We start from the raw sequence: 72,089 nt of genomic DNA, 5'->3' as shown, positions 1-72,089 counted from the left end.
AGCTGCTGATAATCTGCGCGGGGAAATCTTTGTCTACTGCTGCTCCGGAAATCCTCCGGCTATAATCCCCACAAAAACACTTAGTCAGAGTCTCATATCTATTCTTAGGGTAAAATGACCATTTTACCCCTGACCAAGTCCAAGACAAAGTCAAAGTCAACTTCCAGTTGACCCGACTCGCCGAGTTGGGCCGCCAACTCGTCGAGTCCCTATCCTTTCATCTGTCCTTCTTCACGCCTCTACTCGTCGAGTTTGGCAACGACTCGACGAGTTCTCCTTCTACAACAACCCCGTATGAACCTTCATCCGACTCGCCGAGTTGTATGAACAACTCGTCGAGTTCATCTCCTTCCTATAAACAAGTCCTGTCCTCGACTCGCCGAGTTGTATGAACAACTCGTCGAGTTCATCCTCAAGAGTTTGGAGATTGCCTTGGACTCGCCGAGTCTGTTCATGTACTCGTCGAGTCCTATGAACTCCAGGACTATGGCTTATCCCAATACGTTGGGTCACTCCTCCGGACCCTCTAAAACCTTTCCAGCACTCCACTGGGTCTCCTTGACCCATAACAGAAAAGGGGAGTCTAACCTCGGACTCGCCGAGTCCCAAGAACGACTCGCCGAGTCGATACAGTCCAAGTCTTATTTCTTCGATTTCTGATGTACAACTCTTGTCCAAATGATAGATCTAGGTCCCTAAACTCGATCTAGCACGTAAAGTCACGAACTTTACGTGCAGGCATGGGACTTTGAGCCTAAAAGGCTCTAAAAGAGACTCTTGGGTTGCATGGGGGCTTCCATGGGTGCAAAAGCAGCCCTTATCTGCCTTGTAACTCCTTCATGGACCTAGATCTGAAGCCTCAACCCCCAACCATGCTTGCAATCATGGTTGGTTACCAAAAATGGCTTTAAAAGCCCTAAATCTCCCCAAAGAGGGATCTAACAAATGAACAAGCAAGGTATCGACTTTATACCTTCTGGGAACTGCAAATGATGCACAAACTGGAACTCCCTTGGTCTTCTCTTGATTCCTCCAAGATTTTCCTTCTTCTTTGAGTTCAAAATCACCAAAAAGCACCACAAATGCCTTAGCTCGTTATACAAACGGTTAGGGTTTGCTATGGGGGTTTTCTGGAAGCAATAGGGACGAAGGGTGGCTGAATGAGATGTTTAAATAGGGTGCAAACCCTTATATTAGGGTTTTGTCCAGTCAGAGTCTACTCGTCCAGTCTAGAAGCCGACTCGACGAGTCTGTCATTTAAATCCCAGATCAAATCCGTTTCTACTCGACGAGTTGGTCCTTCAACTCGCCGAGTCCCAGGCCAAAAATGCAAAATACTTAAATAAAATACATACCAGGAACCAGGTGCTACATGATGATTTTCAAAATTGATTTCGAAAAGGCATACGATTCCTAAAGTTGGAAGTCTTTGGATCATGTTTTAGAGTGTTTTGATTTTGGAGATACTTGGAGAAGTTGGATCCGTGCATGTTTATCATCAACCAGAGCCTCGGTTTTAGTAAATGGAAATCCTACTCCTGAATTCTCCTTACATAGGGGTCTTTGACAAGGTGATCCATTATCGCCATTTTTGTTTATTCTTGCTATGGAGGTTTACACTTAATGATACAACAAGCGGTGGAATCTAATTGTATTCGGGGTGTTACGGTGGGATACCAACAATTACGCCTTTCTCACTTTCTATATGCAGATGACGTGATTTTTGTTTCGGAATGGTTGGATCCTGAAATTGGAAATATATCACAACTGTTGCAAGTTTTCTTTGAAGCTTCAGGCTTGAAGATTAACATGCAAAAATCAACGTTATTTGGAGCTGGAGTAGATTGGGATAGAACAGGTGGCAGCCTCATATGGATGTAAGGCGGACCAATTACCATTTAATTATCTTGGACTTCCGGTGGGGGTAAATATGAACAGAAAGGCTAGTTGGGATGTGGTGACAACCAGAAAATTCCATCTAACGGGGGGATGATGTGACAACCAGAAATTTTTTTGATTTATAAGCTCAGTCAGTCAAGTCAACTGAGTGTCAGACTCATTGGTATTGAGTTCTAGCCTAGTTAAAGGTCATTCTAAGGAGTTTTGAGCCTAGTACACTTAAGAAATGAGTGTTAGAATGTACCTGCTAGAGACACTGTTCAACAAATCAAGCCTTAACCTCTTCATTTAGAGTTCACGGCCACAACACTTGAGTTTACGACCGTAAACTCAAGGTGGGCCGTAAACTCCCCCTTAAAGACTCATTTCCTTCACTTTTCATTCATTATCTCATTTCCACCTCAAGAAACTTGATTTCTCTCTCAAGTATCATCCCGATTTTCATCCTAGATCATCGAAAGTTGTAAGTATTCTTCCTTGATTTGTTGATACATCTCCTAATCTAGTATCATCTAATGATTCCATCCATGAAATCATTCCATTTGCTAGATCTTCAAGTTTCACCAAGAACACCAAGAACACACACTAGTGTTCTTGGACCTTAATCACCATTTCAAGCCTCCATATCGTAAGTACTCTTTCCCTACACTTAATATCTAGTTAGGACTCATGCTTAGAGTCTTGAAAACATCAAAAACACAAGAAAAAAAGGAGTTTACGGCCAAGCCATCTCCCATGGCCGTAAACCCCTTTAAGGGTGCCATTTTGGCCATTAACCCTCCTAGATGCAAAGCTTGTGACCTATAACCCTTCCTTGATGGAAATAGGACCTTAAACTACTCTCAAATGCATAATGACCATGAGTTTACGGCTGTAAACTCCTTTGGGCCGTAAACTCATCAAAAGCCTCCATTGAGTTGGTCTTTCTCACCCTTGTGGTCCCTTAAATTTCCCTAGCCTTCAAACAAACACTTATGCATGTTTGACCATGAGTTTACGGCCGTAAACTCCCTTTGGCCGTAAACCCATGGTAGTAAACTCATGATATTTCCATTCCACTCTCCTTTGATGAATCACATGTGATTCCAACACTTGGTCAAAGTGTTTCCTAGTCCCGGAAGGTGTTTCCTAGTCCCGGAAGGTGTTTCCTTTCATATAGTTGCTTATAAACACTATATTCATGCCAATATATGTCATTTAGGACTTATTGTGTCTCGGGACTTCATTCGTGGAACTCCTCATCCTTACACGCGTATTCGTTGAATCACCCACATCAGGTGAGTTCATACCCCGTAATGAATCTTTTAAACTGTTTTAAATGCTTTTAAGGGGGGGGGGGGGGAATACAAGTTGAACACAATGATAATTGTGTAATTGTTTGTTATAAACATCTTTCAAAGGGTTGCTTATGTCTTTTATAAGTGATCAAACGTTTCAAAAACTCTTTTAAAGTTATGTTACTTCATAGTTTAGCAAAACTCCATTTTTAAAGTACAAGCATAATGTCACACCCCGCTAAAGCGGAAACACGAGGCGTGGCAGTATAAAGGGTTTCATAGCAAAAGCTAAAAGACAACACCAACCATAGTATTAAAAATCATTACAAATTTACGATGGGTTTGAACAACTTTTAAAAGAAATTACAATGTAAATTGAAATACAACACATGCGAATGCTCCTAAAAGTGAAGTGTCCCTAAGTGCCACTTACTCGATGATTCCTGAAAAAGCATGTAAAACGAGCGTCAACTATAAAAATAGTTGGTGAGTACTCACAAGTTTAACAAAATAATATTGGTTCATGAATTGAAATCAAAGTTTTGATAAAAGTTTCCAATAATAAAAATATATTGTTAAAAGGAGTAAATAAGTTTGTAAAAACAAATTTCTTTGTCATCATGAGAGATAAAGTATGTTGCCCGAATAAGATGCAACATTCATATTCTCATGGAAGATAAAGTTCGTTACTCAAACGAGTAAACAAGTTTCATTGCTAAAATGAGCAATCAATTTTGTTGCTACAAGGAGCAAACAATTTCATTGCTGAAACATGTATATAAGTTTTCAGTAATAAAAGTTCGTTGTTGTAATGAGAAACAAAGTTCATTGCTATAATTAATAACAAGTTTATTGCTATAACGAGAAACGAGCTTGTATGTGTATGAGCAAACAATGAGTCTCAACCAAACCTACGACTGAAGCCCTATCAAGATCTATGCTTATCGTTCCATAGATGAATATGGTATCATGCACTCCAGCAATAGGGCGAGTGAGGAGTTGTCAATTCCTAATAGCGCTATCCATAATGACCATTGGCTCAAAGAGTTAATGGTTAGAGATAAGGGAAGGGCCTTAGTACGATAAGTTCTCATGTTCCGTGTTGCATAGACATACATAGAGAGACATAGCAATAAAATAGCAATCATGTTTGATACAAATCAATTTAAATACAACATTCAAATAATAGTTTTTCGGGACATGCTTTTCCACCCCAAAACATAAAAACTGAAAATAGGGGAGTACGTGAATACTCACAATACATTTAGATGATGCAAATGGTGCCTTGAACTACGTTCCACGTGTACCACTACCGATTCCTACAATAATGGTATTCGCTAGTGAGTCTCTAATCGAAATCTAACACTAGTATACTTACTACTACAATAGAATTATGCCAATAATGTGTCAAACTTTAATATTGATAAGTTACAAACATTTTTCTGTGGAAATTAAGTTTCAAAGAATCAATTGTTATATAACAATTTTAAGTGGAAAATTTCCATTATTGAAATGTTAATATTTAACATTTTAGAGGTGTTCCAATGATTAAATATTCAAAACTAAATCAATTTAGTTCTAAAAGTTCCCAAACTTTGCATTTCAGTTTTAATTAAAGTCAAAGACCTCAAGATAAATTTTTCTTGAATTTTTGATTTGTCTAACTATTTTTCACCATTTTAGTTTCTTGAATAACCATAAAATCACGAAAAATACTAAACAATTCATAAAAATTACCAAACTTCAGATTTTGGTTCTAAATATGTTAAAAGACTTCTAGATAAATTTTCATGGATTATGGATATGCATAACCATTTTTCATATATTTAATTCTCTAAATATATAAAAATTCATGAAAAATAGAAATCGGTTAAGAAAATGCCCCAAACTTTTTATAGTAATGTCATTACACGTACTTAACCTGGGAAAATATAAAAATTGTTTTCCAGACAATTTAACCCGATTTTATGATTTTTGAGCATTTATTCTAATAAAAATTGAAATAAATAGAAAATAGTTTCCAAAATTGTCCAAAATTTTTGTAACTCTGTTATTAGTCATTATTAAGCTAGGAAAAATATAAAAATGAATTTCTAAACTGTTTATCCCAATTTTATGATTTTTGTGTATGTATTCTAATAAAAATTGGGTTTAAGTGTATTTAATCTTGGGAAAATAGAAGAAAAATAGTATACAGAAGAGAAAAATCATCAAAATTTTTATGTAGCATCCTAATGTACTAAAAGGTGTTCTGGTAAATTTTCATAATGTTTGGATGAGTAAAACTATTTTTCCTGTTTTTAGTCCATTATAAATACAAAAATCGGAGAAAAATAGGAATACACTATGAAAAATTCTGAAAATATTTTTCTAAGTGTTCCACAGAGAGTATAAGCTGGGAAAATTATTAGATATCATTTTTATATTCCCTAATGTGGTTTTATGATTTATTAGAGCTAAACAAAAAGAAAATTCAAAACCATATTAAACAGTAACAAAAATGGATGAAACTTAATGGGAGATGTTTATTAACTTAAAGGATCATCCAAGAATGTTTCCATAATTTATTTACTAGCTTAAGTATTTTATATGATTTAACACTTTATTTTCTTATTATTTTCATATAAAAATAAAGAAAATATATATTGAGCTGAAAATTTCCAGAATGCATCTTCATACAATTTGATAACAATGACAATTTGTGTTCTTATTTTTGATGTTGAACATCATGCCTAAAGGCTCAATAAATTATAGAGAAAACTTGGTTCTTGTGATTTATGTAAAGATTAGTGATGTTACTTTGACAATTTTTGCAACATGTTACAAAGACTTTTGAATCAAGATCTTTTTGTACCTATTAATACATGATATTAAGAGTTCAAAATAATTTTTGAATGATTTTTAGTGATGAATAAGTCCTTTGAACATGCAACACAAAACAAATGTTCATAAGGAAAGTGCTGTTTGAGCAACAGTTTTGTAAAAATTGGTAAAAATCAAAATTTTGGTATTTTTCAGTGAGGTCAGATGGGTTTGAAAGTTAACTCAAAATATTATATTTCAGAAAAAGAATCACGAATTTTGGCTAAGAAATGAGTGAGATATGACAGTTTAAAGTCAGGTAAAGAAATCTGGCAGATTGCATGCATGATGATTGGTTAGAAAAGTGGGTTTTCATCATTTCCTTGAGTAAATCTTTTCAAGTATTTAAAATATATCATGATAAACTCATATTTTAGTCATGTTTCCAGAGATCAAAAGATTAAAACTTATCAAAATGTATACATGCATCTATGAACAAAATTTTGTTTCTCAAAAACTCTTAACTTGAGTTTGATGTTTTAATCCTTAAAATCGATTTTTGCACTAAGATCATGAACATGCAACCTTGTTTATCATACATGCATGGTGTTAAAACACATCCATCATGTTTTAAAAGCCATTTTAACAAAAAGAAAACAAGTTTGAAGAAGATGAAGAAGGAGAAAGTGTAAGAAAAGAGCAAAACTTGAAGGAAAAGTGAAGTACAAATCGATTTTACCTTCAAGAATACCACAAGATGATGAAGATTTCGAGTTTGAGGAGTGTTCTTGGGTTTGTTTTCTGGAAAATTTCTTGGTTCTTAGAGGGAGTAAGAGAGAATGGAGTGATGTTTGGAGAGAAAAAGTAGAGAGAAGGTAGAGAGAGTTTTCTAGAGAGAGAAAGAAGAGAGATGTGTGTGTGTTGGAGAATGAGAGTGTGAGAGAGATATGGGGAGAGAGGGATCCGATTTTAGGGGAGGAGAGGCTCTCTCTCTCTTGTTTCTTTTATAAAAATTCAAATCTTTTATAAAAATATCCAACTTTTTATAAAATGTGCACCTTAACCTAGTTTTTATGCATAAAACTCTTGATTTTTGACTTATAAATCAAGGGTAAATGTTAATAACTAAATCTTTATTTTTCATTGAATCGTATTTCATAATAATTATTATGATAAGATAATATTATAAGGTTCATAATTGTTTTTATAGGATTTTTAAGGTTAAAGTTTATAAATATGAGTTTTTAGGGCTTTTAGGGCTTTGGAGTTTAATAAACTTTGAATATCAAAATAAATAGAATATTTGAGACTTTAAATTATCTTATGGTATTATAACTCTTTTATAGTTATAAATAATGTTTGTAATTTATTTTTATCGGTTTATTGGCATTCTATGTAGTGATTCCGAGATTCAAGCGAAATTGAGGAATCGAGTATACTAGTCCTAGTCTTCAACTTTGACTTAAGTTCCTACGAGACTCGGACCTAATTTATACCACTAGGTCAAGTGCATGATGTGTGTATATGATTCATAAAAAGGTGTTCGATTCAAAGAGCGACCCGAATATGGATAGTCACTACAGTTAAGTAGTTGTAGAATTCACATATCAATGTGAAATCTAAGTACACCATCCATTGTTTCTATCTGTTTCCAAGTTTCTACTAGGTTATAACTTAGCTTCTAATTACTAAGTCTAATATGTGTTGTGCCTATATGTGCAACTAATTCTAGTCAAATCTAGAACCGACTCGAATTTTGACCGTTGTCACACATAACTTAGTAGATAAATGAGTCTTTTCAACAACAGTTCAAGTAAAACATTAGTAAACTATAATGGGTATAGTTTAGAGATTCAGTTCATACTAGATACAATACACGATAACAGAACGAACATACTATATGAGAAACAAAACAAACATATTAAGTTGCTATAGCATGGAACTACTACAGGATCTAATTATACCAATGAATCACTAACTCATTGTTCTAAACAAAAGGTGATAGTTATATTGGGTATACATGATCATATAACTTTAATGTGAATTACACGGCTTGCAATTGATTGCAGAGGTCGCATTTGGTTCCCTTAATCTCCAGACAAGGAGAGCGTATAGTAGGGGTACTAGCCTTCACATTATGACCAGTATAAAACAAACATGTTTTAAGGTCATCAGTACATCCGTATGTCATTTTAAACGACAACTGTGTACTTATATTTCTCATTACTTTCATAAAGTGACAGTACCACTTGAAAGTCAAATGCAAACTATTTTCGAGTTAAGATAGTTATAAACTAGGGAAAACTTACATTTTACAAACGACATCAGAACAGTCGAGTCTAGTACATTCAGTAGAAAGGGACCATAATGCTAACCTTATGATTCCTTAATGTATACATCAAAGGATATATATATAACAATAGGATCCGACAGATAATAGGATGTGTACTCTCCGCTTCATTTCCTGTTCCTTGTTTGGTTGTGGGCTTGGAACGGATTCACCCAATCTATTATCTATTCGATTTTAGATATATATATATATATATATATATATATATATATATATATATATATATATATGTTCAGTATACATTAAGTCATCATAAGGGTACCAGGTATGGGTCAAGTCATAGGACACAAAGTCAATGCACAGTTTTCTAGTACAAAACATACTTTCCAAATCAGAACTTTTGGTATACAAAACTAGAAACTTCCCAGTAAAGGGTTTAATCCATTTTATTAAACCAGTATAGACTTAAAGGACCTTAGGTGATTGACTATATAATACCTTAGTTTATACCTCATGGTTATATATCATTAATACCCAACAGGTAGTTGGATGTGTGCTTTCCGCCTTACTTCCTATTCCATGTTTGGTTGTGGGCTTAGGGCAGATTCACACAATTAACTATCTATTTGATATTAGATCATATATAGCCAGTATAAACTAAGTGATTATAGAAGTAATCACTGTGGTCACCATTCTATTATAAGAAATAAGGGTTTTCTTAAAGAATCTTTTCATTAAATATAAAGGAACTAATACAATTAACTCCATGAGTAACAAGTGAATACGCCAGGGTTATATACAACAATGACCTAACAAACAATGGGATGTGTGCTATCCGCGTTACTTCCTGTTCCTTGTTTGGTTATGGGCTTAGGGCAGATGCGCACAGTCGATTGTTTGTTTACTCTGAGTTTTATATAACTTGTATCCATTTAGTACTCATAGAAAGGATTCTAGAATCATTTTTACGTATCTTTCATCAAAGTAGGAAATATAGGATTTTCTAGAGGAACAGGCGAACTTTTCTAAACAGAACTTATAACTTACTACATTTCAACTACATTTTACAACAACTTTCTACAACTTACTTACATCACTAAAATCTTATGAACTCACTAGCTTAATTACTGATTAACTCTTTCAAATAACTTGTATTCTCAGGAGACTAGTAGACAGGTACTCACGCTGGGAATTTAGAAGATGGAGCATAATAGCTCCAAGTCTTGTTTTGTTATTTGCTTATGTATTCTATGTTTTGTGAACACACACATTGTAAACACTTTCTTTCTAATGAAATGGTTGTTCATTACTTTGCTTACTATAATACATATCTTGTGATACTAAACATGACGTCCTCCACCCCCGAACGTTTCCGCCGTTCCGGTTTTGGGGTGTGACAGAATTCACCTAACACAACACTTGAATAAAAACAATGTAATTCATAATAAAATTCATAAACCAACTTGTAATCATAAAACTAATAAAATCTAATGATCAATCAATCATGGAACGATGAAACCTTGGAGAAGAAGTAACAAAATTTGGAGTTTGATGAAGATCCACCGGTTGAACGACTTCAATTGTTGAATGATGATAAACTTTGTGATTTGTAGCCTCGGATTTGGAAATTGATGATCAGAAACGCGTTTGGAGAAGGTCTGAATGTGTTTGGAACCCTCCAAAACTGTGTAAAACCGCAGGGGAGAAGTCCCATTTCGATTAGGGTTAAATCTCCTATAAATAGGTGCTGAAAAACTGATTTTCGGAGCTGTTTTCCGCGTCGGCGTCCTAGTAGGCGTCCTAGACGTAAGTTAGGACGTCTAGGCGTCCTTCAGGACGTTTTACATGCCTTCTGTCGTCCTTGATTTGCACTTGAAAATGGCCTAAAACGGGTAGGCGTCCTAGATGGCGTTTTAGACGCGTTCTAGGACGTCTTTCATCTTTGTTGCCCCTTTTTGGTGATGAAAACGGTAGAATCAGTAAAAACGCAAAACATGAAAGTTGTAGGAAATTTTGTCTAGTTTCCAGAACTTCTTCATTCATGTCAATTGAGATCTTCAGATATGATCAAAACATTGAAGAGTGGTCAAATTTCTCAGCACCATTTTTCTTCATTCTTTTAGCAATTCATCTCCCATACTTGTTAGCTTCCTTTTGCTCATTTTTTTTGCGCGTTCCACCCACTTTAGCACTAAGTAGTGTCCTGCACATAATGTTCAACATTTCATCAAAGTAGTGCCATTCTTGGACAATTATGCATCAATTCAACATATTTAGTACAATTTATTGTGCTATATATATAGACCGATCAAACCTCCCCAACTTTATTCCAAACTCGTCCCGAGATTGGCCTGAAATAATCAGTGTAGTCTTACTCTCTTATTCTAAGAAAAACTCAATGGAATCACGAATTTCGTACATTTTATGACAATATTTTTGATAGCACAATATATTGATTTTGGGGTTTATTAGTTGTTTATCCAGACTTTTAAACTCAAAAGACATGTTATGCTTATTTTACTTTGTTGTTTGAAACCCTCCACTTTTTGATCCCTTTCCAATAATCAACCTCATGAGTAATCAGTTGAACTCATTGCCAAAGTCCCGTTTTCAAGGTTCACTAACATAGTTAGCGTAGTCGGTAACACTTAATGGACCAACCCATACACTCCCGCTATCGAGGGGTCACATATTGTTTCACACAATGTCTTCAACTTGAACTTTTCTTCATATTTATCTTGATTGTGCATTCTCCAAGTTCTTTGATGGCTTCATCGGATTTGATCGTATTTGTATTTGACTTGAGCTTGAATATATATACTTGGAAGTTCTTTAATGTCTTTTGATGCTTTTTGGTTGTGTGAAAACAATAATAGTCCCCTCCCAACCCCAAAGGCGCAAGAGTAAGTAAGACCAAGTACTCAGAGCGTGATGACACATATTGTTCGGTTGGGTCCTCAATTGAAAGATCGTAGGCTCGAGCCAAAAACCTTCATTTTTCAAACACTTGGGTATTTCACATAACAATTTTTTAAATAAATATAAATATTCCCAAACCGGTTGAGCAACCCACAAAATCAATATTTAATATATATTATGACTCGATATACGAAACTCCTATCATTTTCCATCTTGATGAGTTACATTTAATATATTGAGAAGCTATTAATTCATCACAGATTTCACGATGACCAACTCGGGAAAATAAGATAATAAAAAAATTAAGATAACATTCATTTATCCCAAAATGATTACCTAATAAAAATCATCAAAACTAATAAAAATAATACAAATGAGGAGGACGACACACCTGATGGTACCGGTGGTAGAGGAGGTTTTGATTCTTGAAAAGCTTCACTAACTTGAGGCATTTTCATAATGTTTTGTTATGCCCGAATGAAAACCGAAAAACTATGATTTTTTTTTTAAATTTGTCACTTTTTCTTCAATCTTCAGTTTTCTTATTGTGTACACCCCCTCCCCAACTTTGAGTCTTGCATCATCCTCGATGCATTAAAAGACAAATTCCTAAAATAATAACAAAAAAACTACAAGCACGCAAATCAAATCAAATAAAAATAAATCACACTAACTAGCCCTCAATTTCGTCGGGGTCCATGATTGCACTTGGCACGTGCAACAAGCCTTTTAAACCCCTAGGTTACCCCTAGTGGACGAGTAAGGTCTCGTGAGGGTTTGTAGTGAACACACCCACAAAGTTCCAAAATTGCTAAGTTTAACGTCATTAGCAGGACAGGTTACCTTGACTGATGTCTATGGAGGATCATATGTTAGTTGACTTCCTTGAAAGCGAACCATAAGGTCACTCACCTTACTTTGGGGAATCATATCATGTGGAATGCATCCTTTGACCTTGTATAAATAAACCATTTTTCCTTTAATCTTTCCACGACGACACTTAAACCTTGATTTGAACAACCAAGCATAATTTTTTTAATGGACTTCTTGACTTGATGTTTGGTACCATGAAACACCTTCATCTTTGATTTATGGGTAAGCGTAACATCATGTTTCTTGGTCCATAATTTCTTCTTCACTTGTTGAAACTCGACCCCATCCAATTCTATTAACCTGTGACAAGGAAAAAGTTTCTCCAAATCGTGGTTGGTGTCAGAGAGCATATTTGCGGTATGCTCGTAGACATAATCATTGATAGTATTGATTACAAGCAGGTCGCCACTGATTGGAGGATCAGTAGTAGGTCCAAATAATAGGAATCTCAGTTTATGGCTTACAAAGGTCACATTTATCGCACCTTCCTGGCAACTAATATGAGCATATATAGTTTTCAAAAAAGGAAGATCAATGATTATACTTGGTTGTTTGTATTTGGCCAATATTTTAGAATCCATCAGAAGAAGTTGTGGGTCGGTTTTTTTAAAATTTGTTGGGTAGGGGGTGGTATTAGCCTCCACAAACCCCTCCCCAACTTTGGACGCTTCTAACTCATGAAACTCTTCATTAGACTTTTCTAATTCAATTACAGCTTTTTTAATTTCAGAAATACTCTCAGTCTCCTGATCATTTAAAGATACATAATCCTCCACCACAACCTCTAGTTCGGGTGGTGTAAGTTTATGCACTTTGTTATCAAATAATTTATCACTACATGGAAAAGCTACCTCATTCACCAGCGTAGTGTCTGAAAGATTGTCTGAAGGTTGTTGATTTAGTTGCTCATCTATATGTTCTAATTGTTTTTCAATAACTAAAATTAACTTGGAGTTGTCTTCCTCTTTGTTGAAGGTTTCATTCAACATATCCAACATTTGATCCAACTTCTTTCTGAATGAAGATTCATTTGATTCTTGGTCCTCCGGAAAACAAGGTGATTCATGGTGTTGGCTTTGAGCCGAATCGCCAGTACACCAACAATCATCATTATATCGATCATCGTATTGATCATCATTATAGTATTGATATTGGCCTAGACTTCCATACTCCCACCACATGTCTTGATTGATGTAATTATATTCCTCCATTCACAATTGAGTATTAACAAGAATATATATGTTGTGCCTTGTTTGCAGACACCGGCGTACCTACACAAAAACAAAAAAAGAGTGAAGATTTTAAACTAAAAATAAAACTAAAAAAAAATGTAATGACTACTTTAACACAATAATTTAACACAATAATTTGATCGAGGTCGTTGTCTCGATCAAAAATAAACCAACTAACCTAAGTAGACAGGGTAAGTCGGGTCAAATCCACGAGGAGTTTGTGGTCAAACTTTGTGCTATAGTAGTCAATGAAAAAGAACTAATACTTGCAATCATCACGAAAAAAGATTTAAACTAAGATTTAAATAAAAAAAAACTAGAAACTTTATACTGCAAACGATTACCAATGAGAAAAACAAGGTTACTTCAGGTTTAGTGTTAGATGATTAAGACTCACGTGTTTATCTTCCCTTAAATTCCAAATTAATTATGAAAACATAACTAAGGTCAATTAACATGCAATAAATAACTTTGGGCACACAATATGTTATCCCTACTAATTGTCTTACTCCCTATGTCTAAATGGATTAGGAACAATGAGTGGCTTGGCAATATTATGTCTTATGATTACCAATTACAATGTTTAGCATTTAAAATCACAATTTTGGAATAGTATATGTTGATTCAACCGATCGTCTTAGTTCCTAAGCTATATGAATTAGGCACGATTAGTGAATTGACAATAAACTATCTTAATTGTAAAATTAAACACATGAATAAAACCCAAATTCAATTATCACTAATAGAAATCATAAATTTAAGAACATATAATAACCAAAGTTGATTGGAATAGAAGTAATAATCAAAACATGTTCATCAAATCATCCTAAACATTCCCGGAAGTAACCTAGGTGGTTTAGCCTTCCATAGAATTCACCTAACACAAAACTTGAATAAAAACAATGTAATTCATAATAAAATTCATAAACCAACTTGAAATCATAAAACTAATAAAATCTAATGATCAATCAATCATGGAACGATGAAACCTTGGAGAAGAAGTAACAAAATCTGGAGTTTGATGAAGATCCACCGGTTGAACGACTTCAATTGTTTAATGATGATAAACTTTGTGATTTGTAGCCTCGGATTCGGAAATTGATGATCAGAAACGCATTTGGAGAAGGTTTGAATGTGTTTGGAACCCTCCAAAACTGTGTAAAACCGCAGGGGAGAAGTCCCATTTCGATTAGGGTTAAATCTCCTATAAATAGGTGCTGAAAAACTGATTTTCGGAGCTGTTTTCCGCGTCGGCGTCCTAGTAGGCGTCCTAGATGTAAGTTAGGATGTTTGGGCGTCCTTCAGGACGTTTTACATGCCTTCTGTCGTCCTTGATTTGCACTTGAAAATGACCTAAAACGGGTAGGCGTCCTAGGTGGCGTTTTAGACGCGTTCTAGGACGTCTTTCATATTTGTTGCCCCTTTTTGGTGATGAAAACGGTAGAATCAGTAAAAATACAAAACATGAAAGTTGTAGGAAATTTTGTCTAGTTTCCAGAACTTCTTCATTCATGTCAATTGGAGCTATAGATCTTCAGATATGATCAAAACATTGAAGAGTGGTCAAATTTCTCAGCACCATTTTTCTTCATTCTTTTAGCAATTCATCTCTCATACTTGTTAGCTTCCTTTTGCTCATTTTTCTTGCACGTTCCGCCCACTTTAGCACTAAGTAGTGTCCTGCACATAATGTTCAACATTTCATCAAAGTAGTGTCATTCTTGGACAATTATGCATCAATTCAACATATTTAGTACAATTTATTGTGCTATAAATATAGACCGATCAGCTAGATGCTTATCAATAGGGGGAAGATCTACTCTTGTAAAATCGGTTCTAGGAAGCATTAGTATATATTATATGTCGATATTCAAGACACCGGAAGGAGTTTTAAAAACTCTTGAAGACTTGCGAAGTAAATTCTTTTGGGGTGGTGAAGGTGAATCTCGAAAATTACATTGGGTGAGATGGGAACAGGTAATTGCATGTCGCGAAAAAGGTGGCATTGGTTTGGGTAGTCTCTCGGCGTTTAATAATGCTTTATTGCAAAAATGGCGTTGGATATTTATGGTTAATGGTGAATCTTTTTGGGCTAGAATCTTGAAATCAATACATGGTGAAGATGGTGGGTTCAATAGATTTGCTAGAGGAGGGAGAAGGCAAGGAGTTTGGGCCAATATAGTATTTGCATTCATAAAATGGATGCTAATAGTATTATTCCACTGGAAACTCTTCAAATGAAACTGGGTAGAGGGAATATGATACAGTTTTGGTCTGATGTCTGGCTGGGGAATCAACCATTAAAGGTTAGATTCGATAGACTAATCCAACTTGAAAATGATCATCTTTGCTTGGTTTGTGATAGATACAGTAATGGAAGTTGGGTTTGGGATTGGCATAGACAGATCAGAGGAAGAGTTGAGAAACAATTTTCTCAGTTGTTGGAGGCGTTACAAGGAGTAGTGTTCTCGGGTGCATCTGATAGGTACCGGTGGTCTTTAGATCCGGAGGGGGTCTTTTCGGTTAAGACTACTAGAACGTTTATTGATGGTATCACTCTGGTTGATGGCGGCCAAGTGACTACCTGGTATTCCTCACTTCCAAGAAAAGTTAATATTTTTCTTTGGAGGTTGATTTTAAACAGATTACCTACTAGATTTAATCTTTCAAAAAAAGGTATGGAGTTAGTATCGATTTTGTGTCCATGTTGTGATTCGAGAGGTGGATCAACAGAGCACATTTTCTTTCAATGTGAGATGGCTTCGACTCTTTGGTCTCATATCGCTCATTGGTGTGGAACGACTTTCCCGGGTTCATTTTTGTTCAAAGAATGGCTTTCTTGGGTGGACGATCAACCAATTTCTCAAAATAAAAAGTTACGGTTACAAGTGATTTTGGTAACTACGTGTTGGGTGATTTGGAGATTTAGAAATTCCTTGGTGTTTGATGGGGTTCAAATTAGGAAAGATACATTGTTTGATAATGTTATTTTGCATTCGTTTTCTTGGTTAAAATTTCGAGCTTCCAAGTCCGATGTACTTTGGAACGCTTGGATTCTGAATCCTTTGTAATTTAACATTTGTCATTCTAGCATTTTGCTAGAATTATGAATATATGGGTCTTAAGTTGTTCAAAAAAAAAATATGTTCACCCTTCAATACTCCCCCTGGTACTTAGAAGATGCTCGAAAAAATTAAAACTGTTGTGAAGTAATATGTTCATGAGAGAAGCTTGGAATCCAAGTGGAGTTTCGTGATTAATTCTACAAAAACTGAGATTTACACCTAATTACATGATTAATAGTTATTTGAAATATTTGTGCCAATGCAAACACATTTTATCCTTTACGATTATGCTGTTTAGTTGTATACGATATGTTGTTTAGAATACAAAATTAATTGTGATCCAACAGATTTTATAATATCAGGATATTGATTTGTATGTTCTAAAATCAACTTTGATTCTTCTACTATGAAAAAATAAAGATATTTTGGGGTTTGAAGGTGCAAATGAGTTTGTTTTGTATTTAGGCATATCTTAAAGGATCGAAGGTGACAAAAGGTCAAAGGACAAGTAGCTAAATGCCTAAAAGTAAAATATAAAGTTAATTTGTTTCTGTAATAAGTTATTAGCAAAAAGTAACAAAAACTACATAACAAGCTGAAGAGTAACAAAAATGTCAGAAGTGGGATTTGAACCCACGCCCTCTCTCGAAGACCAGAACTTGAGTCTGGCGCCTTAGACCACTCGGCCATCCTGACTTTTGTGTTTTGTAATGGATATTTTATTTCCTATTTAATAGTAAAGGCAAACAAAAAAAAAGTACTTGTTAATTTGTTATTATCACCAACCAAATGATTTAAATTAAAGGTGAGCAAATTGTGTTATATCATAACTAATGAATTTTATTTTTAAATTTTTCATAACTAATTGATACGTAAATTATTATAAAGACCATATTATTGTTAATGACCCGCAATTTATCCTCACGTGTTAATTCATCAATGTATTTTAATTTTTAAACAAACAAATTAATAAGAAGACAAATTTTACTACATATCAAAGTTGCAAACATCTTGATGTTGTGTATATTTTTTCCATAACCAATTAGCAGTTAAGTCTCTAACTTGAATCAATTTATCTTGACCGGTCATATCTAAAGGAAAGTCTCTTAAACCACATTCAAACCTTTCTCGTGGTCTTAAAGATTCTCATCACCATATGTAGTAGTGAACAAATTGTCTGCCCATATGTATGTAATTATGTGATGCACATCATGCATGCTTGACGTTTTAACGGATAGTTTGGTATATCTCACAAAATGTGAATCTTTTTTAAGAGCACCAAATGCTCGTTCTATGACACTCTGAACGGATGCATGTTCGGGTTGGGTGGGTGTGGCAGTGTGGGTGAATGTTGGGGTTGGTGTCAATGAGCGGGTGTATGTGTGTATTTGAGAAAATTTTGGAATTGAGAAGCAAAGTTACTTGTAATTTAGCAATCTTAAAAAAATATATTAAAGTAAAAAAGTATATTAAAGTAAGCATGTTTTCAAAAATTTCATTATGCTTAGAAATTGTTTCTGGAAAACAAGGTATTGCTATTTTTCCACAACCAGAGGGGTCATCAATCTTTCATCTATGTAAAAGACAATGAATTTTCTCATCATCATAGAAACTTATCAGAGACAGTAAATTTTCTCATCATTATAAAAACTTATCAGGGTTTTATATTATTCCTTCCCTACCACATTGACGAACATTTCTATATTGTTGTTGCCACCAAGAAACGATGATTCATCTACATATATTTATCACAACCTTTCTCATGGTTCCTTATCTCAAAACAATACAAGAATGGAATGAATATAATCACTAAGTTTGCCAAAATTTGTAGTATATCACCAAACGACCAACCTTTGAAAATGTAGGACAAAATTGTCAAGACCTTCACAAAGTGAATTTTACCAAAATAACTTCACCTATTAGAATTCCACAATATAAAATATACATTTTATATATTATTTATTAGGTGTGACACTCGTGTATTACATGGGTTAAATAAAAAAATTAAATATCAAAATGTAAACATTAAGTATTTTTTAAAATTAAAATTTAAAATAAATTACACGAATGGTCCTTATGGTTTGGGATAATTTGCGTGCTTGGTCCATAACTTATTTTTTTAACTTGGAAGGTCCCTACTGTTTGTTTTTGTTACGTGTTTGATCCCTATTGTTTGTTTTTATTACGTGTTTGGTCCCTATCTTACCTAAGAAGACTATTATTTAAATAGGGAAAAAAGATGGGGTAGGTAAGGTAAGGTGAGCGGAGTGGGATTAAGGGTGTGTTTATTTAAATAAACTAAAAAATAAGGGCAAAATAGTATTTTTAGGTAAGACAGGGACCAAACGTATAACAAAAACAAACAATAGGGACCTTCCTAGTTAAAAAAATAAGTTAAGGACCAAACACGCAAATTACCCTAAACCATAGGGACCATTCATGTAATTTATTCTATGTATTATGTGGCTTTTTAATTTTAAAATTAAAAAAAAAATAATAATAATAATAATAATAATAATAAAATAGAATTTGACATGTGGATATTATTTATTTCAAAAATATCACAAAATGACAATTGTCAAAACTTATGAAAGATTGACATGTGACAAAATGGATATTCATGTATTCGAGTAGATTTTTTAAGATTTTCTGTATTAAAGAGCATTCATAAGGCAATTTTGCAAAATGAAAGATTATTTTGTTATAAAGCAGTCATTAGGAGTCCATCCATTTTGGATACTTTAGTCAACCTCCAACTGGATGCCATTTGTTTTTTACTTGATAAACTTAACAAACTTCTCTGAAAATTTTTAGATATCATTTATCAAGGGAAAAACAAGTAAAAGTTATTATATTTTGGTCATTTTATTGTTTAACCACCACATTTCAGCTCTATTGACAATATTTTCCAATGCGTCCCACTTGACTTACTATAGCAGGTTAAACAATATAAAGTTTTGTCAATATCCTATAGCTTTAATGGAATATTTTATAGCAGGTTAAACAATATAAAGTTTTGTCAATATCCTATAGCTTTAATGGAATATTTAGACACTAAATATCCCACTAAAGCTATTACATTTTGACAAAAATTTATTTATATTACACTTTGACTCGAGTGGTTTTCATTAACAAAACGAAAATACATGGCTTAACCACAAAAGAACCAAAATAAAATGGGCTTTATGCAATTTGCCCACACAGATATCATCAAGTAATGAGAAAGACGAAACAAAATATTACAAGTTGTTTGAACAAAAATCATGGGGTATAGGTATACAAACAAAGTATAAAATAAAATATAAATAAATAAAACCGTTTTAAATAATACTTTAAAAAAAACAGAGTAAAACAAAATTAAATTAGCTTCAAAACTGGGCACAATTGGGTGGCTAATTAATATCTGACAACTTGCGTTTTGTTGTTGTCATCACGATTGTTTCTTCCATAAGGATTACTGTCACTAAATCCATTTCTGCTTCGTGTTTTCTGCCTGAACTTTGATGCATTGCTGTCTATGTTTAGGTTTACCTTCGGAGGGTTTGAAAAGCAGAATGATGCTGCAACAGCCTATTACACAATATAAAATTTTAAAACAACAAATTTCAGAAACTAAAAAAAAATGGACATATAATAATTAAAAAGATAAAAAACAAAATACCTGCATATCTAGGCGATGAACATTAAAAATGTCCTTCATGGAATGTGAGTTATAAGATAACAAGTACGATCTGTATGCATCTTTCGCAGACTTGTTCAAGTAATAGTTATTGGCAACCAGTTTCTCCTGCATAATCCAATTATTAAAAATAATAATAATAATTTTGAAAAGTACAATAATGCCCTTATTGATACGTACCAGATGAGACTGCACATTTGCCATTTTCTTTTCATCAAACTCGTACTCCTTAACAGGTACTTTTGCAGCCTTTTAACATACAACAAACACAAGAATTTCAATTTCAATATATATATTGAAAGTTGAAACTCAACACACACACACACACACACACACCTTGAGGTATCGAAGAAACTGTAACTCTTCAGGGATAAGAAAAAGCAATGCATTCCCTTTTGCACCTTCTCCACGAGCAGTTCGACCCACTCGATGGATATATTCCTTAGGTTCATCTGGAGGATCATATTGCACAATCCAATCCTATAAAAAAAAAATTTTAAAATGTATGGAGATTTAGTGTTTTAAGGTGAATTATATAAAGGGAAAATGAACATATACCACTGATGGGATATCAAGACCACGAGCAGCAACATCAGTACATAACAAAATCCCTTTTTCAGCTTTACAGAAATCAAAAAAAGTTGTGGTTCTTTTCTGCTGTTTTTGTTTTCCATGGATATCAAAACAATCGACTTGAATGTATTTGAGAAGCTCAGAGTGGAATTTAACAGAATTGCATGAAGAAAAGAAAACCATGACTTTCTTTGACAGATTCCTTTTCAAGAAAGAGTAGAGAAGTATGAATCTCTTTGCACTTGGCACCACACAATACCCTTGTTGCAATCCTTCATTTGTCACCTACACCCCAAAACATCATCATATTATAAACTATATAAAACATAACTTGAAATTGAAAACTCAAAAATATAGTTAAAAAAAAAAAGAAAGAGAATGTTTTTGCTTACTCTTGTCCTCCCATCATCTACATCAATGTACACTGGAGTAGTTTGAAATGATAAGCGTGCAAGATCCTCAACCTGAGAAAAAAGTATATAAACAAATAAGATACAAATAGCTAGAGTTTTCAAGGTACAATGTTTGTAATAGAAAAAAATTAAAAAACTTATTACAAATTGTGAAGGAAAGAGGTTGTACCTTCTTTGTCTGAGTTGCAGAAAAGAGAGCAGTTTGCCTTGTCTGCATATTACAGAGAACAGAGTTCAGTTCATTAATGATACAAAAGCTAACTACCACAAGGGTAATATAGTCAGTTAATATGAATAAAAACACATGAAAGAAATAGCAACATACTTTCTTTTACAGCATCCAACTTTCATTTGTTTTTAGTAAAGCATTGTAATGTGGTGCTATTTCTTGCATTTCTTATAAAAAAAAAAACAATATTATGCAAAGTAAAAAGGAATCATACCTTGGGTAAGATTTTAATTATCTGCTTCATTTCCTCTTCAAAGTTTGCTTCCAATATTCTGTCAGCTTCATCAATCACAAAGCACTGCAAATCCAAAAATTGATTGATAGATCCAATTGGTCATTTCAAATCAAGATAAGAGATTAAATTACCACTTAATGGAGAAAGTCAGAAAAAGAGACTTTCCCCATTTAGCCCTTGCTTTTTAAAAATTTGCTTTGTCATTCCATTTCCTCAAGTATCAGTTAATAATAAGAAAACAAGATGAAATGAAAAAAGGTACCTTTAGGTTCTTAAAAATAAAGCCTTTTGTATTCTGAAGATGATCAAGAAGTCTTCCAGGGGTAGCTACCAATAAATTTACTCCTTTCACAATACGCTCAGACTCTGTTCTTCTTCCTGCACCACCCATAACCAACCCTAGAGTCTGTGAATGATACTTGAGAAGATCCTTTGCAACTGCATGAGTCTGTAAAAAATAAACAAGATCACAGAATCATGTTAAATTCAACTTCTAAAACATTTTCAAATGTAATACATTTATTATATACCTAACTATTTATGATTATTAGTTGTGTTCGCTTCATGATCCAAACAACATAACTGTAATTAGTAAATAGCAAGGTAGAACATGAACCTGTATTGCAAGCTCCCTTGTTGGACAGATGACAACGACACCAGTTCCATTTCGAGGAGCAAAGCAAGCATGATATAGCAATTCAACTGCTGGGATAAGAAAGGCTAAAGTTTTCCCAGAACCTGTTCTTGCAGCTCCAAGAACATCCTTTCCTTCCAAAAGAGGAGGAATTGACCTAGCTTGAATCTGCAAATCATAATATACAAGTTAAAGACAAGTCACAAGTTCAATCGCATTAGTCGCATAGGTAAGACTACAAGCGCAAAATTTACCTGAGTCATGTACTGAAAACCCATATCAAGAATAGCTTTCTTTGTTGGTTCAGATAAGGGTAAAGAAGTAAATGAATCGCTACTCATGATTCCAGAGTCGCCACCACTTTTCTTCACCTTCTTCTTTGTCTTTGTCTCTGTCTCCTTTTCCGCCTCTTCTTCCATGTTCATACCCTCATCACCTTCTTCCTCCTCTTTATTATCATCTGTCTCTGTGTTTTCCTTTTCTTCTTCGCTAGATTTCTTCTCTTTCTTCTTCCTCTTACTTTTCTTCTCTTTCACCGCTGTAACTTCCTCTTCCTTCTCACTGTCATTGATTTCTGCTACTTCCTGTGCTACCAAATCAGGCTCTTCCTCTCCACTGTTCTTCTTGTTCTTGTTCCTCTTTCGTTTCTTTTTGCTATTAGAACCCTCGCCATTTTCGATTTTGAAATTAGGGTTTTTCTCAAGAGCCACCATAGCAGGCAGCCACACTTTCACTGTTTAATCTCTGCAAATTTGTGTTCGTAACTTTGGGATGTTGCCGCTGTTTCGGCCTGTTGTTTTGGAGGCAATGAAAATAAGAATTAGGGTTTAAGGTGAGAGCGTGAGGGTTTGCTAACGGTAGCTTGGCGATGAGAAATATTAATAATGTTTTATAGAGTACAGAAATGGTCCCTATGGTTTGTTCCAATTCTCAAGTTTGGTCCAACCTATGAGAATGGATAGGGCCCATCATTATTGTGGTTTAAAAAAGTTGCATTAGCCATCCCTGAGGCACACGACGTTACTTATACTCCGTCAAAAACCATTAGGTGGGCATTTTTGCCAATTCCTTTTTGTCTTCTTCCCAAATTCTATATCTGTAGGGAATTGATCTCATAAGCTTTTAAATTCAGTTTCCTACTCAATATAGCTTTCGAACTTAAACCCTTCCTAAAATTGACTCTTGAAAACCAAATAATGGTGATATGTGCTTTGTGGTCGCCATGCGATTGTATACACATCATGAATTTATCTCAATTCAGGTAGGCATTTTTGGGGTTGTCCGTCAAATGGCTCACAATGTTTGTTTATCGGCTGTGTTGACCCACCGGTGTGCTAGGGTTGTCGTTATCATCCCAAGATTACTGAGGGCAAGAAATAACTTGGAAGCAACATTAGCATATACAAGGATTTATAATGCCCTATTTTTCTTGTCTTAGGTTTTTTTTTTAATCATTTTCTTCAAAATGGGTCATTGCAGCGGTGTTATAGAATTCAAGTAGGTACAACTTGTAAGATGTGTTGGTTCCTATGATTGTAGTAATGGGACTAAAATGGTGTTGGTTTGTTGGCATTAAGCCTTGCTTTTGACTATAATGTTTAAGTGTTAAATCATGATTTCTATATAATGTTTTGTTTGGCACAAACGGTGTACAATGTGTTGGTTGTTTGTTGTGGAAATGGTACTAAATTGTAAACAACATAAGATCATAAACTTAAAACCATAAAATTGCAAACAACACAAGATCATTAACACACAACTACATTAATCCACATCATAACACCGCGACTACATTTTAACTATAAAAGTGCAAGCATCACAAGTTCTTAATGTCATTGGTACATGACTTGATCATGACTAAGGTTTACTCTACATCATAACACCACAAAACCTAATACTTCAAAATAGTTCATTACACCAAAATCCTATTGTTTTCAGGGACACATAACTTAAAAGAAACAATTCATAAATCCTATTTATATTGTTGCATCTTTTCCTTGCTCTTGCTCATTTTTCATGCTTTCTTACTGCCTTCACCTTCACCCATTGACCTTTTAGACACCCTTTGACCTTTTAGACAACTAGATATGGCGTTTCTGTATTAGACCACTACTATGTATGTCTAAATCATCTAACAGAGTATAGATGGTCACCACTGACTAAACTCAGTCTTTTGGTGTTAATGAATCATACTAATCCAGTGAAAAGGGATCGTAGGTTTATTTGTATACTCTACCCCCCCCCCCCCCGGTGGTTGCCTTTATTGACTAACGCTTGCTGCCAAGGACTCCCCAAATAAGTATAGTCAACTCATTACTTACAGTGATCCTTCATAATAGATCTTATAAGATCATTGTTATAGGATTAATATATAAGGATCGGTGGGATGGGTAACTAAGGGCAAATTGTCTTATACATATTTATATTGTGTTGTTAGATAACAGTTGGTTTTTGCAGGTTTATTGATTATATGTTATTATCATAATAACATTGTGGGATTGAAAACCATATGTATCTCACCACGTTTCCAAACCCGATCCACTCCATTTATATGTATCACATGTAGCGGTGTTAAGATTGTTGGAGACTTGAATATGATGTTGAGTGTTTAAAGAGAAGACTTGCAATAGTATTTAGGACCGTAAGTCTTTACTTTATAACATATGTTGTAGATTGATTATGACATCCTTAGAGTTTTTGTATTTTGAAACAACATCATTACTCAAGATATTTTAATAAAACGAAAATTTTCCGCAAAATGTTTTATTATACTTAGATTTTCCACAAACAAATATATTATGATTTTTAAAGTGTAAAGAAAAGTTTTTTTTATCTTTTGTTTCGAAAAATAAGGGATGTCACAATTATCAATATAATCCTTATAGTTATATATAGGAATTATCCATTAATTATCTCTAATAATTAATAAAATTCCTTTAGCACAATTAATTAATCCCGTTAACTAATTTTTAATTATTTATTAACACTTCAATAAATAATAGATTATTTCCTCTCATTGAGAAAATTATAGGATTTGTCACTGGTTCAAGTGTCAAATTATGTGTTTAGTCCATAGTTTTAAAAATTAGATCGGATCGTCTCTTATATGTTTAAACATGCACGATTGCACGCTTGATCCATGCAATATTGTTTTATTGTGATTTTAGTATGTATCTGATCTGAAATGACAATAATTCCCCTTTATATTTATTTTCAATTAATTTAATATGTTTATTATTATTTAAAATTAAAAATAGGAAATACGACCCATTCCCCTCACCATTTACATTTACCCTACCCCACCCTACCGAAGAACTGATGGCCTTTTCCTCTCTTCTTTGTTCTCAATAAAGAACCATCGATCTCTTTCTTTCTTAGAGGGTGTTTGAGATTTCATTTTGAGCCTCAAAATGTCTTATTGACTTATGGTGGTGAGAAAATGATTTTTTTTAAAAGTGTTTGAATTAATTATTGTTATGGAAAAGTCAATAAGTCAATAAGTTGTTTTTTAAAAAATGTTTGTTTTGCCTTAACTTATACATGTTGTAACACCCAAAAATTTAAGCCAATTTAAACTTTTAAAAACATTCCAAACCATTAAAAATTCATTACAACTTTGTTTTCAAAATGTATAATATCAGAGTTTTCCCATAAACATAGACAAAACATGAGGAGTTGTACGATCACGCCTTCGCCTTGCCGCGATCCCCTGATGTACCTGAAACAATAAACTGAAACTGTAAGCCCGAGAGCTTAATGAGTTTCCCCCCAAAATACCCATACCCGCAACAATACACATATAATCATAAACAGCATATTATGGGTCCAGTCAACCATCGGGTTGGAATACCCCAGGCCCTCAACCATTCGGTTGGAATGCCAACACACTATGGGTCTAATCATCCTCGGGATGGAATACCCCAGGCCCTCAACTATTCGGTTGGAATGCCAACACACTATGGGTCCAATCATCCTCGGGATGGAATACCCCAGGCCCTCAACCATTCAGTTGGAATGCCCAGGTCTATTGGCTTTCGCACAAAGCAGATAAGCCTCAACCGCTAAAACAAACATGTGCATATATAACATATAATCACGTAACAGTCTATAGACAATACTTGATCTAACGAATCATACTACAGAGCACATAACACCATCCTATCTACCAGGATGCCGATCTAACAGATCATACCACATCTCATATTATATTATCCTACCCTCTAGGATACCGATCTAACAGATCATTCTAGCATAACATAACCGTATAACAATCCAAAGGGTCGGCCTTGGTGCCGTAGACCCTTGAGTATAGTGAGGAAAACTCACCTCACAACTGTCGTCTGAAACTAGAAAGCTCAACTCCCGGATTCACCAACACGAGCTCCCCCACCTATAGTTACCATAAGACCCTTTTTCATAAGTTCCAATTTACCAAAATACCCTCAGAAGTCAACTGGTCAACTCTTGGTCAAAGTCAAAGCCCACAGTCAAAGTCAACAGTCCATGTTGACTCGACTCGTAGAGTGCAGTTCACCGACTCGTCAAGTCCTTTCCGAACTCGAGAAGTCGTGAAATCTGTGGTTGACTCGTCGGGTTTCCCTTTAACTCGCCGAGTTCATACGTGTACAAAGATTGGGAAAAACCCTAGCCGACTCGCCGAGTCATTCGACTGACCTGCCGAGTCCAAGGCAATCTTCATCGGACTCGTCGAGTTGTTCATCAACTCGACGAGTTCATGACAATCTTCATATGACTCGCCGAGTCGACCTTGCGACTCGCCGAGTTCCTTCAATTCATCATCCATTCAGACGCTTTTTAAGCCATGCTAAGGCTCCATATTGTAGATCCAGCTTCCCAAGGCATGTTTATCACATAAAGTTGCAAACTTTACGTGCATGCAAGGCTCTAATGGACCATAATGCCAAATCTAAACTTGAAATGGGGTTTCACTAAAAAAGGAAGGGTTCATACTTGCTAAGACTGTAACTTTATGGACCTAAAGACCAAGGAGAGTTCAGATCTGAAGTTGCAACTTCAGATCTTAGCTCATACCCAAGAATAGCTTCATAACATGATAAAAAACCCTAAATTTCAACCCAAAGGAGATCTAGAGGGAATGAACGTCAAGGTAACGACTTGATACCTTCAAATGGTGCTATCTGAGGTAGATTTCAGGTCCACACAAGCTCCTTGCTGCTAGCTACTTGATCTTCAAGCTCCCTTTTCTAAGAATCTTCTTCCCAAGGCTTGGAACACACAATGGAGCACACACACACACACATATTAGGGTTTGAGAGGGACAAGAAGCAGTAAAGGGGAGGCTGGGGGAGGCCAATGATCCTTTAAATAGGGTGCAATACCCCGAGATTTAGGGTTTCATCCTCCAGCTCCTACTCGACGAGTCCCATATTGGACTCGGCGAGTAGGCCACTAAAATCCGCGACCCAACCCGCTGCTACTCGACGAGTAAGGCAACCAACTCGTCGAGTAGACCTTGAGAACAAGAAAGTTCTTATATAAAATCGATACCTGAGAATCGGGGCGTTACACATGTTTTAAGGGGTATTTTACAATCCAAAAAGTTATAAGGAGTTTGAAAAGTCAAAAATCCTAACTTATTGAAATCTCATTTTTTACGGTTAGTGAGAAGTTATTTTAAGTCTTTTTTTTATTGTCAAACACTATTTTTGACTTACTGAGTTTTCAAAAAGTCAATAAGTAAATAAGTTGTTTTTAAATGAAATCTCAAACACACTCTTATACGTTTGAATTAGAGCCAATCTCCCACGATAGGGTCACAGATGGTTGTAGATGCTTTCAAGACTGTTTTAGATATGTTATAATTAGAACCAAGTGTAGATATGTTCTGATCTATTCAAATTGAAACCATTGGTCTTTTTTCTCTTTTACGTTTAAATTAAAAACCGAGTGTAGATCCGTTTCATGACCGAGTGTACATGATCGAGTTAGAGGATTTCAAGGCCATTTCAGATCCTTTTGTTTTTTTATCGATTCCCTCAGATGATCAATTCATATAAATCGAACTCACAAACAAACTGATGTGTTTGTCTGTTCAAATGATCGATTATGTCATTTTCTTCCAGGTTTTAACGTAGATTAGTTTTTTGATCTTTTAATCTTTTTTACATATGTGATTCTTTATCAGAGAAACAATCGATGTTTCTGAAGTCATACAATCGATGGTTATCATATTTTAACCTAAATTGATTTTTGGATATTTGTTACATATGGATTGTTGCTAGATGCACCGTGTTGCTGCTTCAAGGCCTTGTTTTTGTTAGGAAATCATACAAACCATGAATATGATGAAATTGAAATCATACATGGATGGTTGATGATGGCTCTCGGAGTTGATGGTGGTTGATGACGGAGGTCATTACTAGAGGCGGTGGTCGATGGTAGAGATTTTTTAGGATGTAAAGGACTTTGAGGGCATTATGAGACCAACATTATATTTTAAACGTTTTTTAATGGGTTAATAATAAACATATAACAAATTAAGTAAAAAAGAAATTAATAATGGTAATATAGCCTTCTGATGATGGTTAGGGACGACACATACAAGTTTTAAACATATAAGAGATAGTGCGAGTTAATTTTCAAAAATAAGAACTAAACGCGTAATTTGACACTTGAACCAATGATGAATTATGTAATTTTCTCTTAAATTATTTTTTGCTACATAATCTATAGCTAAGTGTGTATCTCATACATGCTCATACAACTTATTATGTCACTAACATGTTGTAACAGTGAGCATAATTTCAACAATCTACAAGCAAAAAGAAAGAATAAGCATAGTCTTTGGTAGAATGGTAGTTCACTAGTTTGGTGAAAGGACATGGGAAGATGCCAAATTTATGCTGACGAGAGCGAGAGTTAGAATATTGTTTATAATGTTATATCATTTGGTATACTAAACAAAATTTTCTACGAAAAAAAAAGGATACAAAATAACCATAACGGATACATCATATGGCTATATAGTGGTTGATATCATCTCTCAGGACCAAAACTTATTTCAAAAACCTTTTTCGTTGTCCATAACATAGAGCATTGCATAAGATGTGAACAAGGTGAACACCATTACCATAAATTTCAGATAATGTTGTTGCATGAAAGGAGAATACCACAACTAGCCCAATACATATTAGGATTCGAGCCCGAAACTCCCACAAAACGACTCTTGACTATTTTTTTTAATATGGTTGAACAATATACCTGCAGGATAGGTGAAAGGAAACGGTAACCGCACCCAGTAACACCACACCCTAGGTGTGGTTTAGGGGTGAAACTGAAAGCTCTCCTCCCCGCCCTCTCTTCTCTCTTGATTGGATTCATCCATTTAATTGTTATCTCGGGCTCTCGGCGGTAAAACTATAATTGTATAACACAACCATGTGTCCGGTTTTTGAGCTGTAAGTATAAGTAGTAGAGTTGTAGATAAGGAGTAAGGATTAAGGACATGCATTGGGCTTTTTAGAAAAGTGGGATAAGGATTTTCTGCATTTTTTTTTTTTTTTTTTTTTTTAATTTGACCATCTTAGCCACATCTATAAAATAAATACTCATTTTACGAGTGCTCTGTTTGTGATTTATAAGATGAAATTATTTCTATAATTCTTAAAGTTTATTAATTTATGTATTACGTTTGTTTTAAATTTATAGCTTCAGTACTTCAATATTTCTTTCGTTTACAATGTTGCAATAAGGTATAATAAACTAATGTTTTTTTTTTTTTTAAAAAACCCAATAATATTCAACTACTAACATTCATCTAAAAAAATTGGACTAGACCGATCATGTTTTTTTTTACCAAATTCTAGCCAAATCGGATTTGTTCAAGTTCAACCCCATAACATGATTCGATACAAATGATAATTCTGTGGAGCAAGTATTGCTTTTCACTACAAATCAAATGACAATGAGTACCTAAGTACTCCATTTTAAGTTTTTAACACATACACTAGGTTAAAACATTTTATATTTTTACGCAACAAAATGATGTTTTAGACGAAATATATGTAACCACATTTATTTCATTCTATGACCAAAATATGCAACATTGTAATATAATATGGTACTTCTAACCTCATGACGTGGCACTAGCATTCAATGAAGACAATATGCAACCTTTCAATTTAGAGCCAAACTATGCAACAATGTAACTGGATTTGCAACTGGGTACCTCATGACAAATTGACAATACACATGTTAAATGTTTACCGTTTCACTTTTTTTTTTTACCAATCTATGTAGCTGACATGAATGAAACATGATTTGCATATTTCTTCTGAAAAACAACTTTGTTGCATAAACAAACATTCAACCCTAACTAACATTGAGGAAAATCAAATCGGTGACAATGTATTATATGAAAATAAAACACAAACCATCTTTGCTACCCCCCCCCCCCCCCCCCCCTCTTCTTTCTCAAAAGTTATTTACATATCAGAAAAAGTATATTGGTAAAAAAAAAATTAAGGTGAAAGTATTAAGTGCTTTTCCATATTTTGACCTAAACATGTTGAACATTCAATGATGAGATCTAACCTTGGGGAAAAGAAGCATGCATAAAGTCAAACAAGTTTTAATCTAAAGCAACTAGCAACAACTACTTCACATAGATGATGTCATCATCATCATCCTCCCATTCTTCATTGTCATAATTTGGATCGGTTGACTCATCTTGGTCAACTGTTGGATCCTGTGTGGTCTTCTCACCCTTTATCTTATCTAATATAGCAATCACCTAAAAATACAAATCAGTTAGAATTATTAATTATAATTATACATACATAATTACATATATGATATATACATATTTCTTACCCTGCTTCCTTTCTCTATAGAATCATCTTCAATAAAGCGGATCTCAGGGGTAAGTCGTAATTTCATACGCTTACCCAATTGACCACGTATGTATTTTGCTTTTGACTTCAACCCAGAAATGGCAACCTCCTTTCCTCTTTCATCACCAAAAACAGATACATGTACCTTAACCACCTATAAGAGAGAATAACCATAATCATTAAAACTTTTAGTTATCATTTACTAAACTAGATATGACTATGCCAAAATTACAACAATATCCATTTCCAGATGCTCATGAAAAGAGCAAAATGCAAAATTTCCTTGTTTGCACTTTTTCAAGCCAAAATTACATATCTAAAACATTGCCATCCTTTTATAGAATTGATGATAAAGGTTTGGATCCACAAGGTTCTTCCATTTTGTCAATCTTGAAGGGTACAATTATATGAAATGATTGATTAATAATCAAGCCTTTCCCTTAAACTATGCCGATTAACATTTTTCTCACAATAATTGGCTTTAACAATCTCGTATGTGTGTTTAAATAAACGAATAAATCTTACATTAAAGGGAGTTATGGGAATTACAATAGTGGAAAAGTAGTCCATCACTGCTACCAATCTGGAGGAAAAGAACAAATGTGAAGTACATAGAGCGCTTTACTTTGATTTTAGGGGCAACTAATAGGGTATATTAGCTTGATTGATCTCAAGAATGAGCAGCAAATGTAAGACTCCTTCTGATCTTGGTCAACAGGATAAGTAGTTCAGAAAAACTAGAGCTACAATTAGGCCATTGGCAAGAAGAATAACCATTCAGCAGTGGCAGACATATAACAGTTCATAAACATAATGTTGTCATTTAATAACACCAATGTAGCTTAAAGTTACTGAACTGAAAATGAGATACCAAGAACAGCAATTAACTCAATGACTTGCAACGGATTTGGAGAAAAACAAGAATACTAAATAAAAATCCAAGATCAAAGCGCTAGGGTTGGTTCATAGTCAACATATAAATTTCAAAATAAAAAGCCTCGTTTATTGACTCTTTAGGTCAATCATATACCTTCCAAACTTATATTTGCTGCTTTGATTTGAAAATTTTCCCTAGAGAGTGACACATAAACCTCACTTCTTAGTACATATAAGGTTTAACAAGTAACATAGTTATCACATTCCTTGTTCGAAACATATCAATCACGAAGTTAAAATTAGGCAATTAGACCTCAAAAGTATCATCACCTATAATGTTACCTGTAAATCGGATGAGACTTCAACATCACTGATGGTAGTAAGAGATGATAGATACCGGTCAGCACCGAGGGCAGCTTCGGGGAGAATAGCGTACTGTAAAACCTGGTCGGTCAGCAACATATCAGCTAGCTCTCTCTGTATCTGCTTCGCTACCATTTTCACCCTCCTCTCCTTCGCCATACATATAACCACCCTATCTCTACTAGTAGTTGTACTCCCGTATGGCGAAAACGTCAACGTATAACCGAATTTCGCCGCTGGAAATCGAATCGATCTCGGTAACGATGGTACGAAAGTCGACAAAGAGCAGCATGTTGTGTTGGTAGTCAGCGGAGGAGGACGGTGGTGATTGGTGGTAACGATAGACTGCGGCATCACAGAAGAAATCGTCTCCGTCGCTTCTGGAGCAGAAGAGGATACGAAAGAGAGGAAGAGGCTCTGCGAGAAAGAATAGGCTGTTCGCTGTTTGTTTAAAACCGAATAGGGATGGATGGATAGGACTATTTGGTTAGGATATTTGGATTTTTGGATTGATTTTCAATAAAATCTAATTATTATTTGAGATTTCAAATTGGTTTTGGTTTATAAAATAAGAACCGAATAATCAATAAAAAACAAATAACAATTTATTATTTATTTATTTTTAATATATCTATAATTATTTATTAACTTTATAATTTATTTATTTCAAAAAGGTTCAAAACGTTTTACCTGATAAAAAAAATTAATATGCATTTTCTCTCAAAAGTTTATTATCTATTAAATATTAAATTATAATATATCTTCTTAGTAGTTGTTTATAAATAATGTGTTTCTGATTCTTCTATAAAAAATAGATAATATTATAATTATATGTCGTTTTAAAATGTTTTAGTTTTTTAAAACCAAATTATAAAAACCGATCCAACCGAATTGTAATTGGATTGGATCGGATCGGATTTGAATTTAGTTTGAATAATTCGGATCCATGTTTTGAAAACCGAAATCAATGTGGATTTACTTAATTGGATCGGATCGAACCGATCCCTCCAAACGAACACCCCTAAGAAAGAATATCCTTTTGGCAGAAATTTTGGGGTATGATTGCAGATTGGTCCTTAAAGATTGGAAAATGTTGCACATTTTAGTTTTGGGATAAAATTATAAAACAACAATAGATTTTTTATTCCGTCCAACTTAAATCGCTCCTCTATAGTTCTATTCTCATTCTTTTCTTTTCATACATACATAGATACTTTAAAGTTAACAAGAGGTTGGATTTTATAGTTATGTCATCATCATATTTGTTTAATACAACATTATTAATCCGTTTGCAACGTGTAGTACTTGACATCATAAAAATACAAACAATACTTAACCATTTATAAAGTGTATTAATTAAACATTAACATTAATATGGTATAGTTATAAGAACAATAATCAGAAGGCCTAGTGGTTTTGGATGATGACATGGTAAGTACTCTCCCATAACCAACCCAAATTCAATCTTGTCCAAGGCACATTAGGGTTTGCTAGGAGAAGGTGTGACGTGGTTCACAACGGGACTCAATTGCCAGATAAAATCCCTCCCCCATAACCTTGAATTACATGGAAGGTGCTACGGTCGGTGGATAACAATAATTGTATATTTATAAGTAATGTTCAGTTTGAGAATGACATTATACTTTATAAAATAGTTAACATCGGTAAAATTATATCAAAACATCTCAAAGGATTTAAAACATCTTTAAAACTACGATGTGTTTATCATATATGAGGGATATCCAATGTCATGTTGATGTTTCCTCTAACATTAGTGATACATTCACACATACAAGGAAGATCGACCCTCACTTATGGGTAGCTAACTCGGTTGTGTAACAATGATTTGGCTAAATGGATTCCATAACACTCCACCAACAAGCTCACAACCTCTCAAATACATACATCAATCAAAACATATATAAGAAACACATTTATTGTTTCAAGAGAAAAAAAAACAATTTCAACATGTTTATGAAAAAAACAAACAAACTTGTTGTTGTCTTGTTCAACGACGACAACGTTAAAGAAAGAAGGAAGCGACATGAAAGCTAGCGATGGTGGCAAGGAAGGTTGCATACAGCCAATGTGTAGAGGAGAAGGAAGCACGAGACAATCGGAGAAGCATTAGACATGAGAGAGGAAATAGGCAAAAGCAACACTCATTATTTTTTATTATTATTTTTTTTATTTTTACAATACGGGTGATTCAAAGATAGGGTGAATGTTGAATCGCTAAAAGGGTGCTTAATCATTCAAAGACTCGTTATAAACTTACCAAACATCCTAATTAAATGGTTTAGGCGAAGAAACGACCATTTAATAGGTAATAGGGCGTGTTTTAGTCGTTTAATGAAAATATAAGGGGCAAAAGTCTTATAAAGTGATTGTGTAAGGGGGTAATGTACAAGTATTATCTTTATACATGTAATAAACTTTGCCCTTATTTATCGTTATCGTCGCTGCGTAAACCCTTTTAAAACCTCTCACGGCGGCAGCCGTTCTCTCATCTAGTTGAGGTTTGTTTGTTTCGATTCATGAATTCAATCAATTGTTCATATTTCAAAAACTCCTTGTTTCACCATTTAAAGGAATTGACCAATATACCCCATGACCTAATAAACCTTATACAACAACACATATCACACACGCCTCCATTCTATCGATCGTTGCTGCTCCTGTCGTTGCCTCCTCAAGCTAACCCTCCCTGCTCGCCGCCGTTAGCCATCTCCTCCCCACCGCCCAGAGATCGTCGCAGCCGACAGCAACATCGGAGACCTTCGACCCCACAGCTAAGGTTCATGTTTGTTCCTGCTGTCTGCATTCGTCTTTCTTTTTCCGGTTGTCTGCTTTCATTCGTCTCCTTTTCGATTTTTTTTTTGTGCTGCTGTCGATCTTCCTTGTTTCCCTGGTATCTGTTCGATTATTACTAACCACTTGTGTTTGATGCAGTTTATTTTATAAACACAATTTGGGGCAACAAGTGAACATATAATTCGTAGATGGCTCGTTTCTCTTTTCAAGAGTACTCTTTAGCTGTTGATATTGTCAACTCCCAGTTACGCCCAAGAGCTCCAAAAGACCTCTTCAAAAACTCTCCCCTGGTATTTCCCTATTTCACATATTTTTTTTTTTATCATTTCGGTTAACTTCAAAAAAAAATAGCAATCTACATTTGTTGATTTATTTTTTTGTATTTAGTCATTATCATTTTTTCACAAAGCTAATATTGATGTTGATTGAGTAAAATTTGAATTTGATTACAGATTGTGCTGGCTGGTTTTGGGGACTGGTGAACAACATTTGAAGCTTACAACCATTATGTTTCAAAATATCTTCCCTGCCATTGACATTAAAACAGTGAGTATTTCTTTTTGTTCCTTAAATGTTTTCATTTTTATATATAACTATGTATACCATGCATTTTTTTTTTGATGCATTTATTGTAATCTTTTAGCTCTTGTACATTTTCATTTTTTTTAATAAATTTTCAGGTAATAATCTTATAATGATTAATATTTTAAAAAGTTTAGTAGTAAATTAATAATACTGTATATAAGTTTTTTTTAAATGTATATAATTAATAATGTTTAGATTTAGTTTGTTTTTCATAAATTTTCAATCAATTTGATGAGGAATAAGTTATAAATTTTTTTGCAGGTGAAACTGTCATCATGCCAGAGAATTGTGTTTACTTAATTACAACAAGGAGACAAAGCTTATCGATTTTTGGCATTATTCTATCAGACTGCAGCCAGTTGGTGTCTCAGGTAGAATCAGAAAATTTGTGCAAAACCATCAACTTCCTCATCTCAGATCTCTTCAAGATGTCAGTGACTTTGTAACAAAGTAACGTTTCTTCAAGAATAAAAAAATGAGGGTAGATTTTGTAAAACTGTACAACTTAATGGGTCCTCTTTAACAACTCACTTTTTTATGTATATATATTTTTTATTTTAGGAAATAACGAGGAAAAGGAAGAGGACTCGGAGGAAGGTTCCGAAGGAGATGCGGAGGAGGGAAGCGAGCAAGAAGACATCATGGATGAGTAATACAATTTATTTTTAAAATTTATTTGGGTTCGATATTCATTTGCTATTTTTGGAAATTTGGATTCGCTTCCATTTTTGTGATATTATGGAAAATATATGTTTTTTTTTTCTTATTTATTTATTTATCATTTTCATTTGGCAATGGGCATGTGAAAATGTTTTATGGATCCAACACTATATCTCTTCTCCACATTCATTTTGTGGATCCCGATTAAGCAAAATTAGAGAAAACTATGAAAATTAATTATTTGTTTTTTAACCGATGGAATAGAAATGATTTTACTGTGTTTTTTAATGACAAATGTATATAATTTTATAAAATTCAATAAATTTTATCTTTTAAAAGTAGAGGAAAATGTGTTCCTATTACAATCTCATTTTTGGTTTGCATAAATTTTTATTATGTTAGTTTTTGTACAACCAATTAATTGTAATTGAATGATTGGCTAATTATATGAAAAAACCGTTGAAAATTTCATTTCTTCTTGGGGTTAATCGGTAACCATCCACAGATTATTTTATTTCATTTCATTTTATTTATTTATTTATTATTATTATTATTATTATTATTATTATTTTATGATTTGATTCCAAAATTTTGTAATTTTTCTGGTTTATCCGGTAACCATTCATACTGAGCTAATAGGCAACTTTGCTGATCTTTTTTTTTTTTTCTTCGTTATGTGGCAAATTAATTTTATGGCATTAAGAAGTATAAGCGTTGTTTTTGTAAACGTTTTACAAAGTTATTATCGGTTAAATTTTATAAAAGAAATCCCTGTATGGTTAAACACGCAAGTGAATAACTGCAATAATTTTCACCTTTAAATAACATATACAATAGAGTTGAAGTTATGGAGTATATCTTTATCTTTATAATCTATCTAAAAGGTTAGAGATAATTTATTTTTTCAAATCATATTGATTTGAAACCTAATAGATCTTTTATATTTCTTAATTAATAGCATTTACAATATTTATAAATTTCAATAATTTTGCGTATTCTCTAATTATATATGTACCTATATTAGTACTATTTTTTTCTCAGGAAAGCCTTTATGTAGTTGAATGTATCATTGTATTGTGATTCAAAAACCTTTCATGTAGTTCAAACGTTTACGATTCAAATATGAAATGTTGAAAAAATAGATTATGCCGCATCAATGGTAATTATAATATGATTTTTTTTTTATTTTAATTCAAAAAGCTTTCATGTCGTTCATGAGTTTACGATTCAAATAGCAGTAATATTTTTACACAAAAATATTTCATGTAGTTGAAGCGTTTGTGATTCATATATAAAGAGTTGAAGAAATTGGTTATGTCGCATCAATCGTAATTATAATATGATTTTTTTTATAATAATACTTGAAATTTGATAAATACTTGAACAAAGCCTTTTCAATTTTAAACCACTCTTTTGTATGACTTAGTGGAAGTATTTTGGGACTTAATAGAAGCAAAAACAAGAGCTCAAACCCATAAACTCTTTCATTTTTCTCATTTTTTTCCTGCCAACATGTCTCTCGATACCCTCTCTCTGTAGGTATCTCTTTGGGGGTTTTTCTTCACCAAAACAAGACACAAAGCTTCATAATTAGAGGTATACTCATGAAGAATGAAAAAGGTCATGGCTCTCCCATGTTTATTGGTTCTAAACTTACTTTAATTTCTTTTTTTGCCATGTAGATTCTGTTCTTGGGTTTAGAGGTTTATGTTGTGTTTTCTCTTATGATTTTGATTTAACACTTAATATTAGTGTTTAGGAATGATAATCTATTGTCTATTTTTATCTGTCTTTAACCATATTCATTTGAAATTCTCAAAACTATTCAACATATGCTACTTGAATGATTATTTAATTGAAATAGTTTGGCTATATAAAGCACACTTGCTTGTTTTCTCTTTTCACATTGTAATTATAATAAAAGTCATCTTACTAACACTATATCGATTTGAAACTTGCATAACTCTTCATTTTACCTTATTAATTTGATATATTATTACTAAGTTTTCAATTTAACATGGTATATGATATGTTTTACAATTTAATTATTAGTATTTTTATTACTATAACACGCAAATCACATACACAGATCATCGGAAAAATTGAATATAAAAACAAAATAAAAAATCTTAATTTGTAATGGTTGAAGGTTTTCGACTACGTTTCAAGGTAACTTACAGTTTAAAAGTTTTATTTATATGATATTATATACTATCAGAGTAATTTAATAATCTTAATTATATTTCATATATTAAAAAAAGGAATGTTGAGTTATATGAAATAAAGTTTAAAAAGGTAAAATATAATTAAAAGTAACCGATATAATGAAAATTATTAAATTAATATAATAATATATAAAATCATATAAATCAAAATTTTAAAATTGTAAGCTTAGCTCAAAAAATAGTCGAAAAATCTTCAACCAACACAAATGAAGTTTTTACATTCTTTCTTTATATTCGGTTTTTCATACGATTTTTGTATATGATTTGTGTGTATTACTCAATCTTGAATGTGATTCTCCAAGCATTATTGTTTTGCTTGAAACATCTTTATGTGTTTTGCTTGGAACATCTTTACGATTCCTCTTTGTCAATAAAAATATTTTGATTGTAGGAAAATGAAGAATTGTCATCAAGTTTCTATAGTTGAATGATGTCAAAGGAATAAAGAAGAGTACAAAAAACAGATATGAGTTTTTCTGTTTGAGCAGAGAAGACGGATATGAGTTTTTTTTCTTTGGAGTTGAATGTATATTTATGTAATATTTTTATTTATATATTCAACCATCCAATTTTCGTATTTATTTTATCGTAGTTTTTCTATTTTGATTATGTTTACTTTCTATTACTTTGTTATCCTTAACAACGTATATACAAGACAATATTCAAAAAGATAACATCATTTTTAAAATTAGATTGCTTAACATATATATCCACCTATGAATGTTATAAAATTAAAATTAAATATCTTCATGTTTAAGAACTGAAGGGATTAAAATGATGCATCAAAACCAATTATTTAGAAATATATATATATATATATATATATATATATATATATATAAGTTGTTAATTTGGTTACTGTTCATAAGCTTGTTACTTTTTAATTATATAGTAGGGGGTATCTTGCACTTCGTGACGAACATAAGTGGTCATTTATGATTTCTCAGTAGGTAGTTACGTCGCCTCCTCTCGCTCTTCACTTGGGTGCAAAAATCCCGATTTTCGAGTCTTCAAACCACTTTAAAATAACACAATCTCTATTATGATATTATGTTCTCAAAAATTTCATATTTATACATTGTACTTTGAAATTTATATACCTTTTCTTTTTATTATTAGGGCATTATATGTAGACAAACATTGCCATAATTGGTTGCATTTTTTCAAAATATAATGACGATAATATGAAGAAATGAAAATGCAATGCTATAATAAGCAAATCAACTAGAGTAAATTGCTATTTCTTGTAGTCTAACTTAATATTAAAGAAAATCATATGAAAAAGTCAAAAGTATAAGGGTTTGAGTAGGTATATTTTCAAAGTAACATGCCTTGATAACTAAACAATTGAAAGCATAATGTCATAATAGGTAAAAATGAAATAATGTTGCTTTTTGTGGCATTTAGCCCTTTGGTATAATGATTAAGAGAGGACTTTACATACCACAACTAAATTTATCCATGCAGTAGCAAGTTGAGTTAGAGTGTGATCATTACAATTTGTTGGATAACACTCAATTGGCTCTCAACATAATCATCCATGTCGTACAAGTTTGTTGTAGAAATTGTCCCTGATCAATGTAAAATGACTATTATACATTTTCCTGTTATTATTTTTAAATTAAGTTTGAAGTTTATTATTTTTTTTACCATTTATTTAAAGATAATTCTAAAACAGTAAACAAATAAAATATTCGATGAAAAAATGCATAAAAGGATGGAGCCTTTTTAGTATGTTTTCATTAACAATCCATTCAATCTAAAAGAGAAACAATATGTGTGCATATAACACTTTATATATATATATATATATATATATATATATATATATATATATATATATATATATATATATATATATATATATATATATATATATATATATATATATATATATATATAGGGAGTGATTCAAATGAAAACCATAAAAGATTAAGAACCCTAAGAACCCCAATTAATTAGTAAATATTTACAAGATACTCTAATTAAACATGTTAAAATCCTAATTTTTTGTGTTTTTGGTATGAAAAGAGCAAACTTACAATTTTTACAGTCTAATATTTTCATCCGTATATGCTCTCATATTTTAACACAAAACTTATATAAAATACAGATTTACACAGTCCATTTACAGTTTAATGAAAAAAATTCACAACTTAATAGAAACTGTTTTACAATAATTCACTAATTCAAAGAAGTCAAAACTCAAACTCTACCACCACATGCTGCCACCAACCACCTGTATCAACATAGTAGCTGTCATTTCTTCCAAATAAGATTTATAAATAAAGTCATGCATTAACAACTTAAATACTACATTCACAGTCTAATTAAGCCTATTAATTCACTCGTTTTGAATTTAATGCAAAACAATTATAAAAACTAGTGGATTCTTAAAAATTTATACAACAAAAAAAAATAAATATATTCATAAGAAAACTAACACAAAAATTTATACATAAATCATTCATATTTTAACACAAATTATAAATAATTCACAGCAAAATGCAGTTAATTCACAGTTTAAACAGAAAATCCATAGTTTAATGCAGTCAATTCATATTTTTAAATACAAAAATCACAGTTTAATACAAAAAAATTCACAGTTTAATATAGTCAATTTCACAATTTAAATAAATATTCACAGCTTAATGCATTTAATTCAAAGTTTAAAATAGAAAAATCACAGCTTAATAAATAAATTTCACAGCTCATTACAATAAATTTACAGTTTAATACAAAAAATATAAATTCACAACCATAATATCAATTTGAAACTCTTAATACAGATAATTCATAGTTTAGTATACAAAATTCACAATTTAAGACAAAAAAAAATTATATTTACAACCATATTTTCAAATTAAAACTTATTTTTATACGTTAATATATGGAGGCATTTCTATGTATTAAATTGTGAATTTAATATATTAAGTCGTGAATAAAATTCACAACATAATACACAATTCACAGTTTAGTATACAAAATTCACAGCTTAATATAATAAATTCACAATTTAAGACAAAAATTATATTTACAGCTATATTTTCAAATTAAAACTTATATTTATACGTTAATATATTGAGGCATTTCTATGTATAAAATTGTGAATTTAATATATTAAGTTGTGAATAAAATTCACAACATAATACACAATTCACAGTTTAGTATACAAAATTCATAACTTAATATAATAAATTCACAATTTAAAACAATTTTTTTTATATTTACAACCATATTTTCAAATTAAAACTTATATTTGTACGTTAATACATGTAGACATTTCTATGTATTAAATTGTGAATTTAATATATTAAGTCGTGAATAAAATTCACAACGTAATACATAAAATTCACAGTTTTATATAATACATTCACAACTCATTTACAAGTATAATCTCATATTTCAATATATTAAAAAACTCATTCACAGTTTAATACATAAATAAATTATATCATATTTCAAAAGCAAACATAAAAAAAATACATGAATCATAAAAGATAATAACTTATCTGAAATCAACGAAGAAGATGCTTACTCTACCACCACCACCAGTATCAACACCGCCAACTATCGTACACTACTATCAACCATCACCACCACCAACCATCGGTGCCAACATCGTCAATATCTTTCCCTTTAAAATCAGATCTGGATTAAAAAAAAAATCAGAATTCACAGTTTAATATAACATTTCAAACACTAATTCAAAACTTAGTTCATCAGATAGCTAATTAAACCCGATAAGGATGCGTTACCAACTAATCAAGTTTCCAATTTCAACCACCTATCGACTTAACCTCGTAAGTCGTTAGTCCAATCGACAAATTCTCGGTAAACTAGGGTATATAACCCTTACAGCTCAAACTAAACTTTTAACTATTTATCAGGTTCGTAATAGCACCGTATCATGAAACCTCGTCACACATACTTGGGTATAACAACCCTCCACAAAACATTACATAAACGTATTTACGTAAAACATGATAAAAATATACCTTCGTTGATCCTGTAAATCGACTCCCGTACTCCCGTACACTAATACAATACAAAAGGTAACAATTCCCTAGAAACACCTCCCGATCTGCTGCCCCGATCGAATGTGCAAAACTCTCAAATCGACACAAAACACACACACACACACATATATATATATATATATATATATATATATATATATATATATATATATATATATATATATATATATATATATATATATATATATATATATATATAATGTGCAACACCACATCGTGAAAACAGGCATGCCCTGCCGTGATGACAAAGATTACTTGATTTTTCCATGTTTCTCGTTCGATCAACCCGTGTCCAATGGTTTAGCTTATTACCACGCCGTGACAAGTACACCACTACGTCGTGGTGACAATATGTTCCCCGTTTTTGCCATGTGTTGCACTATTCCGCCACGTATTTTGGTGGCTTGCCTCATACCACGCCGTGGTAACTCAAGAGTTGACCGTTTGACTTTGAGTTTCGTTGACTTTCTTGAAATAGCAACATACTTTCACCCTAACTTCAAACGGTCATAACTTCCTCATATGAACTCCATTTTCGACAATCTTTATATCCACAGAATCGTCTCAGAGTAATATACCACCTTCTTCCTCGAACCCTGTCCATTCTTAAACAATAATACATGTTGTGAAAAATGGGTATTACATACGGGCATCAAAAGCGATGCTATAACACTATCTTCACATGTTGTGCACTATTTTCACAAGCTACATTTATTTTCACAATATGCACTACAAAAATGATTTTCTCAAGTAGCCCTCATGTTTTGAAAACCGGACCGGACCGGCCGGTTCAACTAGTTTAACCGGGAACCGATCCTAGATCCGGTTCTTAGAGGCCAAAAAACCGTTCGTGTTGTGAACCGGTAAAAACCGGTCTAGTTGAACCGGTAAAATTGGGAAATTTGAAAAAAAATATTTTTTCCTTTTTTATATAACTAAAATTAACAATGATGTAATTATAAAATCATTTGGTTTTTCCGGTTTCTGAGATCGGCCCGACCGGTTGGACCAGTTGAGCCATCGAACTAGTAAGACGGTCGGTTTGGTCTCCGATTCGGTTTTCAAAACCTTAAGTAGCCCTACAAATTGATTTTCATAACTAAGCTACCCTATTTTCACTGTATGCCTGCGGATTCCATAATATAATCTTAAATAATAGATTTTAGAGGTGGACATGTGAAAATGATGGTTATATGGAGAAAGGGTGATGATATTTTCACTTGTATAATTTATCAATCCACTTTAAAATATTTTGACCATTATGCCCTTATTTAAAATTTACAAAATATGGAGATTGATAAGAATACCTAACGACGTGATCAACGCGATTCTTCTTTCCAAACGACGGCTGATTCTCCTTCGTAGTTAGGGGTGGCAAATCAGGCTATCGTGTCGTGTTTTTGTCTGTCACGACACGACACGACAAATTTTTTTGTAACACGAACACGACACGACACGATGTAGTGTTTTTTTCAACTAACACGAAACGAACCGGTTAAAAAACAACAAACACGACATGACACGACAAAGATGGCATAATATAATAATTAATTTATTTAATTAATATTTAATCATACATAACATGACAAACACGACAAACACAAAAAACACGACTGACAAATGCTAAATCGTGTCGATTTCGTGTCGAATTTTGAACACGAACACGACACGACACGACACGACGTCGTGTTTTTTATACTTGACACGAACACGACACGAACACGAATACGAATTTCAGTTTTGTCCCAATTTCATTTTGTGTCGTGTTTTTTTCTCGTGTCGTGTCATCAATTGCCAACCCTATTCGTAGTCACCGTTCAAAAACTGTCGCTGCTTCTTCTTCCTTTGTCGGTTGCCGGTACTGAAGAAGTTAGAGCCCTAATTTAAGAACATAACATAATCACAAGTGTTGAATATATTGCTAATTAATCTTCATTATATTACTGATTTATCTTGATTATATTACGGTTCTTATGTGTATATTATACCACATTTATGCATATCATTCATAAGTTTTTCACAAGTGTATTCATTTGTCTCTAATAGATGGTGATAATATTCATCAAAGCATTGATGTCCAAAATTAATTAATCGGATTTTATTAGGCTTTAGGTTTTACAGGCTAGAGAGTTAAGGGCATTTAACATTTAAATATATATGTTCCCATAGTAGGGTTGTGAAATAAATTAATGTTATGCCATTGTAGAAAATTTACATGTATAAAGAGCTAAAATGTAAATTGTAAAAAAGAATCAATTTGTTTGTGTACATGATTCAATGCATTGTCATGGTCTCTGTGAAGTGTGTTCAATAACTATATTTTTAGGCTTTTAGCAAATATTTTTAGGCTTTTAGCTAAGAAAGAGAAGGAATTTCCATATTTCCTTGGTTTCTTATTTCTTTTGCATGAATGTGAAGTAAAAATTGACCTTATAATAGATAAACAACATGTATATATGAAGGGTGAAATAATTTGTACAGTACAAATGTAAACATCATGTAAAAGCTTATTTTTTTGCATGAACCTGAAGTAAAAGTGATAGCCTACTTGATTTATGTTTTATATTATGTTAAAGACAACATACACTAACTACTAACTTGATTTATGTTTTATACTATGCTTTAGTCACTATTGGAATGGATTCATCAAGTCCTATGATAGAAAATTAAGAACTCTATTTAGCTAACTCCAAATTTGAATCATATGATGAATTACTAAAGAATGTACGAGACTTTTATTACGCTAAAGGATATGCATTATCTATTCGAGATTTAAGTAAAGACAAATATGTCAAGTTGCAATGTGACCGAGGCGGTTCCTATCGAGATAGATTGTGTATTGGCAATAAAAGAAAGAGGAACATCGGATCTCGTTTGATCAAATGCCCCTTCCATATTGTAGGTAAAAAAGGAATTGATGGTTTTTGGGCAATTAATGCTAAAAACTTGACTCATAACCATGAACCATCTACTGATATGTTGGGCATCCATCATTTCGTCGATTATCATCAGATGGCGTACAAAGTGTCAAAAACATGTCGCTTTCTGGCATACCCCCAAGGCTAATTATTTCTTATTTGTGGCAAAAAACCGAAACCTTCCAACAAATTCTTGAACTATATACAATCTGAATATGAAAATCTGCAAGGAAAACATGAAAAATCTTTCAATGGTTAGTGCCTTATTTGAAGAGCTTGAAAATGAGGGTTTTATTTATGATATTTTACATAATGAAGTAGGGCATATAACCCATTTTTTCATTGCACATCACGTGTCAATTATACTCGCCAAAGCCTTCTCAACTATCTTTGTTATGGATTGCACATACAAAACAAACAAGTATAACATGCATCTCCTTGATATCATTGGGGTTTCATGCTTTCATACCTCTTTTTATTATGGGTTTGTTTTTTTGGAAAAGAGGATGAAGATAGTTATATTTGGGCATTAAGTGTGTTTAAGAAAACTCTTGAAAATCGTGAATCGTCTGTTATTATGTCTGATAGAGAGTTGACATTAATGAATGCTATAAAGATGGTATTTCCGAACACGACAAACCTTTTGTGTATTTGACATATTGAAAAAAAAACGTGTTGGCAAATTGCAATAAGCATTTTGCACACGCAGAAGAGTTTAATACATTTATGTCAAGTTGGATAAATGTAGTGTATTCAACTACAACAATTATTTTTGAGAATAATTGGGGTGAATTTGAGTTGCTTTATCAGACGAAGAAAGTTGAAATTGATTATATAAAAACACATGGTTGCCTTGGAAAGAAAAGTTTGTTACTGCTTGGACAGAAAATTACTTGCATTTTGGTACTCATTCATCTTCAAGGGCTGAAGGTGCTCATTCCAAACTCAAGTTGTATCTACAAGTATCTACCGGTGGCTTACAAGAAGTTAAAGAAAAGATTTGTCTTGTAATTAAACACGAATTCAACGAGATTAAAGTGAAACTCGCAAGTGAAAAAATTCAAGTTCTTCATAATTGTGACATGCCGATTTTTAGAGAGCTTTTGTCTCATGTATCTCATTTTGCATTAAAGGAGATACATATGCAATGTGAAAAAATAAAAATGGTAATATTTACAAAGATTATAGTTTTAGATTATTGTAAAACATTAATTTTACATTAACCTTTAATAACTGTTTGTTTTTTCAGGTATAATGACGCCTTGTACTGGTCATTTTATGGCAACCATGAGTCTTCCTTGTGCTCACAAGATAAAACAGCTGCAATGAATGCCACTTTCTTTGGATCTTATTCATCCACAATGGAGGATTGATACATTACGCCTGAATTCGGAAGATGATTCACAGAATGATGGTGTCAACAAATTCGTTGAGTTGCTTACTGAGTTGTCTTCAAGATACAAAACGTGGCCTTTAAGTAAAAAAGAATTTGCTCCTTCTATGATTACCAAGCTTTTGACCGAATCTGATGCGTTCTTTGATCCAATGATTCGTAAACCAAAAAGTAGACCTCCAAAATAAAAAACGAAAAGAGGAATAACTTCTACCACACGAGATCCTTCAAGATTCGAGTTTGTGGAATCATCACAAACACACAACCCTTCAAGTTCTATTGGTGACTTCCATATGAATAATGAAGTGTTTGAGAACAACTTATTTGATTTAAATACATATCTAATTTTTTAAGTGATGGTATTATGATTCCAATATTTTTTTTGGGAAACATATTATAATGATTTGATATGAACTACGTTTGAATAATTTATTACCATATGTATTAGTTTGAAACAATTAATTTTCATTACATGTGCAACACATAATGCCTTCGATGGATATATGTGAAAACAAATGAACTTTTGTTAACTTTCATTCAAATGATAAATAAGAAAAAAAAAAAGAATAAATTGAGGGATAAAAAGCATAGTTAGTAGGGATGGACAACTAGGAAAACATAGGCAAGTTATGAACAAGAAAAAAAGACGCTTAAATGTTATTAACTGGGGGCCGTATAAAACATATTTATCTTCTTTTTTTTCTTTATTTTTGTAAATTTAAAATAAGGGTAAAAGTGTCAAAACATTTTAAATTTAAATGGATAGATAAAATAAATAAGTAGAAATATCAATTCCCATGGAGAAAACCTTGAATTTTTGATTAATTTTTGGAAAATAAAAAGTGAAGAGTTTCTATTAATATTGTCATTTTTCTCTATCAATAAACTATGATTAATTAATTAGAGACCTAAGTTGGGCTAGCCCACTTGGCTAACAAGGTGTCTAACTAGGAGTTTTCTAACCAGAAGGTCCTGGGTTCAATCCCAGACAAATACTAACATGGCCGTTCAAAAAAAAAAATTAATTAGAGACCTAACCCTTAAATAAACATTGAAAAAGATTAAAATTACAGAACGACCTAGTAGTCTGGACTCACATGGCAAACAACATAATCTCTGTAAATATCGTAGTCTCCAGTGGCATTTTGGTCTTTTAAGCCAACATAAAACCCTATAAAACTACTACCTCTAAAATACAGTTTTATCCCCAAACCGTAAAAACCACACAATTCAAACCTCACCCTCTCCAACTCCGACGTCGAAATGTCACCGGCCATCGGAACATCAAGCAGAATCCGCCACATTGTTAGAGTCAGACAGATGCTATGTCGTTGGCGTAGAAGAGCCACCTCTTCATCATCATCTTCTCGAAGATTGATGGCAAGCGATGTGCCGGCGGGACATGTCGCGATCTGCGTCGGTAGTAGTTGCCGGAGGTTTATCGTGAGAGCAGCCTACCTGAACCACCCTATGTTCCAGAAGCTTCTAAGGGAAGCCGAAGAAGAATACGGCTTCTGTAACAAAGGTCCATTAACGATACCTTGTGAGGAGTCCGAGTTCGAAGAGATCCTCCGGTTCGTTTCCCGGCCGGAACTTTATACCAATAACAAATCAGGCCGGTTCGTCAATCTCGAGGAATTTCAGAGATTTTGTCACGTAAGTTACGTAGCGGAATCTAAGCCGCTGCTTCATGGATCCGTGTACTAAAAGCTGCTGGTGAGTCCGGATCTGAGTCAACTTGGACCGATTCAACTCGAACTGAGTTGAACCAAGTTTGATACTCCTAAATCTAACTACTATTCTGATTTTTAAAGACTAGAAGTAGTTTAGAGACTTTTTTTGTTGTTGTCTATTTCACCTTTTTCTGTGTAAAATCTGGGTGAAGTAGAATCGATTTGTGTGTTTTTTGCTTGGTGGATTGGGAAGACGAGTTGTAAATGAACTCAGGCCGAGTCGTTCCGAGTTGAATGGAAACAAATGAATTCATAAGTTTGTTGTATTATTATTATATTACCAAACCGGTTTTGGTTTAAATTATGTTTTATGAATTGGCAAAAGAAGCCTCTATGTTGTTAGACTTGTCTAAAACTGACTCTCCTTTTTCAAATAAATTACATCAAACCCCTTGCATATTTTATTTCATCCATAATTTTATCTTGAAACATGATGAAACTAATTGGGTAATGTAATCAGATGGAACTGAAATTTGACCAAAATGCTGAATAATTGAATAAAAAACTAAGGGTTATTTATGGAACTGCAGTTTTTCTTCATTTTATTTGATTTTTAGTATTTTTTTAGAAAGAAAAAAAATACGAGCATAGGCAATAATTTTACTTAGTCAATTATGAACTATATTTGAATCACCCTTTTTCTGAAAAGTATTTAGAAACATATTAATGTTTCAAAATATATGTATTTAGAGAGAATTAGAAATTGAAAAGTTAAAATACTCATAATTATTCACTTACCCCGAAACTTTGACTAGGAAAAAAGATAATTGACTTGTACTATTAGAATCATTAGTATCTCCTAAGAGCTAGTTTTTAAAGTTTTTTATTTTGAAAAAGATTTTTTTATTTTTTTTATTTTTTAATGTGAGCTATTTTTATTAAAAGTTTTTTTTAAATAACTTATTAATCCGCAAACTCTTCTATATAACTTTTTCAATAAAATGGTAAGTTTCATTTATACTCAACCAATAATAAGTTAACAACTTCTACCAAAAATCTCATAATAATATAATCTATTTAATAAATTATGTGAAAATGTAAATTAAAGAACTCTTATTGTAGATCTTAGTTAAATTTTTTGATTGATGATGCGGCTATTACATGATATTAAGGAGCATTTTGAAAAAACTTTCCTATTATGAATAATGTTCTAAGTAAAATCATGTTACCACAAATAATTAAGCTTTGCAAAATAAGTAGTTATTAACCATCTCATTTGACAAAAAATAGAATCATGGTACTGATGGTACCACAAGTAATTAAGCGGTGCATTCTTTAAAATATATATTAAAAAGTAAAAAAATCGATTTAATTGACATAAAATGATTTGAATGACATAAAAAGGTTCATTTGGTAAATATATATTACTTTTTTTAAAAATAATAATAATTAGATTGGCATAAAAGATGCATTCGATAATGGGATACGTATAGTAAATCCATTATTAAATAACACAGTGGATTTTTTTTTTTAATTTATATTCTGTTGCCTGTAAAATGGCATTTTCATATTTTAATGTATTTAATTTTTTTAATAAAATAATTTGTGGCATCTTTCATGCAATTCAACACTAACTACTTGTAGTTATTATAATCAAATTTTGGTTTTACAAATATTCGTCTACAACAAGAATAGACGTTGTGAAAATCAAAACTAAGGCCTTGTAAAGTAGTTCATAGTAAAAATATTGTTAAACATATTTACTAAGGCCTTATAAAATAGTTCATAGTAAAAATATGATTAAACATAAAATTGATAACAAACATATTGTAAGTTCCGTACCTAAACATTATATGCATAATACATGTCTTCATTTGTTAATAATAAATTAAAACTATTACAAGTAGCTTTTCAAAAATAGATAGAACAATCATCATATTACTATTATTCTAAACATTGACTTATTAGAATTTTTAGAAACATTCATTTATTATACGTTAAAAATTAATATTTTCAATCAAAATAAAAACTAAAGCATTTAATGTTTTTTGAGGAATGGTAGATCACAAATAAGATTTTAAAAGTTTTAGTTTCAAAAGTCGTCATTTCGCTGATGTAACTATAATTGAACTAATCAACAATATTTTATATGCTAATAAGAAACTGAATAAATGTTTGTCCTTTATAAGAAATTTAGTATTGTGTTAGCTGAAATTTTTTGAACAACTAAATAATTAAAGCTACCAAAAAGTTAGAAAAGAACCAATTACAAAAGAAGAGGATTTTGGAGCCAATTGCTCCAAAAAGTATTTGCCTTATTGTTCCTACTAAAAAACCACAAAAAAGAACAATCAACAATGCTTTCAAACAAAATGTCACTTAAATGAGGTTTTCCTTAAAAAACAACTTTGTTTCAAAATCCCCACAACACCCAAAGCCCTACATAAATGATCGATTCCAACACAAACGTTTGAAGAGGCATGATACGAGTGTCATCAAGCCAGGAGACCACTTAAAGAAGTTTATAAATATCTGGAGGTACAACATCAACCTACTTAAAAACCGTGGTCCATACTTTAACTGCCAACTCACAACACCAGAGAACGTGGTCAACATCTTCTGTAGCTTTTGAACAAATAAGACATAGTAACAAGTTTAACTCAATCCCTTTCATGCTTAAATTCCACCTAGAAGGAAGTCAGTTTAACAAAGCTCGCCAAACTAGGATTTTAATGTTCATAGTAACGTACAAAGACCACCTTGTGTGAGTTTTATTATCCTGAAGATTCAACCTATCAATATGAATACGAGCCTCTTTAATGGAAAATGTATCAGAGTCGTCAATAGCCCAACTCTACTCATTGCGACCATTAGTAATTGTTATATCTTCTAACATACTAATAAGATTTACGAATTGCCTATTCACTACTCCTCCAATATTCGGTTGAGTCCAAGGCCAAATCCATTCATTTATCCACCTATCAAAACTCAAGCAATCATGATTTGAGTCAAGCCGAAAGAGATGCGAAAACTTATCTTTAAGTGGAGTTTCTCCAATCTAAACATTAGACCATAATTTAGTAGTACTATCTATTGAGTTTTATTAGCATCAATACACATCAAGAAGTGTAGAGTCGAAAGTAGTTGTGAGTAGTCGAAAGTGTGTCTTTATGTTTTGAGTCTGTAAATAGCGAAAGTTTAAGGACTTTCGTTATCGTATCTATTTACAAGGCATATTAGAAGTTTTTTTAATGTCTAGTCCTTGTATTTTTTGGTCTGTGACGTACCCTATAAATAGGGTAAGTACTTAGGCGTTAGAGTAACGAACACTGATATATATATATATATATATATATATATATATATATATATATATATATATATATAGGCATTATTTTAATACATTTTAAGTTATATTTTGGTTAATTGAAAAGATATTTGATACTTGTTGAGTTAAATTATATCCAGCAGCCAAAATAGGACATTCTTGAGGAAAAAGGAGCCGAAATGATGAATATTGGAAACTGGAAGGATTTGAGCTGAGTTTGGAGCTTAATGGAGCTTAAAAGGGAAAAGAATTAAGAAATTACACTCCCCACGACGTGGCAATGGAGTACCACGACGTGATTATTAGGTAATTCTCGATGTTTTGTGCAAAGATGGAACTCACGATGTGAGAAGTCAAAGGTTCTAGAAGATCAATACGCGGAAGCCACATTCCTTGCTTGACACGATTTATATGGTGCTCACGACGTGAGATGTTAATGCTCACGACGTGAGGGACGTTTTTAAGGAATCTATAAATATCCTTTTCCATATTCAATTTAGGGGGTTGGATTAATTGTTCTAGAGAGTTAGTCGGAGTCAGAAGTCAGAAACCTGCAAGATTCAACTATTGGAGGAAGAATTCACTTGAAGTTAAGAGATTTGAAGATCCAATCAAGATAACACATTATACATTCAATTTGATCATGTTTAGCTATATTCCTATTGTGTTTTTGTGTTTTATTACTGTCATGAGTAGCTAATTGTGACAACCCGATATTTCAAGTCAATATAATGACCTAAAGTCAAGTATGGTAATCTACTTTTGATATAATAAATATAGCGTCAAAAATGAAATGTTCAAAAGTCTCAACTGGGTTGCATAAAATGATAGATATCGTGTCAAGATTTTCAAAAATATAAAGAACACTCAAATCCGAGTTATAACGAAGAAGTTATGACCAATCAAAGATCCGCGTCAAAATCGGTAAAACATTGTTAAGCATAAAAAGTGAAATTTCAATAAAATACTTTTTAGCCTTAGGTATCTAAACGAAAGTCGTAGATTATGTTGAACCGTAAACGTACATAAAAAGAACGTCCAAATCTGACTTCATATGAGGAAGTTATGATTTTTCTAAGTTTCGGATACAACAGTAGACAGCTAAAAACTCGAAATAGAGATCGAGCGACTTTTAGCCGACGCAACCTTAACGAGAATCGAAGATCCCGACAATAGTAGTACAACGGTGAAAAGACAGACGAAAATGGACGTCGGATGAAGAAGTTATGGATTTTTAACGAACTTTTCTAGTCCCGGCCCGTTAAAAATATAATATTAAAAATAAGTTCAAAATTAGCTGACGAAATATAAATAAAAGTTGTAGAGTATATTCTCACCTACGCGTGGATATAAAGAACGTCGCAAACGGAGCTCGTATGCGAAAGTTATGAATTTTTGAAGTTCGAGGCACGCATACCAAAGCTTATCCGAAGAGTACGCCCAGCGTACCCAATGTACGCCCAACGTACTACTTGTAGAGGGAGTACGCCCAGCGTACTCTGAAGTTACGCCCAACGTAAATCGGGGTTTCAGCCCCTATAAATAGGATGCGAGGGCTGCCCGGGTTTGGTTGCTTTACTCTCATTCCTTTCACCTTAAAACACCTCTCAAGCCCCTCTAAACCACCCTGAAGCCCCGGTAACACCCCTAGCACACGACGCAAGTCCCGACGCCCGAAGTTCCCGAGAAAAACAATCTTTCCAGTCGAAGTACTGCCCGCGTGAAGCCCGATTTTTCACCAGAAACCCGTTGTTTCGTCAAGAACAATCCTTCCTAGAAATGAAACGCTGCCCGATTTACCACTTATCAAGTGAGTTCATACCCCTACATTTTCACGTCTTTTTCATGTTTTAGGGGGGGAAATACAAGTGAAACACAAGAAAAACTTACGTTGAAATACTTATAAGTTCAAATGTTTTACCTACATCTTATGTATAAATGTTAAATACATAAAATAACGTAACTACTAAAGTTAAAGACTACTTTTCATGCAAGGTTGGTAATACACCAAGGTTTTTCATCCTAACGGAACACCCTTTTTAAAACTATAATAGGTATAGTTACTAGATATTCATGATATTTTTACATACTATAATCAAAAGAGGAAATACTTCTATTCACAAGGAAAATGGACTTTTCATACGTAAACCTGTGATACCAAATTTTGTGAGATATTTGAATTCATCGAACCGTTCAGTTCGCAGATTAAGTCTTGTTTTATAAGCCATAATCTCTTGTAGGGAGAGCGTGATATTTGTGTATAGATCTATATGGGACTGACAATCCCGCACCTAAACTGTTAGCTACAGTTAGACTGGCAGGTCTGAGGTGACAAACGTCATATCATTCCAACGCCTGACGAACGTTGTTACAGGCAGTCTGGGTCAATAGCACCGTTATAAAAACTCACATGGGGTATTAATACATCTCGGTTACGGGGCTGTTAAACGCCTTAACGATTATATATACTTATATAAATCTACTTATACTATTTCAAGTATGGAAAACACTTATGCATTCAGTCTTTGGAACCTTTTCAAACTACCACACATATATGGAAAATATTGGATTTTCTAGGAACAAACTCGGTTATTTTACACCAAAAATGATTCTATTCTTAAACAAAAACACTTATGAACTCACCAACTTAATTGTTGACACTTTTTCAAAACTACTTGTATTTATCAGAGATTCAGTAATACAGGTAAATCATCAGCTTTTGGAGAAGGGACGCTAAGACGTCAGTCTAAAAACTTATTAACTCATCATATTGTAATTTATTTTGAGACATGTATTGTATCCAACAATGTAACTTTTAAATTATATTTATGATGATTGTGTTTACTTTCTTTACAAATATTCAACTGTTATGATACTACGTGAAGTCACCCACCCTCGAATGTTTCCGCCATCCTGGTTTGGGGGTGTGACAGATTGGTATCAGAGCATTGTTTATAGTGAACTAAATATATAGAACCACATAAGATATACAAACTATAAATGCAAAGGGACTAAAACCCTCTGACAAAACGTTTTCACAAACTATACTTTTAATAAATTAAAATGCTAGTTTTATAAAGGTATAAGTACATGCATGCATCGGTTTAGTATCATAGTCAAAATTATACAAAAGTATTAAGACAAGTTGAACACTACAATTAGGCCTCGGGGTATGTAATCAGATCAAGGATGAATATAGCCTGATCAACTATATTTATCCAAGATGTGACCAACGTATGTCGAGGAATAGTAATAGTGAACAAGTCAAAAACTTACCAAAGAAAATACTAGAATCAAACTTACGAATTTGAAATACTATAGGAGTATTTCATAGTACTATAAGAACCGTAATAATCGTGCAAACCTCGATATTTAGTTAGAACTAGGAATTGTCAAATAAATAGAATCTTATTCAAAAACTAAAAACCTTCACTGCTAGGTCTATAATTGCAAAGTGCATACTTTAAAGTTACACATGATTGAGATTTTATAGGCTTAGGATTTATGATTTCGCTTTAGGCCCTTTTCCTTGTTTGGATGTGGACTTAAAGTGAAGCTACTTATCTAACGGCCTGTTCGATCTTGATTGTATGTGATTTGTATACACAAGATAATTATAGGAGGACCCGGTGTAGGTCTTATCACAAAAATTACCTTATTACCCTTAAGTTATATTTATATTTCTCTTATCCCTATTATCGCTTAGATAAAAATGGCTAGATTCCATCCTCCCAGAGATCCGTACTATCCTAATCAAGAGAATGCTGGTTGGCTCGGTGCCGAACCAGAAGATGAGATTGCAATTTCCCCTAGACGATGATTATGCTGAAGTCTTTCACGAGGACGACGGTTCTGGATCAAAAGCTTACAATCCACCTCCAGTTACTCAGAACCCAAACCCTCATCTGAACTTTCAAGGCCCCACACCTCTGTGGGCCATAAACCTAGACAGGTGGAGTCATGAACAAGGTCAAAATTCCCCCTACCAGGGAGACCGAAGCTTCTACAATCTAGAAGCTGGAGGTTCGGCAGATAGAGCACTTCCTGTGTTGGTTCGTCGCGTTTCTCACAACACGGAACAAGGAAGAGCCATCATCAACCGAGTGGTGCAGATTGAGGCTACCACTGGTGTCGACGCTGTTCGTCTTCGCAACCTGGAAGACAATCATAACGCAACAAGGGATAGTACCAACTTCTTGCAGGAAGAACTGGCGGCTTTGCAAGCCGAAGTACAACGATTACGAGAACATCATGCGGTACAAGATAGGCGTATATTCGAAAGAGAACACCAGTTTTGGTCAAATCCAGGGCAGAAATCTAGTAGAAGTAGATCATACTCTACTCGCCCTCTGTTTACTCTTTTGGTTATAGTCTAAGTCTTCGGAGATGTCTCAGAGTTATTTTTCATGCTTTTTCAGTTCGACCGCGAAAATCCATTTTCGGTAGGTCATTTTAATGTCGATGTTTTTCCCAGAATTGTGGTGTATTATAGACCTGTTTAAGGACAAGTTTTCCAAACTCTATGTACTTAATACACCTGTACAATCGACATTTACTTCTTACATTTTGAAAAATAACCACTCAATTTCACATTATTCTGTTACAAGTTGTACTTGTATTAAACTTCTAATTCCAATTCCTTACAAAATCCCTATCGAACTAAGTGTTTTAGTTATGAGATATCAAATTCATGTTCATTCTTGATATCTTACAATTGTTTCATCTTTTAATCTTTATAGTAAAAGATGCCTCCGCGTAAAAACCGAACCAACTTAAGATGTTAACGTCAATATTCTGCCTTAATAACTTAAATGCTTTTACAGTTCTGTAGAATCGTAGCAGTTATGTAGGTTGAATCATCGAGAACAGTATAACAAAACGAAAAACTTACAATCGCATGAACTTCCGGGATTCGAACTCTTCATTATGAGGTGACGGAGATCAGTGTAAGAATCGGAAGTAAGACGATACAGAAATTCAATATACACACGAAGGAGAAGGACACCCTATAAATACCTGGAGAGAACAAATCATTATCACCCAAAATAGAACGGAAAACAGAGGAGAACCACGCGTGTTTCATACGAAGTGTTTGAGTGCCTTTTCGTCACAGTATTAACTAATAAATAATGCAACTTAGTGAGTTAATGAATACATTACTCACATTAGGATTTGAACTTATCATCTTTTCCTGTATTGGCTAATAACAATAATTCGGATCACGAAATCTCAATCGAGAGTGATTACTTCTCAAATTCATAAGTCGATTTATTGTAGACTCTATTATGAATTACTTTCAAATCTTTTCGAAAATTGAATCGTAGTATCCACCAACCAAAGATAATTTTCGTTCGGATGACACTCGTCTGGTAACCATTCTAGAAACTTCATTCTACTTTTACCAAGACTGCATCATAGGGATGTAGGTCAAATCATTGAGATCAGTATGACGAAACAATTTTTTTTATCTAAAGCCAACCATAATCGCTCACGAGCCCATTTTCTCATTTTGTAACAGAATCATGCCTCCGAAGGAATGTAACCAACCCTCCGATAAAACATAAATCCTTCAGATAGATGCGGCTACGTTTCAAGTTGCAGTCACATCAGCTGTAGCAGCTGTCATGGCTCACCTTAATGCTAACAACGCAAATGTTAGTGGGAATGTGATCGGCAATCAGGGCCGTCCCAAGACGATTTGAGGCCCGGGGCAAAAACAAAAAATGAGGCCCTTCAAAAATTAGTAATCACAAACGATAATACAATGATGTTTATGGAGATGGGTATCGGAGGACTTGTTATTACACTATATATATATATATATATATATATATATATATATATATATATATATATATATATATATATAAGTAAAAAAACAGATCGTGTTTAAAGAATATGAGTTAAAAAAACCAAACAATCTAACAACCGAACCATTTTGAAAAACGGTTACTTGGAAACAAACAAAAAGGAGTATTTGAAAAAAAAAAAACAAAAGAAATTTCTTATGTTGATGAAAACTATAATTTTTTTTTTTTTGAAGAATAATCCGTTTTATCGGTAGGTTATTATGATTTCTGTTAACAAACCTACATATAATAGTTATTATATATGAAAAGATGGTACAAAATAAAATATTGCATATATAAAAGTTATGATTGATAATTGGCCTAAAAACACCAAAGATTTAAATGAAATACAGTATATGTTTGGGTTGTTTTGTCAAAATCAAGAAGAGTTAAAAAGAACATTTCTATAATTTGGTTGTTTTATTTATAATATCAAAAAATATAAGGGTCATATTTTGTAATTTGGATTTCAATTCATTAAAGTCAAGGAAGTACGAATTAAAACGTAAGTTCTTTAAAGTGTTAAAAATACATAAAAAAAGAATTATAAAAATACTCTCTGATTATTATAAAAAACGGGGCTCCAATTGAATAATCCCAATTAAATAATAAAAAATGTAAGAAATAGAGAAAATGCATACGTCAGATTAAAATTAAAAGTTGATTTAACAGATTCGAACCAACACCAATTGAAAGTGAAGCGCCTAAACAACACGGTCATAACCATCTAAACAACCGAAACCTTTCTAAATACGTTTATAAAATGTATATATATATATATATATAATATGACAATGAATTAATTTTGGGGCCCCAAATCGTTGGGAGGCCCGGGGCCGTCGCCCAGCTTGCCCGCCCTATTGGGCCGGCCCTGTCGGCAATCCCGATCGTGGTGATAACCAATTTCAGCAACAAGTGCCTACTTGTAAAGACACTCCGAACCTCAAACATAATATTCTGAAACGAAAGTTCGGGAACAAGAAAGGGAGTTATTCAACTCAAGGACCTACAAAAGGGCAACAAGCTGGGGCAGTCAATACCCCCATCAACCCTGCTATCCCAACACCGACCACGCCGTACTTAGGAAACCTCCCACACTGCAGCAAGTGCAACTACCATCATCATGGAGTCTGCCGAGTACTGTATTGCAATAGATGCAACATAAAGGGGCACACCGCCCGTTTCTGTAGGACTCTGGTAAAATTCATCACTTCAACTACCAACGTTGGAACAAGTCCAATATGTCATCTTTGTGGTGAGAAATGACATTACAAGAGGGACTGTCCAACAGAGAAGAACGACGGGGGAGCAGGAGGAATTTGACCCCAGAGAATGGGGAAACATAAAAGAACCCTGCTATAGTTTGGTACGCTTCCAAACCCCAATAATTTAATTATAATTATAATTACTCTCTCATTCGAACCAAATCACAACATTCATATAAAACTGAGAACCCTATCAGGTAAGCTATGATGGCTTAGTGTAAGCATTAGGGACATTTATAATTAAGATTTGTAGATTTAAGGTGAGTAATCCCGCCTCATTCCCTGTTCATTGTTTGGTTGTGGATTTAGGGCAGGGTTACTCAGTCAACTGTCTTACCAATCTTAATTATACATGACTTGTGTACAGCAAGCAATGATAGAGAGACCTAGTAAGAATCATTCCGTGAAAGTTCATAGTTTCAAATTATCAGAACCCTCGTATTAGTAGTATCCACCAATTTTGAATTAAAAAGGGGATTCGTAGCAAAATAACAGAATAAAACTGAAGGCGCTGAAAACTTATGTACATAGAATTATTCATCATCCTAGTAATCATCTCTTCCAGAATAACTTAATATCTACTTCGTTGAGAAGTTCCGACATCCTCATCCGACATGGTTTGGCTTGATCCTTACCATGCAAAAGAACTTTTTCAGCTGTCAGATGAAATCCTTCCAATCCATAACGCAAACCTTTATACCATCTCTCACTTCAAAACTTCAGAAGTACCCATGCGAGGGGTACCAGACCTTCTAGCCGGCTCAATAGATAGAAAACTTGAAACATAAAGCACCAAAGAAGTCTCAGAAGTCAGTAACCACCCGTAGCATACCCAAGGGATCTCCGAGGAAGACCGCTTGTACTGCAGGTCAAGTTCAAGAATAGAGTATAATAACTCATTAGGTTAATCTATCGCTGCTAGTTGTATATGCAAGAGTGGCATATAATTTAGACTCAACAAGATTGAGGGTGTGTGATTCCGCCCTACATCCTGTTCCTTTTCTGGTTGTGGACTTGGGGCAGAGCCACCCAACCGAAGGTTTTGTCGATTTAAATTATATACAACTCATATACACGAGGTGAGGATAGATGAGCCAAGGATAAGTCTTATCATGAACTTCAGAGCAAAAGCCTGCATGCTTACTATAACAACCATAGATACCTGAGTGAGAGTGGTAGCGGATTGCAATGGGCTTAAAAATCAAGTTACCAAGGCAACAGGTGGAGTTGATGCCATTTTGGGTGATCTTCGACAGGTTAACCAAATCCGCACAATTCCTACCAACAAAGGAAACAGACAAGCTGGAGAAACTGACTAGAACCTACATTAGGGAGATTGTGCGACTGCATGGTGTACCAATATCCATTATCTCGGACATAGATAGTAGATTCACCTCGAGGTTCTGGCAGTCACTACAAAAATCTTTAGGAACGAGACTAGACATGAGTACCGCCTACCACCCACAAACCGACGGACAGAGTGAGAGAACCATTCAAACCTTAGAAGATATGCTAAGAGCTTGTGTGATCAATTTTGGTAAGGCTTGGGATACCCATTTACCATTGGTTGAGTTCTCGTATAATAATAGCTATCACACTAGCATCAAGGTTGCTCCATTCGAAGCCCTCTATGGCCGTAAATGCAGATCACCTCTGTGCTGGGCTGAAGTGGGTGACACGTAACTAGCTAGAGGACAAGTACCCGACAACACTCTCACTATCCCGTAAATCATAAGGGAAACTACCGAGAAGATTGTCCAAATCCGAGAACGATTAAAAGCTTCAAGAGACAGACAAAAGAGTTATGCAGACAAAATACGGAAACCCTTGGAATTCCAGGTTGGGGACCGAGTACTATTAAAAGTCTCACCCTGGAAGGGTTTAATACGTTTTGGAAAAACGTGGGAAACTAAACCCAAAGTATATCAGACCATTCTAGATCCTTGTCAGGATTGGCCCGGTAGCATACAAACTTCGATTACCACAGAAACTCAATAACGTACATCCTACCTTTCATGTGTCCAACTTAAAGAAGTGCTTATCTGATGAGACCCTCGCCATCCCTCTGGACGAAATTGAAATCAACGAGAGTCTCCACTTCGTAGAAGAGCCAGTAGAAATCATGGATAGGGAAATTAAAAGAACAAAACAAAGTCGCATACCCATTGTGAAGGTCCGTTGGAATGCCAAGCGAGGACCTGAATACACCTAGGAGCGCGAAGATCAGATGAAACAAAAGTACCCGCATCTTTTTCCTAGTCCGTGAATTCTATCTTAGATTAAATTTCGGGACGAAATTCCCTCTAACGGGGGGATGATGTGACAACCCGATATTCCAAGTCAATATAATGACCTAAAGTCAAGTATGGTAATCTACTTTTGATATAATAAATTTTTGGGTCTAAATTATGGTTTAAACTTTGCTTTTTCTAGGCAACTGTATTTTTCTATAGTGTTTACGGTCGGGGCTGTTTTTACGGTATGTTGTGACCGTAAACCTGTTTACGGTCTGCCTGACCGTAATCAAGTTTACGGTCTGTCTTCCTATATATATATATAGCTTGTCAGAATCTGTCAGAGTGGTTGTCAGTCAGTTGAGTTTACGGTCATCAAGTTGTACCTGACGTTTTTCAGTTATTAACGTGTGCAAGCTTGATCCTTATTCTTCTTCTACTCATTTCTTACTTTATTTGATTGTTTGATTGATCACTGGTTAAGATCCTTGTATTGAGGACCTTACAATTGGTATCAGAGCTCAAACCGGTGTCAATTCACTTCTTTTCACGTTTACGGTCTCAATAGGTTTGTGTTCGTCTGCATTTGAAGCTTGGTTTAGTGTTTTCATAGCGCGGGGAATCAATTCAGCTTTAAAATCTGTGTTTTCGTCGAAATCTGGGTGTTTACCGTCAAATTAGTTACAACCATGAACTCTACTTTGACCGTAATCTCAAGATCTTCAGAAACCGTATACAGGCAATCTTCAGAAACCGCAAATAGGCAATCTTCATCAACCGAAAACTCCAACCGTAAGCCAGACCGCAAACCTCAACTGTAAACCAGACCGCAAACTCCAACTGTATTCTCAGACTGCAAACTCCAACCGTATTCTTAAACCGCAAACCCAAACCGTATTCTCGACCGTAAACTATGTTTACGGTTAAAAGTTTTTCAACCGTAATCCAGCCTTTTGGTGATTCAAGCAAATTTCAAGTTTGATTTTTCAAGTTTGACTTTTTAAATTTGACTTTTGAGGTTGACTTTTGAGTTTTAAGTCAAAGGACATATTTTTAAACAATGAGTTCCTCAAACATTCCGGTTAATGAAGTTTCTTGTTCTCAAACTTGCATTAAAACAATTAAATTTTTGCGTGACCAAATCGAGTTGATTAAGAGAGAAAATGAGGATCTAAAATATGAGAGGTACACTATTAGGAAAGAACAGAAACCATTAAATGCACAATTAGTAGCCAAAATCAAGGATTTCCGAAAGCTTCAAGAAGATTACAGCAACAAGTGTGAAAATTACGATCACATTAAAAGCAAACTTGCTGCTGTAACTGAAGAACTTGACACTTTGAAATTAAGTGCGGAAAAACAGATGTTAGTTTCAAAAATTATACTGCGTCAAGTAAGACAGTCGAGTCCTTAGTAGAAAAACAATTAAGTTTTAAAGATAATCAAACCAAGGGTTTAGGGTACAACAATGTGCCACCTCCTTTTAATGACAACTATAACCCATACCTTGAGACCAATGAGGAAGAGACACCTGCTCAGTTTGGCCCACTCCCTGAACCAGCTCCAGTTAAGACTGAACAATCAGGGCCAACCGAGGGTGTTGAGGTGAAAAATAATAATGTTTCTACTTCCTGTGCAGGTAAAGTAGCGGAAGAAGAGCACAAGGAGAACACTATTGAACAAACCAATGTCTCCTTGAAATCTGAATCTGTTGCTTCTAACTCAGTTATTTCTGATCAACCTGCTGTTGGTAAATACAGGCCACCAATTCACGCTAAACAGAGTGCCTGCTGTAATTGTGCTTGTAGGAACAACCAGAAACAAGGCAAGGGCACGCCACCAGGGGTAGGAAGAAACAACTCCTACGTGAAGAAGCAGACTTGCTTTCACTGTGGAACACCTGGACACATTGCCCGAAACTGTCCAAATCGCGCATACGTTCCTTACTATGCACAAGGGTGGCAGAACGCGCCAAGAGGGAGATTTTCCAAAAGAAACCCCTCAAGGTCACGTTCAGACCATGGTGACTGGAACGCGCAGAAGGCCAAGAAACCAACTCCCAAGGGCATGAAGGGAGTGCCGGCCAAGAAGCCAAATCCAAGAGATGCTCCCGTGAAGCCAAAATCAAAGTCATCTCAACGGCCAACTTCAAGTTCAAAATCAAGTGCCAAGGCACCCATCCGCTCGAAAAAGAAATGGGTTAACCCCAACTACAGATGGGTACCAAAGGTTCAATCTCCCAAATCACTTAATGATTCTAATATTTCCACATCTTCTGTTTGTGATAAGCAGGATATGTAATGGGAGAGAGTACCGTGCAAGGATGAAAAAGGTCAACCCAGTTTCAAAATGGACTGGGTTCTAAAGACCAACTGATCCCGCTCTGTGTCGAAGTAGCTATGGAGGCATATCATCAGACTTCAGTTTGTTGGTAGTGGCTGTTCCAGGCACTTGATAGGGGACATCTCTCAACTGTGCAACACTCAGAACTTTGTTTGAGAGTATGTGTCCTTTGCGGGAAAGGAAGAAATGAAGGGATCACTCATGGGGTTTGTGCTTAACGACATGAAGAATTTTCGGATCTGTTCTGAGATTATGCGTGCTGTTCTCAGACCTTCTAGATGCAAATGCAATCGGTGAATTACGGTTTGCGCTTTGCTCTCTATACTCCTGAGTTTATCTTAAACTGATTCATTTTAAAGACAATTTTCTTTAATTTTCTTATAGTTTTTCGTCAGTAGGTATTGTTTGGGAAGTGATATAAACATGTGTGATAACAGGAAATTAAAATATGTGTAAAGTACCAAAGCTAAATTGTCTAGGCTCTGTGTTCGATGCGCTGGTAGGCACGAAAGATTTAAATGGACTTGACTAGGCAGAAATGAACTTAAGGAATCTAGAGACTTGACAAATTTTGACCTAGACAGTTCCATTTAGCCTGACAATACGATGCTTGGGTAGGTTGAGCTGGGAGATATACATGAGAATCTACCGGTCACATTAAAAGAACTCGTATCTAGAACTGTGGTTTAACTTTTCCTTGATGTACGGATTTTGTCCTTAATTCCGGTAATGACGGGGCGACCGGGGAATTCCGATAAATTAGGTCTGTAGAAAGTTATTTTCTTTCTTTCTTACTGTTAGTCATATGTTGCCTCCTCTGCGTGATCGAGAGATCCGACCTGAACTGCAACATATGCAACTCTGTCTCTCTGCATCTTCTATCTATGCTATTCTTTCTGTCTGTTAGCCATATGCTGTCTCTTTTGCGTGATTAATAATCCGACCTGGTACACAACATATGCACCATTCTACTTCTCAATCCCTCTAAAAACTCTAGTCAGCCATATGTTTCACCCTCTACGTGATTGGAAGAGATCCGACCTGGGTGTACAACATATACATTCTAAATCTATCCTCTCTCCGAATAATTGTCTGCTCACCTAAAGTAAGGAGTATTCTGGAAGTCCTTGATTATTGGAGTATATCAGGAAGCGGGAAACACGTTCTAGTACATTTAAAATTGAACAATTAATGAATTGTCTGTAGATCTCGCTGCTCAACTTAGGTGAACAACAATATCCTTGGTCGTCGTCAGATAAATGGTCCTTAGGATGTTTATCTAGGAACACAGGATCAAATTGTCTTGTCACTTATAGCATGTCCAAAATTTGTCATAATTTTTCGTGCTTAAGTGGACCACAATACCGGCGATCAACCAGATCTATTCATGAAAGGGGAGGTACCGACAAACGGATTAAGACTGTCTAACAACTTTGATCCCAAATATTTTTGTTTTTGTTAAATTTGTTCATAGTTTTCCTCTATGCACAAATTTAGGGGGAGAATTAAAAAAAAATTCAAAAATCAAACAAAAATCAGAAAATTCAAAAATCAAACAAAAATCAGAAAATTCAAAAATCAAACAAAAATCTAAAAATAATTTTGTTTCTGTTTTAATTTGTGTGCTAAGTTTTCTTTTAGTTTTGTTTTGTCTTGAAAAGTGAATCCAGGTGTAGATGAGACTCATGGAGACTGTATCGAAGATTTTCTGAGCCAAGGCTTCATCCGTGATCATCGAAGAATTCTCATTCGAAAGAGCAAGAAATGAAGATTATTCTTTCGACATTCAATCTTTCAACCCCTGAAGCAAGGTGAAGCTGAAATTGAAGATTATGTGACGGATTGCATTGAAGCCTCCTCAATCAGTCTGCTGCTATCTTGAACCTGCTGAAGTGATCCAGAAGATTAGTTCTCTCTGATGTTCTCTCCGAAGATTCTCTAGCTGAAAGCGCTATCTTTTAAGATTCAGTACAAGAACCCTCCTCACCCAACATGCGTTAAATGTCAAATTTTGAAGATAAGCCCATCCGCTCAAGATGAAGTCGTTTATTGAAGATTCATCAAGTTCATCTTGAAGCTGTAAAGAAATCAAAGATAAACGCTGAAGCCAAGCTCCCAATGAAGATTAACAATAAAAGCCAGCTACTTTTTAGGGGGAGCTTGTTGGATCAATTAAGAAAAGAAAGCTATAAACCAAGGGGGAGATTGTTGGGTCTAAATTATGGTTTATACTTTGCTTTTCTAGGCAACTATATTTTTCTATAGTGTTTTATGTGTTTACGGTCGGGGCTGTTTTTACAGTATGTTGTGACCGTAAACCTGTTTACGGTCTGCCTGACCGTAATCAAGTTTACGGTCTGTCTTCCTATATATATATATATATATATATATATATATATATATATATATATATATATATATAGCTTGTCAGAATCTGTCAGAGTGGTTGTCAGTCAGTTGAGTTTACGGTCATCAAGTTGTACCTGACGTTTTTCAGTTATTAACGTGTGCAAGCTTGATCCTTATTCTTCTTCTACTCATTTCTTACTTTATTTGATTGTTTGATTGATCACTGGTTAAGACCCTTGTATCGAGGACCTTACGTAAATATAGCGTCAAAAATGAAATGTTCAAAAGTCTCAATTGGGTTGCATAAAATGATAGATATCGTGTCAAGATTTTCAGAAATATAAAGAACACTCAAATCCGAGTTATAACGAAGAAGTTATGACCAATCAAAAATCCGCGTCAAAACCGGTAAAACACTGTTAAGCGTAAACAGTGAAATTTCAATAAAATACTTTTTAGCCTTAGGTATCTAAATGAAAGTCGTATATTATATTAAACCGTAAACGTACATAAAAAGAACGTCCAAATCTGACTTCGTATGAGGAAGTTATGATTTTTCTAAGTTTCGGATACAGCAGTAGACAGCTAAAAACTCGAAATAGAGATCGAGTGACTTTATGCCGACGCAACCTTAACGAGAATCGAAGATCCCGACAATAGTAGTACAACGGTGAAAAGACAGACGAAAACGGACGTCGGATGAAGAAGTTATGGATTTTTAACGAACTTTTCCAGGCCCGGCCCGTTAAAAATATAATATTAAAAATAAAGTCAAAATTAGCCGACGAAGTCTAAATAAAAGTTGTAGAGTATATTCTCACCTACGCGTGGATATAAAGAACGTCGCAAACGGGGCTATGCGAAAGTTATGAATTTTTGAAGTTCGAGGCACGCATACCAAAGCTTATCCGAAGAGTACGCCCAGCGTACCCAATGTACGCCCAACATACTGCTTGTAGAGGGAGTACGCCCAACGTACTCTGAAGTTACGCCCAGCGTAAATCGGGGTTTCAGCCCCTATAAATAGGATGCGAGGGCTGCCCGGGTTTGGTTGCTTTACTCTCATTCCTTTCACCTTAAAACACCTCTCAAGCCCCTCTAAACCACCCCGAAGCCCCGGTAACACCCCTAGCACACGACGCAAGTCCCGACGCCCGAAGTTCCCAAGAAAAACAGTCTTTCCAGTCGAAGTACTGCCCGCGTGAAGCCCGATTTTTCACCAGAAACCCGCTGTTTCGTCTAGAACAATCCTTCCTAGAAACGAAACGCTGCCTGATTCACCACTTATCAAGTGAGTTCATACCCCTACATTTTCACGTCTTTTTCATGTTTTGGGGGGGGGGGGGGAATACAAGTGAAACACAAGAAAAACTTACGTTGAAATACTTATAAGTTCAAATGTTTTACCTACATCTTATGTATAAATGTTAAATACATAAAATAACGTAACTACTAAAGTTAAAGACTACTTTTCATGCAAGGTTGGTAATACACCAATGTTTTTCATCTTAACGGAACACCCTTTTTAAAACTATAATAGGTATAGTTACGAGATATTCATGATATTTTTACATACTATAATAAAAAGAGGAAATACTTATATTCACAAGGAAAATGGACTTTTCATACGTAAACCTGTGATACCAAATTTTGTGAGATATCTGAATTTATCGAACCGTTCAGTTCGCAGATTAAGTCCTGTTTTATAAACCATAATCTCTTGTAGGGAGAGCGTGATATTTGTGTATAGATCTATATGGGACTGATGTAACGCCCGGGTTTCGGGGCTAAGCATTTTAGACGATGTAATAGTCTAGGTCAACTATTGTAACTCTTTTGATGTAATAAAGATGAAATATTTGAATACTATGTGAATTATGTGTATTTGTGTGCTTATTATTTAATTATAAATGTATAATTAATAAAGAATAAAAATAAGCGTCAAAATTAAAGTATGAGATAAGCCCGATATCTTTACATAAAGTTGTAGTAGTCGAAACAAGGATTCCGGAGATATAAAGAACGCCGAAATCCGAGTTATAACGAAGAAGTTATGACTCGTCGAAGTTTCGCGACGGAACCGACACGACACCAGGAAACGTAAATAGTGAATTTACGATAGAGCGAGTTTTGGCCTTAGCGATCTAAACAAAGGTCGTAGAAAACGTTAAACCGAGAGCGTCCATGAAAAGAACGCCCAAATCTGACTTCGTATGAGGAAGTTATGATTTTTCGAAGTTTCGGCTTAGCAGTGTACAGCCCGAAGTTCGAATATTAGATCGAACGGTTTTTAGCCGACACAACCTAAACGAGAATCGAAGATGTCGTTAATAGTAGCATAACGATAAAAAGACAGACAAAAACGGACGTCGGATGAAGAAGTTATGAATTTTTAACGGACCAATCCTGTCCCGGCCTGTTAAAAATATAACTTTTAAAATAAAGTCAAAATTAGCCGACGGAGTCTAAACGAAAGTTGTAGAGTACGTTCCCACTTACGCGTGGATATAAAGAACGTCGAAAACAGAGCTCATACGCGAAAGTTACGAATTTTTAAAGTTTGTAGTCGAATTTGCGAAACTGTGATGACGTGGCAAGATCTTAGCCGTTGCTTGCTCCCCACGGTCTCGCATCCGATGAATGCCACGTCGCCCCGCCTTCGCTCTACGCCCCGCATCCAAGGCTGGTACACCCAGCGTACCTTTGGACCTGATCCTCTTGCGAGTGCGAGCCAGCTGGTGCGAGATGGCACCCTTATCCGAAGTTACGCCCCGCGTAACTTGCTGAACGCCCCGCGTAGATCCGAAGTTCGGCCCCTATAAATACCCTGCGAGGGCTGCCGAGGAAATCACTCATTTCTTCATTCCTTTCTCTCTCTACTTTCTCTCACTACGCATTTTAACCACCTAAACCCTAGGAAAAATCCCTAGCACCCTAAGGAAGCCTCGAGGCTCCCGGAGTCCCGAGAAAAAGGGTCTTTCGGTTCGGAAACGCTGCTCCGAGCAAAGCCTGGTTTTCTTTGAAATCCGCTGTAAGTGAGCTACGCCTACGCAATTTTTAATATAACTTTTAAATAATTATAGTAATGTTATTAGGTCCTTAAAATAATTATTTGGGCTATTATTATGAGTTATATTGAGTGTTATTTAACGCTTATATAATAATAATAATAGCTAGACTATTAATTAGTCGCGGTTAACGTTAAAACTAAACTCTAGTGGTATTAATACTAGGTTTTGGTCAAGGAAAAATTGTTTTGAGATAACGAAGTGCTGTTCAAGTACCGAGTCACCACCTAATCAGGTGAGTGCATAGTTACTTTCATCTTACACATAAATATGAAGTATTTTATATAAATTACGAGCTATGTGTGCATATTATCTGAATACTTGCTGTCTATGTTGGATGAATGATTTTATACACGTTTTTCGTTACTTAAACTGTATATGTATTTTATATCTACAAAAATGTTAGGGTAAAACATGGGTAGATGTAATAAGACGATGTGTGATAAAATAATGAGAGGCCTCGATGTTGTTGGTGATCCAGTCATCTAGCGGAGTATAGATGACGACCACAGACTCTTCTAGACAGTCCAGTGGAACGCTAGTAGGCTCGCAACCTCTAGATGTTTGTGAACGATGTGTTCACCGGTGTACTCCATCCCCCTCATGGTTGCCTTTTGGACATTTATTGCTGAGGAACCCCCTTATCAGTAGTGTCCATCCCGATGATGATCCTTAGGCTAGGTCCCTTATGATAGGTGTTTAGGGACGTAAAGTGAGGATAACGGGAACGGGTAATCGGGTTATTGTTGGTTGATGAAATTAATAAACTTATTTATTGTGGGTTGAAAACCCTATGTGCTCACCAGGCCCCCAAGCCTGACCCACTCAGTTTCATGTATTACAGGTAGTGGCGCTCGAGCATAGATGTGATGTTTTGGATGAGGGATTACGGATATAGGCCTGTAGATATGAAATAATGTAGTAAGGCTTATATTATACTGTTTATGCTTTTGATCTGTATCGAACATGACATCCCGAGTCTTTTAATGAAATACATTTCTTTGGAAATGCTTTTGATAAATCTTTATCATATTTTGTTTTGGGACAAATTCCGCAACACTTTTATTTAAAATGTTACTCTGATTTTCAAACAAGCATAAACAAAATCGGTCTTTTCTGGCCGTGAAAATGGGGATGTTACAGTTGGTATCAGAGCATTAGTTTAAGCGAACTAGGAATTTGTAGGATTTCTAGACTTAAACTTAGAATGCTAAGCAATGATTGTGAGGTGTGAGCACTAGCTTATTTTAGGAATTATGCCTAAAATGCTTTTATGTGCTAAATGCTTTGTGCCTGATATGCTGTTATTTGTTCGGATCTATGGTATGTTGCCGACCGGATCTGGAAACCTTATGTGTTTTGGATTCTAAACGTATGACTACGATATTAGAACTAACATGTAAACGTATTGGAGTAATAAGGATGATTTAAACGTCTATCCTGAATAAAGATCTAAATTCACCTTATTCGGTGTATAGATCAAAATGGCAAGAACCCGCAGTGGAGTTGGGAATGCAAATAGGAATAGGAATCAACCCCCAGTGATTCAGCAAATACATGTTGTAGCAGATGTTCCTGAGCCAATCACGATGGCCGGAGTGCAAGCGATGATCCAGATGATGTTGGATCGTCAAATGGAGGAAACCAGGCGTTTGCTCCAACAAAATCGCGAGGAAGCTACCATACCAATCGTAGAGCCCGAGCTGAATGATGGGCATTCAGAAGGAGGAAACTACAGTGGGACTGTTGGTCAAGCCAACCCACCGATAGTTAGGCAAAACCACCAGGATGGAGGAAATGATGGACGTGGATGCAAATACATGGATTTCATGGCATCTAAACCACCGTGTCTATCTGGAAGCCCGACGCCGGTGGAAGTCATGAACTGGATCTCCGAGATGGAAACGATGTTTGAGAGTTGCGAGTGTAGCAACAGGCAGAAGACCTCTCTCACGGTTCCTCTGTTGAAATCTGGAGTACTAAGCTGGTGGAAGCTACTAGCTGATTCAATGCCCAAAGGAGAAGCGAGTAAGATGTCGTGGGAGGATTTTCTGGTGCAGTTAAAGATGCAATACTGCTCGGTTTACGGGGCTGTTAAACGCCTTAGCGATTATATATACTTATATAAATCTACTTATACTATTTCAAGTATGGAAAACACTTATGCATTCAGTCTTTGGAACCTTTTCAAACTACCACCCATATATGGAAAATATTGGATTTTCTTGGAACAAACTCGGTTATTTTACACCAAAAAGAATTCTATTCTTAAACAAAAACGCTTATGAACTCACCAACTTAATTGTTGACACTTTTTCAAAACTACTTGTATTTCTCAGGGATTCAGTAATACAGGTAAATCATCAGCGTTTGGAGAAGGGACGCTAAGACGTCAGTCTAAGAACTTATTAACTCATCATATTGTAATTTATTTTGAGACATGTATTGTATCCAACAATGTGACTTTTAAATTATATTTATGATGGTTGTGTTTACTTTCTTTACAAATATTCAACTGTTATGATACTACGTGAAGTCACCCACCCCCGAATGTATCCGCCATCCTGGTTTGGGGGTGTGACACTAATTTAGTAGACTTTCATTTAGTTAGATGAAACCTAAAACTATGAGTCAGTTTCTTATTTTATGGATCATATGAAGTTAGATTTAGTTTGTGTTTGATTATCGATTCCTAGCATGTTAAAGCTTTAATCTTTGGTGCTTACAATCAAGTTAATTGTAGTTAAATTATCAGTTTAGATTACATGAGCTTGATCACCTAGTAGTTTATTGTAACAACCCAAATTTTTAAAAGAAAATTTTCATTTTTAATTAACCAAAATACTTTCCACAAATCATGGAATCCCAAATACAATTGTTTTAAAATTCATAACAACAACAATTTTATTTCAAAACATCAGAGTGTCCCATAATAACGCCTGAGAGACAGTGCATGCCGCGCCATCAAGCCTTGCCCTTGCCCTTGGGCTCAGATGTACCTGAAACAAATCCACAAACTGTATGCTAATGCTTAGTGAGTTCCCCAGAGCATACACCACACACAATCCACATATCACATATCATATTAGCTATAAAAGCCACATATATCACAT

At 34.3% G+C, this 72,089-nt stretch overlaps 3 protein-coding genes, 1 long non-coding RNA gene and 1 other non-coding gene across 8 annotated transcripts; 2 read left to right on the top strand and 3 right to left on the bottom strand.

Moving 5' to 3' along the window:
* Positions 1-16,969: 16,969 nt before the first annotated feature.
* On the bottom strand, positions 16,970-17,053 carry TRNAL-CAA (transfer RNA leucine (anticodon CAA)). Its single transcript has one exon. It is a non-coding gene; the product is annotated as a tRNA-Leu (tRNA).
* A 2,519-nt stretch (positions 17,054-19,572) lies between these two features.
* On the bottom strand, positions 19,573-22,990 carry LOC145107437 (P-loop containing nucleoside triphosphate hydrolases superfamily protein). Its single transcript, XM_079044333.1, has 11 exons — positions 22,375-22,990; positions 22,103-22,288; positions 21,749-21,934; positions 21,466-21,549; positions 21,192-21,233; positions 21,002-21,073; positions 20,595-20,894; positions 20,373-20,516; positions 20,217-20,285; positions 20,019-20,144; positions 19,573-19,927 (listed from the first exon to the last, which is right to left on the bottom strand). The coding sequence occupies exons 1-11, from the start codon at positions 22,831-22,833 to the stop codon at positions 19,754-19,756; spliced, it is 1,842 nt and encodes a 613-aa protein (XP_078900459.1). The 5' UTR covers positions 22,834-22,990; the 3' UTR covers positions 19,573-19,753.
* Positions 22,991-30,621: 7,631 nt separating this feature from the next.
* On the bottom strand, positions 30,622-32,685 carry LOC145107436 (ribosome-binding factor A family protein). Its single transcript, XM_079044332.1, has 3 exons — positions 32,212-32,685; positions 30,974-31,147; positions 30,622-30,893 (listed from the first exon to the last, which is right to left on the bottom strand). The coding sequence occupies exons 1-3, from the start codon at positions 32,584-32,586 to the stop codon at positions 30,756-30,758; spliced, it is 687 nt and encodes a 228-aa protein (XP_078900458.1). The 5' UTR covers positions 32,587-32,685; the 3' UTR covers positions 30,622-30,755.
* Positions 32,686-34,703: 2,018 nt separating this feature from the next.
* LOC145168510 (uncharacterized) lies at positions 34,704-36,426 on the top strand. 4 transcript variants are annotated; one of them, XR_013741905.1, is made up of 5 exons: positions 34,704-35,029; positions 35,185-35,336; positions 35,499-35,592; positions 35,893-36,081; positions 36,193-36,426. It is a non-coding gene; the product is annotated as an uncharacterized LOC145168510 (long non-coding RNA). The 4 variants fall into 4 exon arrangements; XR_013741906.1 differs by having other exon boundaries at positions 34,704-35,073; XR_013741903.1 differs by having other exon boundaries at positions 34,704-35,336.
* An 11,704-nt stretch (positions 36,427-48,130) lies between these two features.
* LOC145105078 (auxin-responsive protein SAUR40-like) lies at positions 48,131-48,574 on the top strand. Its single transcript, XM_079042217.1, has one exon. The coding sequence runs from the start codon at positions 48,131-48,133 to the stop codon at positions 48,572-48,574; it is 444 nt and encodes a 147-aa protein (XP_078898343.1).
* The last annotated feature ends 23,515 nt before the right edge of the window (positions 48,575-72,089 follow it).

Source organism: Lactuca virosa, chromosome 4 (assembly GCF_052849685.1).
Source record: "Lactuca virosa cultivar CGN04683 chromosome 4, Lactuca_virosa_CGN04683_v6, whole genome shotgun sequence".
NCBI lineage: Eukaryota > Viridiplantae > Streptophyta > Magnoliopsida > Asterales > Asteraceae > Lactuca > Lactuca virosa.
This window is presented reverse-complemented; position numbering and strand designations above follow the sequence as displayed.

Bases quoted from the DNA above. Each gene is read 5' to 3' on its own strand.
- LOC145107437 (XM_079044333.1), bottom strand. From the start codon at position 22,833: ATGGTGGCTCTTGAGAAAAACCCTAATTTCAAAATCGAAAATGGCGAG. The intron at 21,935-22,102 runs GTTCATGTTCTA...TATTTTTTACAG, and splicing joins CAAGGGAGCTTGCAATACAG to ACTCATGCAGTTGCAAAGGA. The intron at 20,145-20,216 runs GTACGTATCAAT...TGGATTATGCAG, and splicing joins CAAATGTGCAGTCTCATCTG to GAGAAACTGGTTGCCAATAA.
- LOC145107436 (XM_079044332.1), bottom strand. From the start codon at position 32,586: ATGCCGCAGTCTATCGTTACCACCAATCACCACCGTCCTCCTCCGCTG. The intron at 31,148-32,211 runs GTAACATTATAG...TCTCTCTTATAG, and splicing joins AAGTCTCATCCGATTTACAG to GTGGTTAAGGTACATGTATC. The intron at 30,894-30,973 runs GTAAGAAATATG...TTGTATTTTTAG, and splicing joins CTATAGAGAAAGGAAGCAGG to GTGATTGCTATATTAGATAA.
- LOC145105078 (XM_079042217.1), top strand. From the start codon at position 48,131: ATGTCACCGGCCATCGGAACATCAAGCAGAATCCGCCACATTGTTAGA.